General features: G+C 43.4%; 3 protein-coding genes and 1 pseudogene across 3 annotated transcripts; all 4 read left to right on the top strand.

Annotated features, from left to right (window-relative positions):
- Positions 1-25,591: 25,591 nt before the first annotated feature.
- On the top strand, positions 25,592-26,898 carry LOC101775538 (translation initiation factor IF-2-like). The gene has a single exon (XM_004966004.2). It carries the CDS (start codon positions 25,701-25,703, stop codon positions 26,538-26,540), a length of 840 nt encoding a protein of 279 aa, XP_004966061.1. The 5' UTR covers positions 25,592-25,700; the 3' UTR covers positions 26,541-26,898.
- Positions 26,899-31,970: 5,072 nt separating this feature from the next.
- LOC101775136 (transmembrane protein 258) lies at positions 31,971-35,467 on the top strand. The gene is made up of 4 exons (XM_004966003.3): positions 31,971-32,099; positions 32,198-32,298; positions 35,028-35,106; positions 35,190-35,467. Exons 1-4 carry the CDS (start codon positions 31,971-31,973, stop codon positions 35,235-35,237), a joined length of 357 nt encoding a protein of 118 aa, XP_004966060.2. The 3' UTR covers positions 35,238-35,467.
- A 12,423-nt stretch (positions 35,468-47,890) lies between these two features.
- Positions 47,891-54,619, top strand: LOC101782023 (annotated as a pseudogene).
- A 2,803-nt stretch (positions 54,620-57,422) lies between these two features.
- On the top strand, positions 57,423-57,824 carry LOC105914247 (dirigent protein 3-like). The gene has a single exon (XM_022826148.1). It carries the CDS (start codon positions 57,423-57,425, stop codon positions 57,822-57,824), a length of 402 nt encoding a protein of 133 aa, XP_022681883.1.
- Positions 57,825-68,389: the final 10,565 nt, after the last annotated feature.

Raw genomic sequence — 68,389 nt, 5'->3', positions numbered from 1 at the left:
GTCTGGAACGAACTGTGATGTGTGCCCTGAAACTCCATGATGAAACTGTTCTGTTCTATGATTGATCTATTTAAAAAAGTTGTTCTACATTTTGCTTTGCAAAACAGAGGTGTAGTATATATTGATAATTAGTGAATATTTAAGCTGGATATTAATCTCTCTGTTTATTTCGGAGCGGTTAGTCCTCAATGATTGCTAGTATGGAATGTACGGCAGTAAGGGAAGATCCAAATCAGTTGGCTTCTTGTGCACCTCGTTGGTGTCGTGAAAAGATTCGTGCGGTGGGTAAGGATAATATGGAGCCTAATATGGTTGCTGCAGTTTTAAACGTGCTGCAACTTAAGAAACACCGATTTTATTTACTGACAGTGAGTTATGCAACTTGCATGCATAGTGTGCATAGGATAGGAGCGACTGGGTTGAAATGGAGGCATCAAGTTACAGGCTAGGCTTACACGTACTGACGTAGGTGTTGAAACTGCTACTACATGCGTACCAGATTATAAGTTATTTTAATTTTGTTTTAAGTCAAATCTCTCTAGATTTGATCAAACTTATAAAAAATACACAAATTTTTAAAACATCAAACTACTTTCATATAGTTCATCGGAGATACACCATGTAATATATATTGTTGGCTTATATTTAATATTATAGATGTTAATATATTTTTCTATAAATTTGGTCAAAATTAGATATGTTTGACTTAAGACAAAGCTAAAATAATTTATAATTTGAAACAAGGGAGCAGTTTCTTGTTCAAAATCGAAGTATATTAATATGTTGAAGACCGAAAGGGTTGGCTATTAAAGGTTTGTGGCTATAGTTTTCTCTCTTAAAATGTTCATAATCTTTTAATTCTTATAAAATGCATACTCAGTTCTAAAAGCTCCAAACAAGATGGGATCTAGGAAAAGAAACTTCTGCAACGAGGCCAATTCGAACCTAGGACCCTTGCAGGACATAAGTAGAGAGACTGCACTACTACATCAGCTCGCCTATTAATGGTAAGCTACCTCTAATCCTAAACAATGGTACGCTAGCCCTTAATATTTATACAAAGTCAATGGTAATGGACATTTTTATACCAAAAGGAAGAAAAAAAAAGTAATGGTCAAAGCTACCTCAATGGAAATCCGGAAGGGACAGAAAAAAAAAATCTTCAAAGGAGTACTAAATTTCTTGCCACATGTTTGTTGACTTTTGATTCGTGCTATTTCTTCCCAGGGATTGACCTCGAGTAGTGACCCGTCAATAAAAATTGAACCTCTTCGCTATGTGATGGCGTCAACCTTGAGTAATTTTTCTCAGAGGGCGCAGCTAATTGTTGAAATTACCTCTCATCTCAAACAAGTAATCTTCTACGTAATTAATTAAGCTCTCTCTTTATCTAGGCGTGCGTGCTCATGGTTAGTTTCCCAAACAGCATTATAGCAACCATTTTGTTCCAAATGCATTTTTTTCGTATAAAAAGAAAAGGTGTGAACCCATTGGACCTGACACGCCAAATACTACTATAGCACCTGTTAAACAAATCGCCCTGCATCCGACGATCGTGACACGCGCGTGGACGTCGACGTCGACGCGTAACGCCGCGTCAGCCTCAAAGCTCCGCGCCATCGTGCGCTCAGTACTTGCTTGAATAAATAGACAAGAAAAAAAATTATGCAAGGAGAAAAAATTGGAGCTTGACCCACGGATCTTCCAAGTCAATCACGCGGCTGTTTAATTATTTAGTTTGGTTGGGCGCTGGATCTGACGGCACACATAATTAATTAACTAACTAACTCTCCGGACCGATCGAGGAGATGGAAGTACAGAGAAGTATCGTTTGCAAAGACCCATACGCGCAGGAATCAGTAGAGATCGAGATCCAGCCATTGCAGCTCCAACTGAAAACTGCTCCCATTGCTGATTCCAACGAAAACGAATGATTCGTTGCCACGGCAGTGTCCAGCCCGGAGGCGCCGTCGTCATCGCCTTGCGTTGGACGTGTAAAAAGTAGAAAGATAGACACAAAGTATGAATATGAGGATTTTCTACATTGATTGAATGAGTACTATGGTTACATATTTATACAGGGGAGAGGATAGGCCTAAAGGTCATCATGTTCCTCGGGAATTGACCCCTTCATGAAAGGTCCGGTATAGTTGTCTCTAATCCTGATTGATCGCTAATAAAAATATTTCACAAGACTCCCCCTTGATCAATTAGCTACTTGTAAGCTTCATGTCATCCTTGTTCAATCATCTTTGATTATCATATGGGAAAAACTCCTTCAAAAACCCTATGGGAAAAATATTGAGGAGAAACCAACTTGTATGTCCATATGCCATTAAAACTCCTTTAAAACCCAAGGAAAAAATATAAGGAGAAAATGATATAGCATATTTAAATTATTGTCTCATTGTAAACTCATATGAGAAAAACTTTGAAAAGAAAAACTCATAAGTGAGTTTGGAGATATTATGATATGATGATCATATTCGAATAACCTTCCCAAAATCTAACGGGAAAATATGAGTAGGAATTGTATATCTTTTGTACCTCCTTAAAAACTCTTGTAGAGAAAACAGAAAAAAAGAAGATATGATATGTAATATGTCTTGAATACCACCTTTAAAATTCTCGGTGGGGAAAATAGGTGATATGACATATAGTCTTGTATTGATACTGCCTCATTAAAACCTTTGATGAGAAACCTTTGTGAGGAAAAACTCATATAGGTAAAAGAGTACAATATGATGTTTAAATAGAATAGAATTTTAGGAGAGTCTCCCCCTGAGCCTCATAAAATTTAAAGTTGTCACTCACCACTTACCATGAGCACCATTCTATGATGTAGTGGTGGATAAGTACATTAGTGAGTATATTTTACAAAATGTTCATTCCCTCACTTCGTGAAAAATGAGGATGAAACATTTTGGGTAATATGTTATTGATATTGCTCATATGTAATATGGTTTCATCCAAGCAATATAAGTTGCATTATCATTTATGGATAATGTTTAGTGATTTGATGGAATCACATTTTATCATTCACCAAAGTCATAAATATACGTGTGATGCTTCAGAATAACAGATAAAACTTTCTATTAAAGTCCATTTTGATGACACATGAAAACTTTATTATCTGTATCAGTCTATGATATGGCAATACAGGGATCAGTTAGCTAATATCTTAATATCCTACTTTGTCATATCTCAAAATAATAAATCAAGACTTTTTGGTACCATTTAGATATCTGTAGATATCTTTTTTTTACTCCCATCAGTATGGTGTTGTTGGAGTTGCACTTATTTGTGCTATGGCAAGGTATCTACAAATGCAGTATAAGGTCTGTTGCAATTTGTATAACACACAAGCACTTTGTTGGCACTAAGTTTATCATCCTAGAGTCTAAATGGATATTAATCCATCTTTGAATGACCACAAGATGGATATGCTTGACCAATATTATTTGAATATTGGTATACAATATCAATTGAATACTGATAAACTGATATATATGCATAAGTTGTAAACTTAAGCATAGTTTGGTTTTACCCAAATCTTTATCTCAAATTCTGTTATAAAATGATTGCTTGTTTGTTTGTGTGTTGAGATGATGGAAAATCCAAGTTGGATTTATTTATGAACACGCATGCAAATCATAGTGATTGGAGTAATCTTTCTACGAAAGATACTCACTCAGTTGTATCACAATCAACTTGGCTATTTCAAGTCATTGAGTGACTTGAGTAATACACAATATATGTTGCGATTTTATTTAGATTTAAAACGTAAAGTCTGTCGAAGACTTGTATATCCAAATCTATCAAAGTTATTTGATCTGCCAATGATAAGATATGGGAACATAATTTTGACATATACCACGAGGGTATGTTTCTTGGTTTCTGCGTAAAACCATTGCTACAATCTCTCATTATCTGACCACCTAGCTTTCATAAAGAATACATTTGTGAGAAGATGGTATTATAGTGGTAAATATCTCTCACCAGTGAACGAGAGATTCTCCACAATTGTCATCTTTGCTTTGCCGCAATTTGAGTGTTAATACACTCTACCTAAAATTTTTGGTCTGGATCCAGTTTAAGGTGTATAACAATTTTGAGGAGTATATGTCGACAATTTGTAGTCTTTGTATAATTGATTCAATGGAACCAATATAGCATGTGAAATATTAATCCTTTAGAACTCTTATCTCCTTTCCTACGATGATAGAGTTAGGGTGTTCCAATGACCCAGTACCTAAATTTATGTGCACATGTAATGGGTTTTTGAATGCTGAACATTCATACGCTTTGGATTTGAATACCCATAAAGTGTCTAACAACATGCATGATGTTGATTTGCATTTACTATCTTGGAGGATGTTGTTGTACATACATCTATGGACCCACCAGAAAGTTTGAACAACCCTAAATATGGGGCTGGACACCAAGACGCATCTGACATGGAGACCATGGCACAGGATGGCGTAGTCTACATGGAAAGACAGGAATTATTCAAGGATTAGGAAAGTACTCATTGTAATGAGAGTAGAACTCCTCTAGTCGTATTCGACTAATATTCTTATAACCAACCGACCTGTAACCCTGCCCCCGAATATATAAGGTGAGGTAGGGACACTCTCTAAAGCAATTCAATCTAACCAACACACAGGACGTAGAGTATTATGCAATATAGCGACCTGAACCTGTCTAAATCGTGTATCTACATTTACCTTCGAGTTCCTGATCTCGATGAGCCCCACTAACCAAAACACTACCTCGGGCACCCCCCTCACTAGGTTGCCAAGTTTAAACACCGACAGCTAGCGTGCCAGGTAGGGAGCCTCGTCCAGAATCCACTAGCGAACTCGATAGCACAAGTCATCATCAAGCCAATCATCGCATTCGAAGTAGGCACACATTCATCTTCAGCTCCTAGGTTTGCATCGCATTGTAAATTTCCACCGCCACATCGCATCAACCCCGAAGAAGAAGCAGCAAACCATGAAGCTCCAGCACCAAGCTCTGGAGAACCTCGTCAAGAATTTTGGCGAATTTTCAATTTCTGACTTAGTTAGAGGCTGAGGGGATGAGTTCGAGTTGAACTCGACTTTTTCCACCAGTCGGATTGACTTTCATGAGCAGGCACATAAGCCATTGTGCGAGTTGGACTACCACCCAAATCGATTCCCGTTCGGACTCCGCAACATGATCACTATTTATCAGACTGCCCTATCCAGATCACAATCCGATACGGATACAATCAAGGACCTCAACTACTATTCGGATTTGGATGAGGAGACTCGTTTATCAGATCCGCAGCAGGGCCTGGTAATCACATCAACTCCCCGAGGCAGATTCGTCTACTGGCCTAAAATGAAGCCACCCGCTCTTACCAAAGACAATGATTCACGCCTCATCGCCTACCTCGACACTCTCCTATACCAGGAGGAAACTCCTTTGTCACCCATCTATGAGGAAGGCGACACCACGAAGGTCATCACTTCTAACTCAGGAAACCACTCTCTAGAGTGAGAAGTCTTCACCGTCATTACTGGACAAGAGGACGACGAAGAAGAGAAATGGGACAGAAACCCGCAATATGAGTATCACCCGGATGACGTCTCGTAGGATGAACTCACCGCCAACGTTGTCGGAGAAGAGACCGAAGCTCAAAAAACTCGACGACGAGCAAGAAATACCGCAAGAGTAGAGCGCCATCGCCTCCTTGTTGCGGACCTACCAATCCAGAACCTAGATAACGCCTTTGAAGGAGTTCAAACGCGTCACCATCGTACTCCCCTGGCTACCATCGCGTCTATTGATCTGATCACCTGCGTGATGCCTCAGAACAAGTACACCAGACAGTTGGTTGAACTAGCGGAACTTGCATACGAACAACTCGATCAGCAAAATCTGATACAGTTAGTCCAACGCTCCTCATCCTTGCGAAGTCAACATGACAGTAGCCATAGAGGCTTTCCGTCCAGACCAAGTCAACTTGGAGGCGCTAGACCAAGCCAAGCTGGAGCTAAGGTAGTCGGGCAAGAGCGTCGAGAGGCTGTGGCCACCGTGGGGCTAACCCAGAGCCTGAACGCCTAGTAGAAGACCTCCACAATAGGATCAACGCCAGCCGCGATGCCCGTACCATCATCGACAAACGGCCCCGCGAGTGCGAGCAAGAAGTTGAACACCCAGGAGATGATACTGACTGGTTCCCCACCTTCTCAAGATGTCTGAGGAGGACAACTCTACCTAAAAAGTTCAAACCCCCGGGTATCATCAAGTATGATGGCAAGCAGGACCCAGTCTAGTGGCTCCAGTGCTACTCGCTGTCAAGACAAGTAGCTGGGGGAAAAGACGACACCAAAGTCATCTACTTCCCCATCTGCATGGAGGTGGCACCACTGACATGGCTTGAATTGTTGGATAAGAACTCCATCGACTCATGGAAGGACCTCCAGGTAGCGTTCACCAACAACTACGCACGGGCAATGCAGCATCCTAGCAACAGGATCGACTTGTCTCAAGTTAAACAACAAGAAGGCGAGACCTGTTAGCCCGTATAAGTGGCTGAGGGGCGGTTAGGGTTCAATCCTAACTGGCCTCCTGTTCTCCCTGAACCACTGCCGCCAGCTCTGCTCGCCGCTCCACCACCGGTGTCTGGCCGTGCCGTCGGGCTGGAGGCCGCACAGCCGAGCAAGCCGCGCCACTATCTCCCACGCGCGTGCCGTCGCGCCATCTCCCGGTCACGCGCTGGCCTCCCAGCTCCAGCCACGCTGCCGCCCCTGCACCGGCCACTGCCGGCCGCCGACCTTGGCTAGCCGTTGAGGAGTCGGAGGAGAACCCCAGAGATGTTGGGCTCCATCTCCTATAGCGGATGCTAGGGTGCCGGCCGACGGCCATGATGTGGCCAAGGGGGCTGGGTGCCGCGGCTTGAGCCATGGTCGGGCCTGCCGCCGCAGATGCGGCCTCTGAGGAGTCGTCCATCTTGATAAACCGTGTTGACAAATGGTGGCGGTGAAGGAGGTGATGGCATGGAGGTCTGGCCGGAGGGTCGAAACAACCGCTGCCAGCCAGTGGCCTTGGCCGGCTGTGTAGGAGTGGGAGAAGAAGCCCAGCGTTGCTGGGCCTCACATCTTGCAGCGGTCAATGGACGCGACGTAGCCGAGGGGGCTTGGTGCCGCAGGCACTGTCGCCTGGTCCACTGCCATTATCACTGCTGCAGATGTAGTTGTTGGATGACTGTTGGTGAAGGAGGGTGTGTCGTCCCTGGCAACGCAGGATTAGGCTGCTGGCTCTGTCCTTGTGGTAGAGTGAGGAGTCGGTTTCCATGAATTTGGTGACTGCGGCCATTGGAATGACACCCACAACAGCCATGTCATCCTAGCTATTCAGGCCTTTGGCCTTTGTTCCACCGAGACGTGGTGGTAACCAAGCCATGACAAAAGCCGTCATCAAGGTAAAACATCTCAAATAAAGGACTTTTTGATGCTTATTGTTGTTTGATAAGCTCCACCAATGGAGTTCTTGATTGGAAGGCAAGAGAATGCCTCCGTTGGCGCAGATCTTCGCATCTTCTACTTTGCAGAACGTGGCAACAGAACTGGCATCCTTTGTCCGTCGCTGGCATCGACATCAACTTGTAGGAACGCCTGGCGTGGTGCAATGCAACTGCCATAGAGATGGCTGATGTGTTCTGTTAGTGATGAAGAAGGTGAAGAACTGTGTCCTCATCGTAGTGGCCGAACTAACAGCGAGTAGAGGCTAAACGTGACTGATAGCATGTCAAAAGTAGAAAGATAGATTGAAAGAATGAATCTGAGGATTCTTTCCATTGATTGAATGATGGTATGGTTATATATTTATTAAGGGGGGAGGACATACCCAAAGCTTACCATGTCCCTTGGGAGTTGGCCCCTTTATAAAAGGTCCACATTTTTCATGAAAGGTGCTGTAGAGTGTCTCTAATCCTAATTGATACAACAAACGAATTACGTCAGCAGCAGCGCGTCGCCGGAAGCCGCGGCGAAGGCGGCGTGTGATTATTTGATTAAGGCTGGTGTGGTGACCAGCTTAATTAAGATATTTCCCTGATGATAGATTTGATGATGCTTTGCAGGCAGGCACCAAGTGTGAACAGTGTGTGCAGCTGCCGTTGACATAATTGAGCAAAGTGCATGAGCCTTCTTGCTAAGAATATAATCAACGTGGCTAGCTAGTAGAGTAGGGCTAAAAAATACTTACAATTCATTCAGCATAGTAGACTAGCAATATAAATATTCTTTCACACTATGCAACTTACAATTCATTCAGCATGAACATATAGTATTTCTTGTACAGACGCACAAGCATATGATTGCACATGGGCTTAGTGAGATGCCCGGCTAGCTAATAATTCCAAATATTGATGGAACACCATAAAACTTCCATGTAAATAAATGTGTCGTCGAGCTGGATGGGAGAGGGGATCAGAGAGAAGGGAGCTTGGTGCTGCATGCATCGATCAACTCCTCACAGACTCCAAAGCTCCTCATAGACTTCAAAGCATGGCAGTAACTTTGCATGGGGTAAGTGCATACACAAGACGAGGTGGCGTGAGATGATTGAAAAATAGATGGGAAGCTGGGATCCATGAAGAATAGAAAATACTTTTACGTTTAAGTGGAGATAAACAGGAAGATTACCACTGTATGGCTTGGCTGTTAGGAGCTGCTGTGGCTTGTCTTATAGCCAAGAACTTGCCTCTGTTATTAAACCTGCTCTTATGGGCTCCCATGATTCCCACTTCCATCTTCCCTTCGTCTTTTGTTTTCTCGGAAATCACCATTTGTCACCACTAGAGGAAGTACATCTTCTTTTCTTTTAAAAAAATCGTAGTAGAATATAGAAGTAGGTGTGGACTGGATTCATATGCGTCTCAGACACTCGACGCATGTACGGAGCAAGCGCTCGGCTGGGCTGCAGAAGTTGACGCTCAAGTTGACAAAAGACCCGAGGATTAGCAAGGACAGGCCGAGGCCGGTGTTCTTGTTAACCTGTCATCACAAGCTCCATGCATCAGACGACACAGGTCCCAATCGGTAGGTGACACTCTTAATTTCACACACACACACACACCACACATACACACACACACAGAGCATATGCACGCCTGATTGGCACCATGTGTCCGGTGTCCCGGCTTGGTAGGTGATGTGTGTACGCTGTTGAGATGTGTGGGCTCTGCACAGTGGACACCCAGGTTGGTGGCACCACTCGGGCACTCACTCAAGGGACACACGGACCGACCATTTCTACAATTCATGCTGGGTTTGTATGAGTGGTGGAGCAGGCCAGGGAATGCCTTGGCACAGGGAATGCAGATCGAGCATTTTTTTTGTTACAATGACATGAAATTTATTTCCTGTTTTTTTTTGTTACAGTGACTCTAACTTGATGGACCATTAGAGTGTGCTTTCAATACATCAATTTAGTACTTGACGGATTACTGGGGTGATGGGATCTGCTCGTACTTGACTTTATTAGTGCTGATATTTCTGTAATCCAGATTGCAGTGGGAACATGGCTCTACCAAACCTCCATGCCTGTAGCCCAGTACCAACTACCAACTGCTTAGTTTCTAGTGAGGTGTTAGCACACACACCAATTATTCAGTTGTGCTCGTGTTACACACCAACTGCAATCTCTTGACTCTGGCAGTTGCAGGATGCTGCGTATAATAGATTCAGAGACTTTGTTGTTTCAATTTTGGCGACACCTAGGTTGGGTGTACACAATAATTCATACTAGTGATTAGTGAAACAGAGACTAGTATCTGAAGAGAGATGAAGCATTTCTTCGTGTTTTCTTGCCTAAATATCTGATTGTAGCATGCATGTTTGACTTTTGAAATGCTTCTACACAGAAAATTATCGAAAATCATCTAGAAGTTTGTTGAAAGGGTCAGTACATATAGTTTGTGTTTATGCTTACAGTAATCAAATGAGCTAATGTCCAGCATCAAAATATGTTGAGAAAAGAGAGTAAAAAGTCTGACGAGAGAAAGATTAAAAATTCAGGTCTGTTTCAATAAGTGGAAGTTAGGCTCGCCGAATCCTTCGAATTGGCAAAAATTTTGGTTGGTTTATTTTCACTTCCAGTCCAAATGGGTTTGGTCTTATGGTTGTCACTGTGTGTATTCAAACAAGCCTTTTGAGATATGGTCCTTTATTTATCCTCTAGTTCCCCACAACGATCGACCATACTAATTCTTTAATGACAATTTAGTAACTATTTTCAATTTTGCATCCATTGAGTTCGCTGCTTACCAGCCTAAATTGGCACGCAAAAGCAGTACTAAATTGGTCAGAATGCAGGCTGCGTGTTAGAGTATATTTCATAGTTGTAGATATATGTATCGTAGACTGCCATATGTATTCGGGGGAGCCTTGCCCTCCAAGTCTTGTACTCAATATATACCAGTCGAGAGCTTAATACAATACATTCAATCCATTATACCCAATTCTATTCCTTCCTGCACTGCGCCCTAAGTTAGGACACAAGTTCTAGGCTGTACCCTCTATGCCTTCCATATTCTTCTCTTTTTATGAGAAAGTCAAAGTCGATTTCATGGGCTTCTGCTGTGAGACGACCTTGGGCCAAGCTCTCCGTCTGGTAATGTCCAGGGTTCCTAGATGAGCCATGGCATTTCTATACATATTGGTTCACACATGTACATGTATAAAGTAGCTACATGGTGTATCATATTTTTACAACTCCAAGGTCACAAATTGCATATCCAAACTGCAGAGATTGAAACTGCACCAACAAAACTTATGGCATCATAACAATTCTTTAGAAAATCCTAAAAACTTTATTTGCTCTTAGAAAAAGAAAAGAAAAGGTAATAGATAGAGATAAAATGGCAATCTCAATCTCACCTTCTAGATAAGGCATGCCATTATGATAATCAGATATGCACCGGTCCATCTATATATTTGAGAATTGAGATTATACAATAGTGTACAGTAGCGAATTTAGGGCATGCTTGGAAGCTTTGCTTAGCCTCGCCTTGCCAGACAAGGTTAGGCGTTTAGTTCTTCATAGAAAGCTTGCTTTGCCGAGCAAGCTTGCCCCGCCTGGCAAGGTTTTCCTTGCCAACGCAATCAGCTCTCCTGCGCGAGCAAAGTTGCTCGTTGCGCAAGCTTGCAGCTTCTTGCTGAGTCTAGTGCTAGCAGGACTTAAAAATCATGTGTTGGCAATGGCCATGGCAAGCGCCACTGCCGAAACCTAAGCGAAACAGCAAAAATCGATCCTGGGCAACACAATCAAGTTCCTCATGCACCCAACTGAGTTCGTCCATGCTCGAATCGAACTTCCAAACACCCAAATCGAGCTTTCAAGTGCTGGAATCGAGATCTTCGCTACAGGAATCGAGCTTCCCTTGGCAGCCATCGAGATACCTGCTGCCCAAATCCAGCACTAGATCCCTTGACCTTGAGCTAGCTACCACCCAAATCAAGTTTCCTGGTGTTGCATCAACAGCCCCCAAATCCCAATCGTGCTCCTTGCCACTGCTACAGGCTCTCACATGGTTGAGGTCATGGTCTGTAAGAGTAGGAAGGGAGAGCAAGGCTGCAAGGAGACCAAACAGACCAAGCAAAACTTGCCTTGCTTTGTCGAGCGAGGCAAGGCGAGGCTGACCAGGCAAGGCAAGGTTGGCAAAGGTTCCAAACATACCCTTACTGTTCATTTAGTGGGAAAATGTATTGGGCAGGGAGCATGGCCTTGGCCATATAGAAGCTTCACCCCTGCGGCCCTATATATACATGATGAGGGTTTGGTGTGCACCTTTTTTCTCACAAGTTTGTAATTTCAAAATCCTATATGATAATTTTCTTAGTATATAGTCCTTATAAAAAGGACCGCTAATATTTAGAATGGAACTAGCTTTCCTACGTTATTCTTTGAAACCCTCCAACCAACTCATCGCCGGATTCAAAAAAGACAAGTTGGTCCTATTGTAGCATCTAGGTACTTTGCACGCATCATATGATCATAGACAAGTTTTTTATTTCACCGAACGCTTGTAAGAGCACCGCTAACAATCAAAATCAAGTATCTTCCTCGTGCAACCAGCCACCAGAGTGAACCCACATGATTGAAACTTGTGGGATTATAAAACCCTTCTAAAAAAGATGCAATCCCAACACATCACCTTCTAGATAAGTCGTGTTATTTCGGTAATTAAATTTGCACTAGGCTTTCATATGATGAATCTTCTCACAACTTTAACGTTAAATTCTCTCACGACGACGGTCTATACACACCTTTTCCTGGCAGGGGCGGATGCAAACCTGCCCATTAGGGGGGCTCTCCTCTCCTTCCTCCTCTCCCTTCACCTTTTCTTCCTCTATTTCTTGTTCTTCCTCTTGCTTTCTTCTCCTCCTTCCACCCCTTGCTCCAATGGAGTTTCTAGGCTGGGGGGGAGGGGGCTCCAGCCCCCATGCTGGATCCGCCCCTATTTTCTGGTAATCCTTTAATTTTGAAATCTTAGATGATGCTTTTCTTAATGTAGAGTTCACACCTCTAACATTTGAAACGGACTTATTTTCATGCACTGCTCTGTGGAAGCCTCTACCCAGTCCGTTGCCTCCTTCAAAAAAGACTAAGCATCCTAGTGCAACATCTAGGTACTTCACATGTATGCCATTCGATCATAAGCAACCTTTTTCTTTAACGGAATCCTCATAAGAGCACCGCTAACAATCAAAATCAAGCCTCTTCCTTTACGCAACTACCCACTAGAGTGACTTTACTACACATCATCGCAAGACTTATTGCATCATAAAACCCTTCTTGATTAAAAAAAAGGCAACCCAAACCTCGCATTCTAGATGATCCATGTTTTTATGATAATCAGATATGCATCAAACATTCATGTGATGAATCTTCTCATTGTTATCATCTTGTATGATGACAGCTTGTACACACCTCTTTCTTGTACTTTTCTAATTTTGAAACCATGGATGACACTTTACACTTGAAACGGAAACCACTTTCAGGCACCGTTTGTTGGAACCCTCCAGCCAACTCATCACCTCTTATGAAAAAGACAAGGTGTCCTAGTGAGCATCTAAATTCTATGCATGTCTGTCATTCGATCACAGGCAAAACCTCTTCCTCAGCACGACTGCATCACTAGTGTCAATACACATATGTCTAAGTTTAGACATCTACACATTGCATCTTTTAGGAATTAAATGCGCAGTGAAAAATCACTGCTCATCTACCCTATTCAAAATACGTATAAACAAATAAACAACATAAAAAATCCATGGAGATAGAATCCACATCATCATTTGGACAAAAATAAAAAGAATCCACATAATCAAACCTTTTGGCTGTCGGTGTTTAAACCCAGCAACCTACCGAGGGGGTGCCCAAGGTAGTGTTTTGATTAGTGGGGCTCGTCGATATCAGGAGTCGAAGGTAAATGCAAACACACGATTTAGACAGGTTCGGATCGCTAGATTGCGTAATAACCTACATCCTGTGTGTTGGTTGGATTGAATTGCTTTGGAGGGGGTCCCTGCCTCACCTTATATTGCCAAGGACAGGGTTACAGGTTAGTTGGTTACAAGAATACTAATCGGATACGACTAGAGGATTTATACTCTTATTACAATCAGTACTTTTCTAATCCTCTACTAGTTCCTATCTTTCCATGTAGACTACGCCATCCTGCGCCATGGTCTACATGTCAGATATGTCTTGGTGTCCAACCCCATATTTAGGATAGTCCAAACCTTCTGGTGGGCCCATGATGTATGTACGACAAGCCCCCAAGTACTTTTTAGTCAAATGCAATAGTTTCGAGTATTTTTGCAAACTTCACCGACTACTTTTGGTGCTCTTCAAGTACTTCATCTAGTTGAATCTTCAAAGGTATCCAAAAACTGTCATGCAGCTAGAATGTGCTCAAAGCCTCATTTAACTCAGTTTCATATTCTTCAATCTTTAATTTTATATGGAAGTGCGATGAAAGTCGCACTCTATATGGAGTAGGCCCCGAGCCTTAGGTTGCATCAAAGAATCAGGCTGAGGGTCAATCTATAATTTGCATCATTTTCCCCTTAAATCCGGAGAAAAAACTTTTTGTTAATGGACACGTGGCACACAGCCCCCGAACCTTTAGCCAACTAGTTTGGTGGGTATAAGGGTCAACCTTTGATCAACGTGACCATCTCTAGAAGGAGATCTTATCTCCTCTTGAAATAAAGGCAACCGCCAATCAGGTGTCCGAAATTCTGGTGATCCTTTAAATAAAAAATCCCTTTATTTGTGTCGTTGTTACCGCACCACTGTGATAAATAACGGAGGAAGTTATCCCTTCCATTTTATGTTTGCCAGTTACCTTTCCAACTTCCATACTTTAGCCCTAGCGCCACCGCCATTGTTCGATGTTCAAACACTTGCGCCACCTACTCCCCACCAAGCAGCCCCCGAGCGTATGCGACTGAAAATACTCATGATATCAAAGATGAGAAGGAAGGCTGATGCGTCCAAAGCGGGCGAGGGCGACAAGAAGAAAAGGTTCGATAAGAAGAAAGAGCCACAGTTGCCAGCGTCCAATTACCAGAAGACCGATCAGACCGCGCCGCCAAATCCCGTCTGTGCCTGCAAGCGGTTAACTCTGAAGGAGGAGAATATCAAGGCACTCGTAACTGTTAATTTACTCCAAGATCAGAACTTCATCAACTGGAGATCTGCTTATGACAACGCCTGCCCGTTGGAGACCTATCCCAATGAGACGGTAATATCTGCCCACTTCATTTAGCGGGGTCTCGCATCGCCAACTTAAGATTTTTTCCGGGGCTTGCTGGATTTCTATAAGTTGGAGTTGGTTCATCTAAACCCCAATGGGATCTTCCACATTGCTATTTTCATCCACTTCTGCGAAACCTTCCTAGGGATCAGGCCGCATTTTCAATTTATTCTAGAAATTTTTCCGTGTGAAGCCACAACCCTCGAGGGAACACACGCTTTTGGTTGGGGGCACTGGAATTCAGATGTGGGAGACAGCCGACAGCCAGTACTTGGATTAGAGTTGATAGACTCCAGTGCCGGGTGGAAGGAAAAATGGTGCTATATTGGCAACCATGATCCGAAACTCCCCAAGCTGACATGACACCATCCTTCTTGGAACAACAAGTGGCTTGATGAACCAGAGCATAAATATTGCCTGCAATTGCCCAAGTTGATGGCTAAAATCGTCCAGCTGAAACAAAAAGGCCTTACTAGAGTAGGAGTAGCCTTTAGCTTTATGAAGCCCCGTATTCAACCTCTGCAACAGCGGTGCCATTACAGCTATGAGCATACCGACCTCAATGATTCATCCAGATTCGCTTCTAGTGAAATTAGCATAGATGAAATCATGGCGAGGCTCAAGTGAATGTTCAAGAATGTGGGCAAGATCCCCACTATTGTGCAGGAATTCAGCGCCTTACACCCACCAAAGCCTGTAAGTACTCGTGATCATAGCCCCCGAGTACTTATTTGAAGTTGTTGGGTTCATTAACTTCTCTTTCTTTGCAGGAAGATGTTTCTTTGTACTTCTCCGCTACTCCTCCTCCTGGATCTGAAGATGCTTGTGAACCTGCCCCTCGCGTGTTTACACGGGAATTTATGAGAGGTGATGACCAAGAGTAGGAAGTAGTCGAGTCATCTAGTGGCACTAGTTCTGATGCCGAAAAAAATATGAACTCGAGGCTCGACCATCTGCGAAGGTCGAATCATCTTCTAGGTTGAATAAGCACTTGGCTACATATGAGCTTGAAGATGCGATCCCTCCGCCACCGAAGAAAAAACGAACCATTGCTACGAAATAGGCCGTGAAGAAATTCATCGCTACGGATAATATGCTCCCCAAGGTAATTACCTATGAGGGAGGACAAGGTTCTAAGTATCATATATTCCCAAAAGGTGTCTCCAATGTCACCACCATGTCTAATTTAGATGATATTGGGGATTTGTAGGCAATCGAGCCAGCGGAGAAGGCAGCTGCTTTGGCTGCTCAAGATAGGTCGCTAGTGAACATTGAAGTCATTGAGATTGACCATGGTACGTCATCTCACGGTGCTGCTGATGACCATTCAACTGGTCAAATGGTGGACCCTACCAGCGCAAAAACAACTCAAAGACCAAAGAGAGTACCACAGGCTAGTCAAGTTCACATTGTGGAGGAGCAGAGTGCACCCAAGGTACCCTCCCCGAGCATCAAGCCCTTGTGCTTAATGGGAGAGCCCAAGTTGAAGTTGAAACGATCGTCCAGGTAATTCTGGTTTTCTCACGACTACTTATTGTATCGCATTGTCTTCGCTACTCAGCTTTGTGAGTTCTTGGTTTTGTAGGAAATCCTCGGACATGGAATTGTAAGGGCCTAGCAAAAAATCAAGTACTGATGGCCTTGGCCCCTCAGCAAAAGAACTTGCCCTGGCGCCGCCAACCCTCATGCCTCAAGAGCAACCTGAAGGGACAACGACTACTCCAGGTGCAGTAGCCAATGTGGTTGCATTGATGCACAAGGTAGTTGAGTCGGTGGCAAATGTAGAAGTGCCAGCCCCCGAGCCATTGCCTAAGGGCCCAGTGACTACTCCTGGTGCCGAGGCCTCTCTTGTAGCCCCCAAGCTAGTTGTAGAAATTGAAACGATATCAGCTTCAAAAGCCATGGTGACAAAAGCTGCCACAGCTGGGCCATCAAGTAGTCATGCCATGGTGCTGCAAGGAGAATTCCATGCGGAGTCCGGAGCTAACAAGAATATCCGTCTGGAGGACATCCGATTGATCGACAACCCATTACTGAACCCTGAAATGGTGTCACTGATGCTGGAGTTGCATCATCGCCTGGGCAATAATATGAGGTATATCCTCCTGCCCTTGTCTCATTGGAGATAATTAATAAATTTGTGCTCATGAATTGATACGAGTACTGATTTTGTGCTACAGGACATCATAGAGCGCTCCCACCGCAAGTCACAGATGCTTGAAGGGTACGGTGATAGGGTGCTTCGCGCGGAGGCGCTGGAGGAGGAGCTTGCTAAAGAGAAAGAGTAATCCTCGCGGTTGCTTATGAAGTTTGATGGGACGACCGCTGAGTACCGCAATCGCATTTAGGAGCTCACGGAACAAAAGTATCGTCTTGTTGGGTGGAAAAGGTCCTTGAGCCAGAAAGTAAAAGATAATCCTTTGCTCTTGCGACTTGTGTCTATTGATTCTACTTTCTAGTCTTTGACCCTTTTGGTGCATCCATGTATAGCTTTGAAAAGGCCTAGAAAGATCTTGAGGTGCAGGTTGAGGTGCAGGTCACGGATTGGAAAAATTCTTATTACCATGTGACCGACCAGCATGATAAGCTTGTACTTCACGTCGAGAAGCTGGAGCATCACCTTGAGAAGGAGAAGAAGATGCACGAGGATGGCAAAATGGACTTGGTCAATGCCATGAAGACCATCTAGAAGCGCGAGGCTGAGATGATGACAGCAACATCCACTTTGACCAAAATTATCGAAGCCGCCCAGCCAATTGAAGACATGATTGAGCCTCGAGTTGAAGGTGTGGAGTCTCGTCTGCTGGCAAATATACTCAAGGATGTGGCAGAGAAGCTTTCTGGCCATATTCAGAAGATGGCCAAGTCGATCTCCCAACAAGTGTTGAGCTTCGTGAAGTCGTTCTACTCGAAAGCCAATTTGGCACCCATTGCTGAGGGCGTGGCGGACAACTGCACTGATGAAGCCCTTCAACAATATATGCAGGAGATGGCCCCAATTGCTGAAGAAGTGGCTAACCAATTGAACCTTGAGTAAATCTGTATCAAGCAAACATTACTAGTGTAAAGAAAACGATTATGGATGCTTGATATGTAATATATAGATAGTCTTTGCGCAATTATTTTTTACTTTGCGACTTGTTATTTTTAATGCCTCTCATAATTAATCCTGATACTTGCTCGTTCGATTAATGTGAGTGTCTATGCACAAGGATTCTTTTGTGAGCCTCATCAGATGCAAATAGTAGAGTACTTAGGACGCGTGTCCTTGTGTGGAGCGCGAGTACTCAAGTTATCTGGATAGTAGACTACTGGGCAAGTAATCTCTTCAAGGTTTCGATGATTAGAGTCTATCTTTACAGCTTCCCTGAGTTGTATTGATGTTACGCTCTAGAAAGCCTAGAACTGCAGACTTGTTATTACAAGCCGCGACTAGACAGATTTGTCTAGTGAATAGTCACTCAGGTAGTTAATTAACTCCTGAGGTACTGATGGCTTCTTTTTTGCAAGCCACCAAGGGATAGGTTTATCCAATGAGTTAACTAACTCATGAAGTTTACTGCGGACTTGCTTTGCAACCCGTGATTGGACAATTTTGTCCACTGAGTTGAATAACTCATTAAAATTTTGCAGACTTGTTATTACAAGCTGTATTTGGGCAACATTTACCCAGGGAGCCGAATAGCTCGTTGGAGTTGTGCAGACTTGTTATTACAAGTTGTGATTTGGGTGATTTTGCCTAGGAAGCTGAATACCTCATTAGGATTACTGCGAACTTGCTTGTGCAAGCCACGATAAGGCAGAAATAAGTAGTCAAATTACAATAAAAATATGACTACTTTTTTGAGTAGTAATTCTACAACTAGGGTCGATGGCCGATTTACATGAATATGCAAATCTAAATTACAGATAAAATCGATAGAGTTGCTCGATGTTCCACGAGTTGTTGACGTCTTCACCTTGGAGATGATAAAAGGCCCCTCCCATGGTGAATTGAGCTTGTGCAGCCCTTTGGTGTCCTGTATACGGTGAAGGACCATGTTGCCTATGTTGAACAATCGTTCTTTGATGTTTCGATCATGGTAGCGGCGAAGGTCTTCGAGGTATCTTGCAGACTGGACGAGTGCTGCGCAGCAAGCTTCTTCAAGGCTATCAATGTCTAGACGTCTTGTTTCCTCTACTGCTTCTTCCTCGTACTGCTCGATTGTTGGAGATTTCCACATGATGTCAGCAGGTAGGATAGCTTCGGATTTGTAGACCAGGAAGTAGGACGATTGCCCTATAGGCTTGCATGGCTGGGTACGTAGCCCCCAGAGGATATTGGGTAGTTCCTTGAGTCACTTGCCTCCTTTCGTGTTTCCAATATCGTGCATCCTTTTCTTGAGAGTTTCCAGTACCATCCCATTGGCGCGCTCAACTTAGTCATTGGCCCGCGGATGAGCGACAGAGACATACCGGACATCGATCCCACTGTTCTCATAGTATTCCCACAACCCATGGTTGTTGAAGGTCTGTGATTATGCGGTTGGGGAAGCCGTAGCGATGAACAAGTTCATCGAGGAAGTTGAGTACTCTGTCTGCTTTGGGGCAGGTAACTAGCTTCACCTCGATCCACTTGGTAAACTTGTCGATGGCCACCAGAACTCGGTTGAATCCTCCAGGTGCGGTGGGCAGTGGGCCAATCATGTCTAGCCCCTAGTACGTGAAGGGCCAAGAGGGTGGTATGGTGATCAGCTTGTAGGCAGGGACGTGCTACTGCTTAGCGAAGAATTGGCACCCTTGGCATCGGCAGACTAGTTCCTCGGCGTCAGTGAGAGCTGTAAGCCAATAGAACCCTAATCTGAAAGCTTTACTCACAATTGTTTGTGAGGACGCGTGGTTGCCGCAAATGCCTTTGTGGATCTTCTCTAGTATATTCTTGCCGTCTTGCCGTGAAACGCACTTCATGAGCGCGCCTGACGATGCGCCTCTTCGATAAAGCTTGTCTCCGACTACAACATAGTTCTTACTGTGCCGTGAGACTTGTTCTACCTCTATTTTGTCTGAGGGTAACTTGTGCTCTTTGATGTAGTCAATGAAGGGAACTTTCTAGTCTACGTTGATCATCATGACCTCCCGTTCTGGTCTGGTAGGACCTCGATCAGTGGTTTTTGATGGTGTTGGTTCCATTATGGATGGCTTGTGTAGCTCATGGATGAAAACCCTTACTGGAACTTGAGCATGAGTAGATCCAAATTTGGATAGGACGTCCGCAGCAACTCTGTTGTCATGAACTACATGGTGGAACTCCAAACCAGATAATTTGTTCTCTAGATTGCGTACTTCTAGGCAATATGCATCCATGTTTTCCTTATGGTGGTCCCACTCGTCGTTGACTTGATTGATCACCACCAGTGAGTCACCGTAGACGAACAATCACTTTATTCCTAGCGAGACTGTCAGGCGGAGCCCGTGCAGAAGTGCCTCGTATTCAGCTTCATTGTTGGACACTTTCCAGAAGATTTATAGGACGTACTTGAGTTGTTCGCCCTTGGGAGATATCAAGAGTACTCTTGCACCGGCGCCCTCGAGTTCGAGTGATCCATCTAAATACATGACCCAATGCTCTGGACACTCTGATGGCGTTGGTAGTTGATTCTCCCACCACTCTGCCATGAAATCGACTAGGGCCTGGAACTTGATTGCAATCCTTGATTTGAATTATAGGGACAATGCTCTGAGTTCTACCGCCCACTTAGATATTCTTCCTAATGCATCCCGATTGTGGAGAATTTCTCCTAGGGGAAGTCGGTGACAACAGAGATCTTGTGCTCCAGGAAGTAATATCGTAACTTGCGCGAGGTGAGCAGTATCGCGTACAACAGCTTCTGGACCAGCGGGTATCTGGTCTTGGAATCTGACAGCACCTCGCTTACGAAGTAGATGGCCCTCTTTACTTTGAATACATGGCCTGGTTTTGTCTTTCAACCACAATCGTCGTGCTGACGACGTGAGTAGTTGCGGTGATGACAAGCAGCAAGTCTTCATTGGGGTTTAGTGCCATGAGGACCGGTGGCTTTGATAGGAAATCCTTTAATTGTTGTAGGGCTTGATCTGCCTCCTCGGTCCACTGAAACTTGTCTTGCCGCTTGAGTAGTTTGAAAAAGGGTAGGCCCCATTCTCCAAGCCTTGATATGAATCTATTGAGGGCCGCCATGCATCCAGTTAGCTTCTGGATGTCCTTGATGCTAGATGGGCAATGCATGTCAGTGATGGCGGAGATATTCTCAGGGTTAGCTTTAATGCCTCGGTGACTAATGATGAACCCGAATAGTTTCCCGGAGGGCATGCCAAAGATGCACTTTGTCGGGTTAAGCTTTAACCGAAACTCTCGCAAACTTGCAAAAATTTCTTCTAGATCTGCAATCAGGTCGTTAGGATTTCTACTCTTTACAACCACGTCGTCCATGTACGCCTCAAGGTTGCAGTGTAGCTGCTTCTTGAAGCACTCCTGGATTGCCCATTGATAAGTAGCGCATGCGTTCTTCAATTCGAAAGACATTGTTGTGTAGTAGAAAGCTCTGTATGGGATGATGAACGCGGTCTTGATCTGATCTTCCTCCTTGAGAGCTATCTGGTGATACCTTGATTAGCAATTGAGAAAACAGAGGAAGGCACATCCAGCTGTGGAGTCGATGACTTGATCAATCTTAGGGAGCCCGAAAGTTTCCTTTGGATAGTCCTTGTTGAGGTTTGTGTAGTCAACACACATCCTCCATTCATTGTTGTTTTCTTTCGCACCAAGACGGGATTGGCGAGCCACTCTGGATGATAGACTTCTTTTATGAAACCCGTCACGAGTAGTTTGGGCAGCTCTTTTTTTATGGCTTCCCTTCTGTCTTGGGCGAATCATCGTAGGCGTTGCCTTTTTTGTGTAGCTTTTGGATTCACTTTGAGTGAGTGCTCGATCAACTCCCTAGGTACCTCCGGCATGTCCGCTGGTTTTCACGCGAAGATGACTCGGTTGGTTCGGAGGAAGCTAACGAGCGCGCTTTCCTATTTAGGATCTAGCCCTGTGCCAATCAGGGCTGTTTTGGAGCTATCACCAGTCTCAAGGTCAATGAATTTGATGTCTACTTCACTTGCCGGCTTGACCTTGGTTTTCCCCGACTTCTTTTCTGGAATCTCGAGCTCTAAGGGGGACAGCTTCTTGGATGCGGTGAAGACTTGCATCATTGAGTTTGGTACTTGGGTAGTTGCTGCTAGCTCCATGGCTTTTGTGTCGCAGTCATACGACCTCTTCAAGTCTCCGTGCAGGGAGAGTACTCCCTTTGGTCCCGGCATCTTGAGTACTAAGTACACGTAGTGCAGAATGGTCATAAATTTGGTCAATGCTGGTCTTCCGAGGTTGGCGTGGTATGATGTTTCAAAGTCCACTACCTCGAACCAGATGTATTATGTTCGGTAGTGTTCTTTGATCCTAAAGGTAACGGGCAAAACCACCTACCCGAGGCGTACAGTCGTGTTGCTCGAGATGATCCCATAAAATGGAAAGTTCGTTGGGGTGAGCATATCGGCGATGTTGAGACCCATATTCTTCAGTGTCTTGGTGAACAGGACATTAAGACCGCTACTGCCGTCGATGAGTATGTTAGTAAGTTTGGAGCCAGCGACAACCGGGTCCATGACAAGAGGATACCGTCCTGGGTCTAAGAAACTAGTTCATTGGTCCTTCCTGGAGAAGGTAATTGGCACCTCGGACCATTTGAGGAACGTTGGCGTCGCAGGTTCAATGGACATCATCTCTCGAAGAGTGAGCTTCTGGGACCGCTTAGTACCAATACTCGGAGTTCCACTGAAGAAGACGTTGATAGTGTTGGATGGGTTTGGAACTTGCCATTCTCACCATCATCTTCGTTTTCCTTGGCCTTGCCTTTGTCTTTGGTTCCAGATAGATCTGGCAGGTCCTTCATGACTCTGTGTAGACTGAAACAATCTAATGCATAATGCTTGTGGTATGGGTGCCATGGGCACTATTTCTTCAAGAGCTCGTTGAACGAGAGCCTGTCTTGGTTCTTGCAGCCACCTTTCTTGGACGACCGTGAGATTGCCGTGACAGTATTATCTGCCTTGCGCTTACAGTTGTGACCTCCCGAGTAATTATTTCGGTTGTCATTGTTGGGGCGATCGTTGTGGTTCTTGTCGTTGCGTTGGCCATTGTTCTGATTGTTGTTGTTTTGGACCTTGTTGCGATTGGATTCGAACCTTTTAATCTCCCTGTGTTCTTCATTTTCCCACATCTATAACATGATCTTGAGAGATTTGACATTAGTGGGGCGTCTGCTGTCGAAGTCCTGGAACATCCAGTGGTTGTGGAGGCCATTCTGGAAGCAGTCTATAACGTCGTGCTCCATGACATCCACGATTGTGACCTTCTTGTCAAAGAAGCAACGTAAGTAGTTCTGCAGGGTCTCGCCTTCTTATTGTTTAACTTAAGACAAGTCGATCATGTTGCCAGGACGCTACATTGCCCTTGCGTAGTTGTTGGTGAATGCTACCTTAAGGTCTTTCCATGAGTCGATGGAGTTCTTATCCAATGATTCAAGCCATGTGAGTGGACCGCCTCCATGCAGATGGGGAAGTAGATGACTTTGGTGTCGTAGTTTTCCCCAACTGCTTGTACTGATAGCGAGTAGCACCAGAGCCATTGGACTGGGTTCTCCTTACCATCGTACTTGGTGATACCCGGGCGTTTGAACTTTTAGGGTAGAGTTGTCCTTCTCACACGTCTTGAGAACATGGGGATTTCGTTAGTATCATCTCTTGGGTGTTCAATTTCTTGCTCGCACTTGCGGCGCTGTCCGTCAATGATGGTACGGGCGTCACGGCTGGCGTTAATCTTGTTGCGGAGGTCTTCTACTAGGCATTCAGGCTTTGGGTTAGCCTCACGGTGGCCACGGCCTCCCGAGGGTCCTGCCCGACTACCTTCAGCTCCAGCTTGGATTGGTCTGGCATCTCCGAGTTGACTTGGTCTGGACGGAGGGCCTCTATGGCTGCTGCCATGTTAACTTTGTTGGGATGGGGAGTGTTGGACTGACTATATCGGATTTTGCTGATCGAGTTATTTATACGCAAGTTCCGCTAGTTCAGCCAACTGACTGGTGTACTTGTTCTGAGGCATCGCGTGGCTGATGAGATTAATAGACGCGATGGTAGCTAGGGGAGTACGATGGTGACACGTTTAAACTGCTTCAAAGGCGTTATCCAGGTTCTGGATTGGTAGGTCCGCTGTAAGGCGGCGGCAGCGGCGCTCTTCTTTTGCGGCGTTTCTTGCTCATCGTCGAATTTTTTGAGCTTCGGTCTGTTCTCTGACAACGTTGGCGGTGAGTTCATCCTGTGAGACGTCATTGGGGTGACGCTCATATCATGGGTTTATATCCTGTTGCTCTTCTTCGTCATCTTCTTCTCTAGTAATGACAGCGAAGAGTTCTCGCTCTGGAGAGTGGCTTCCCAAGCTTGAAGTGATGACCTCCGTGGTGCCGCCTTCCTCGTAGATGGGCGATAGAGGAGCTCCTCCTGGTACGGGAGAGTGTCGAGATAGGTGTTGAGGCACGAATCGTCATCTTTGGCAAGAGCGGGTGGCTTCATGTTGGGCCAATAGACGAATCTGCCTTGGGGAGTTGATGTGATTACCAGGCCCTACTACGGACCTCATAAAGAAGTCTCCTCATCCGGATCCAAGTAGTAGTCGAGATCCTCGATCATATCCATAACGGATTGTGATTTGGACAGGGCAGCCTGATAAATAGTGGTCGCGTTGCGGAGTTCGAACGGGAATCGACTCGGGTGGTAGTCCAACTCGCATGATGGCTTATGTGCCGGCTCGTGAAAGTCAATCCAATGGGCGGGAGAAGTCGAGTTGAACTCGGACTCGTCCCCAAAGCCTCTGACTAGGTCAGAAATTGAAAATTCGCCGAAACTCTCGATGAGATTCTCCAAAGCTTGGCGCTGGAGCTTCATGGTTTGCTGCTTCTTCTCCGGGGTCGACGCAATGTGGCGGTGGAAATTTCTAGCGTTGTCTGCGATGCAAACCCATGAGCCGAAGACAAATGTCGCGCCAGTTTTGAACGTGACGAATAGCTTGATGATGGCTTATGCCAGCGAGTTCGCTGGTGGATTCTCGACGAGTGCCCCTACCTGGCGCGCCAGCTGTCGGTGTTTAAACCTAGCAACCTACTGAGGGGGGTGCGCGCCATCGGTGTTTAAACCTAGCAACCTACTGAGGGGGGTGCTCGAGGTAGTGTTTTGGTTAGTGGGGCTCGTCGAGATCAGGAATTCGAAAGTAAACGCAAACACACGATTTAGACAGGTTCAGACCGCTAGATTGCGCAATACCTTACAACTAGTCGGATACAACTAAAGGAGTTCTACTCTTATTACAACGAGTACTTTACTGATTCTCGACTAGTTCCTGTCTTTCCATGTAGACTACGCCGTCTTGCGCTATGATCTCCATGTCAAATGCATCTCGGTATCCAGCTCCATATTTAGGACTATCCAAATCTTCTGGTGGGCCTATAGATGTATATAGGATACAGGCTTTGTAAAACCCTGGATAGAATCCGAAGGAACACTTTGAAAAAAAAAGAAAAGAAAAATCTGATGGAACACTTTGAAAAAAAGAAAAGAAAAAGAAAAAGGGAAAGAGAGCAATCCAAAAACCCACCTTCCATTTGTCCGTTTCCTCCGTGGCCATGTGCGCGAAACGCCCCCACCTCACTCCCCTTCCTAATAAGCCCCACTCTCCCCGCCCCCTCTTCCGTCTTCCCCACCACCACCTCCTCTGCCATCCTCGCCTCCTCGCCTTCCTCTCACTCCTCGCCGAAACCCCACCCCCCAACCGGATCAGGGCGTCGCGATGCTGGTGGAGGCGATCCCCGCGCTGTGGAGCGCCGTCCACGGGTGGTTCACCCCCGCCGTGCTCTTTGTCGTGCTCAACATCGTCATCGGCACCATCGCCGTCACCTCCAAGGCCGCCGCGCCGGCGGACGGCGCTGCCGCCGAGGGAGAAGGCGCCGCCTCGGGTGCGGGTGCGGGTGCGGGTGGCGGAGAGGAGCCGTACCGGAAGCTGTCCCGCGTGCCCTCCATGGCGTTCGAGCGGCTCCGGTCGTTCAACCTCAACCGCTTCGCCGCGCCCGGGCCCGAGCCCGCCGTGGCGGGGGAGGTGGATCTGGGGTACGAGGAGCAGCCCCCCGCGCCGGCGGTGGAGAAGGAGGAGCCCGTGGGTGAGCGCGAGCGCGAGGTCGAGCCGGAGCCGGAGCCGGAGCAGGAGCCGGTGAACGAGCACGCGGCGGCGCACATGGAGCGGAGCCGGTCGGAGGCGAAGGCGGAGGCGGAGCTGCCGCGGCTCCCGGCGCGGCTGCACAAGTCGGCCAGCGACAGGTCGGCGTTCGCGCACTTCGAGGCCGAGGAGGTGGAGGAGGCCGTGCGTGCGGTGGAGGCGCGGCGCCCGGCGACGACGAGGGAGGGGGCGCGCCGCGGGCGGCGGGTCCCCGTGGCGGAGCCGGAGTCGTCGGACTCGGACTCGGAGGCCGAGGCGGAGGAGGCCAGCGCCACCGCCGCCGGCGGCGAGGTGGACGCGGCGGCGGACGCCTTCATCAACAAGTTCCACCACCAGCTGAAGCTGCAGCGCATCGAGTCCTTCATCCGCCACAGGGAGACCGTCCGCCGCGGCCAGGCGACGGCCGCGGGCGTCTAGGTGGGCGCGCGCCAATCCGAGCCGGCCGAGTTGCCAAGACCGCAAGCTCTGCAAGACTGCAATAACGGAGATGGTGAGCGAAGAAGATGAAGAAGAGAAGGCGTGTTGGGGGGATTGGACGGAGGAGATGGATGGTAACTCCGTTCCTTGTTCCCCATCTGATTTGGGGTTTTTTTTTCGCGTTTCCTGGTGCTAGTACATCGTAGCTCCATGAGTTTTGGATAGAACCCTTGCGCAATGCGCCATCGCATCATGTGAATCGATAAAGGAACAACCCGTAGCTAAGTTGCTGTAAATTATGCCTGTTTTTGCAAATGTGGCTTAAGCATATGCAAATTCTTCATTATTTTTGGCTGAATTCGAGTGAGATTTGAGTATAGCGATCGCGACGCTTGCGGCTGAGCACGGCGACTCCGCGTCACCAATCCACGCGCACCGCTGTGCCTGGAGCATAGGCATGCTAGAGCAATGGCGTTTGGAAACCGTTTGGTAGAACGAATTCGGATTAAAGATATGAACAGTGCCTAGTCACCGGGCTGTAATATCAAATCCTACTCACCTACTGATGAAGATTTATAAAGCTGTTGGTGGCACTGTTTGATTGCGTCCGCGCTAGTGGCGATTAAAGATAGGGCACGGACGATCACTGCCCACTCAGCAAGCAGGAGAACACGCCTACACGGCGGTCTCTGAAGAATCAAGATCGCCGCATGTCCGGACGCACAGAGCATGGACAAGCGTCGCTCTGGTTGCCCTGTTCGTCGAATCGCCGGTCGCCGAAGCTGTTGTTTACTGCGGGCGCATCTGGAGCTGTCCCCCTGCTGCCCCGTCGTGTTCCGCCGCTTTGTTTACTCCCCCTCGCCTCGGCGCCCTCACATGCCCACCGGCCGCACGGGCTTGGCCGCATCCCCCACCGGCTTCCATGGTGGTGGTGACACGACACCTGCTCTCAGCTTGGCTACGTTTACGCTTAATCATCAATCGGGACCACAGCTGGGCGGCGCTTGCAGCGCCGTAATGCCGTATAAAATTTGTGATCCTGCCAGCAGCTCACTATTGTATTGCCGTCACTTATGTTGTGCGTCCGTCGATCTCCACGTCTAACAATTTTCTTCAGAAGCTTTGGGTTTCGGCAGCTGTTACCCTGCATCCGTCAAAGCTCGGGTTTATCTGTTGCTGCGTCTCCGGCTTTCAGAATTTAGAGAACGAAAGGCGTTTTGTTGCCTTGCCGGGTGGAGGTTCTCGCGTTCTGTCGCCTGGCCGTGTTGCGCTCGTGTTTGTGCGTTCGTTAGATGTGGACGCTGATCTTTGTTGCCCTCGGCGATGTGCGGCGCACATGCGAGCAATGGCATCGGATACTCTGTTTGCGAGAGCGCGCGAAATGGGATGGGATGAGAGGGAGGAGGGTCTTCTTTCGACTAAGAAGGTCTTGTCTCCTAGATTAGGTAAGCTGGATTATGGTCTAATTACAAATAATCTGAAATAAGCTGCTGTGATCCCAACGTGGTCCAAGATGATCTTTTACTGTAGTGCTCATGACCTATAATCTAATTTATATAATCTAGGTGAATTATAATCTCAAACAAACAAGACCTAAAACAGGTGCATTTTTCGATAATAAAGCGGTGCTTTTCCATGACGTGCTAGGTCATTTGGATTGGGATCTATATCATGAATGTTCCACCTAGGATTGGAACGTTCGATTCTTTCAGCGCAAGAGGGGATATTTGTTTCACGAAAGGGAGAGGGAGAGGGGATATTTGTCCACCTCTACTGGAGGAGGACCATGACCACATGGTTTGCAGATGATAAGACTCGGCTATCAATTTGTTATTTTTCTCCGTTGCTCTTCTTAGCAAGTGCTAAAATTTAGCCCATGTGAAGTTTAGCACTTCTATCTATTAACACTCCTGTTTGGACATATGGCCAATGGATAGAGCTAAAGTCCATGAAATATCATTTTTGCCCTTTTATCTCATCACCTCCTCCCTTTCTTTCCCCTTTTTGTCTTTTTACAATCCATTAGCACCTATTTGCTCCTCCTCACTAGTTAATGCTTTTGCACTTTTTGTGTGGGCTAAAGTTTAGCCCTTCCATCTCGTTTAGATGGGCTAATGCATAAATATGTTAAATTTTAGTACTTTTATCTATTAGTTATGGGATCCAAACAGGCCTTAGAAGCTTATCATTTGTACATCATATATTAATTATAAGAACAAAACCAATCTAACATTCTTTTTGTTGACAAAAGTTCCTCATGTTTGTTCAGAAAGAGGATGTAAAAAAGATGCCTGTTGGCATCGTCACATTGTGGATTTGTGGCGGTGCACCATCATTGCCCTAGATCCACGTCATCATGACCTACCGCCAAGATTGGCGCCCGCCCGAATGACAAAAATGCCCAGAGTCGTCAAGATTGATCATTGTCCTTCAATAAAGGAATTTGAGCAACTTCGTAACTCATAAGTTGGAATTTGAACCGTGCATCCAATTTGTTGCTTCAGATAAACACATGACAAGCTAATTAGCTAAAAATTAATGTAATTAATTAGCTTGTATCCGACGTCATATTAAGAACGGAAGAAATAACAGTCTCAGAGAATAAATAATCAATTGATCAAGATCATGAAGATGTTCCTCAAAGGCCACGTCCATGTACGATAATGTCTATAGGCACCTTCTCTCTCGAGCCTTACCGGTTCATTTCCTAATTAGGTCTCGTTCAGTTCTCTTGGAACCACTTGAAACGAGATCTATTCCGCACGGATTGATTTGATCCGATTTAAAATCTAGCATAACACAAAATAACCGTTCGGTTCGGGTCTTGATTCTATTCCAGCTGGTTTTGATTATTCCGACCTCTTAGCGACTTGGAATCAATCCCTATATTTTGACCTCCGGAACGAAACCCTTCAGAATCGAGGAACACAACCGGATCTACTTATTCCCCTCCATAAACTTCCATGATTAACAAATCAAGATCATGAATTTGTGATCATTACTGTCGTCCGACCCAAAACGGAAGCATTTTGGACCACAACTAGGGCCACGCCCCGGGTCCACCCCTGTTTATCAGTACCATAATCTATATGATGTGATGCTGCATACTACGTGTATTAAAGAAAATTTGTTCGTGCGTGCTCATGTGTGGCTCCGTTGCTGTCTTTCACTTTAATAAAATATAGTAAAATATTTGAATCAACACGTACCCACAAAAGCAATCTTCGGTGCCACCTGACATTTTCTTAGAAAGGGCAACAAGGAATAACATAGCATTTCTTTTTTTTATTTTAAAAGATCGTACACTATAAGATCCTCCAAGTACATGAGAAGTGAATAATGAATAGTATTATTAGTATGAAGCATATGGACCTTTTCCATGCATAATGTCAACTCAGCATTATCACATAAACTTCGATGGCAAACTCCCGTGCCGCTCCTGATGTCAAAAAAGAAGAAGAAGAAAGGAAACCAAGCAATGTCATAAGATACTTTGACTTCGAAAAAGATGTCAATTATTTAAAAAAAATGACAATTATGTTTAAAGTTGCGGTCCCATGCTATTAGGTGAGAATTTTCTATTGAGGCTAAGTTCTACTCGATCCTTGAAGTCCTGAATTTTCCACAATAGAAAGAACGTGTCTAATGGTCCAACGTAATATCAAATCCTTTAGAAGTAGTTTAAGTTCCAATGATAGTGGCCTTTGAACTGGAGAGTCTACTAACCACAATGTCATCGGTGAGTTCTCACAGGCTCCGTTTCGGCCAAAACAGACAGAGCCCCAACTCACACATCCTACAAAGCATTTCCTGTCTCTTCTGCAAAACTTCAGAGGTGAGCTCTTTAATTTTCTGTGTGAATCCGGCATGGCTCGCGCCTCGCAGAATCACAGTCCGACTAGGCGGCCACCACCAGCAGCGCGTTTGGATAGAGCCATAGGGCTCTTGTGCTGTTGTGCAGCACGTGCGAGGTGGGGCTACGTCGCTCCGAGGAGTTGCAGTGCAGGCGACTGCCGACTGCCCCTCCCCTCCCTCTGCCTGCCGGTGTCTGAAACGCAGACCACCACTCCCTTCCTGCGCAGCAACAGCTTGTCGAAGCCAAAAGTGATGGGCACGTGCGTGCCAACCGAGCACGCACGCGGATTCGGTACACATGCCGTGTGGTTGGTCTGAACCAGCAGGACGGAAGATCTCAATCCTGTACTGCAAAACTATTTTATGGGGATTTCTCGATCCTCAGGCCTCAGCTTGTTGTTCGCCGTAGTGCGGAGTGCGGAGCCGCACCATATTTGCGGCTCACGATACGCCGGGGCCGGGCTCCAGTTCATCCGCGCGACCGGGGGGCGACCGGGCGACCTGCGAGCACGTGCTCTCTGGGTGTGGGCAGCGGATGAGAATGAGGTGAGCTGGAGCGCAAGCGCACAACGACGAGCTCGGCGCCGGGGCCGGGCGGTGGCCTATTATCGACGGCAGGACACGGGAGACTGCCGGGTCGCGACCGGAGGAAAGGAAAGCTGCACGAGCGCTCGCGCTTGGGTTTCGGTGGGAGCACGGCAGAGTTGCTTGTCCGCATGCCTTCGGCTTGGGTCGCGGCGGACCGCCGGGTCGGCCGGCGGTCTCTGCGCAGTGTCGCGGTGTGGTGTGGGCAGCAGCGTTCGACATCCTCCGTTTTGTCTTGCACGTCCACTATTCTAGTTTTCTAGCCTTCGTGCAACCGTGCGTGCTTCAACCTTTTGCCGTGAAATATTGTTCGTTTTCACTTTTCTAGATATATATTTTTTTATGTATCTAGATAAAATATATATTTAAAGGTATAAAAAAGTTAAAATGATCAGTAATTTGAAATAGGAAAAATATCTTATCAAGACTGTTGGAGCACGAGTATGAATCATCGAGTTAAAGAGATCACTAACTCTGGCAACTTTTGGAGGTACTAACGAGTAACGATAATGAATTGTTCGTCTCCGTTACATGGGCGGCTTGTAACTTGTAAGGCGCCGCACCGGACCTGGGAGGACCCACACGTCATCCACTAGTACTTATCCACATTCTAGTTACCGTATTCCGGTCACTGCTGGCGCATTTCTGGTTGCCGCTTCCGCTTGGTCCCCCGCGACTCCGTCATCGGTGATCACCATCTGTGACAAGGTCCATCCATCCATCCATTCGAATGATTAGATTTTATTTTTGAAACGGAATGATTAGATTCTTAATCATAGGAGTATCATATTACGGTTCAGGCCATTCGCAAACTCGAAAATCCCAAATTTCCCTGTTGGTGGTATTGTATGAGATGTTTGGTTCCCGTTGGGCTGGGCCACGAAAGGAACAAGCCGTATCCTTTTGCCCGAACTCATGGCCTCATGGGCCGGGCCATCCAATCTCCGCGATCGTCATCGCGCGCGGATCCCCCAAACAAACTCACGGCCCATGAAAACCCTTCCCACCCCGGATCTGGTTTCCTGCTCGCTAGTAGTTTCATCCGGGGGCAACAAAGAGACGACGAGGCAGGCAGACCAGGCGGCGACCGCAACGGCAGGCAGCAGATCCGGCGTAATGGTAAGCCCTCCGCTGCCTACTCTCTCGCGTGGATCTGGGGTTCTGCTCGCTAGCCCGCTGTGCTGACGCGTGTGGGATCGTGTGATTGGTTGTCGCAGGCGGCGAAGGCGATCTCGAGCCCCGTGCCGGTGGAGTGGTACCCGTCGCTGGCCGCCCTCATGGTCTCCGTCGGACTCATGCTCACCGCATCCTTCTTCATGTGAGTCGACTTCCCCGCCATCTCTTACTGGCCCCGTATACCTTGCGATTTCGCGCGTCGGTTGCCTGATGACCCCGATCTGTTCGGATCTGATGTGTTTAGCACGCCTATTTTTTTTATCAGATCTTGAATTTACCTCTCTGACCATTCGGATTGGAGATCTCATATGTTGCTATCATGTGTGTGTTGACTTGATGTGTTTGTTGGCCGATGGACTGTCTTGTAGGCGCCATATAGGTTTTTATTAAGATGTTGGATGGCATTTACACGGGGGTTGTGCTGACCTTGATGTCATAATTGGGCCAGTGGGTTTAGCATTGATCGTGGAATTTTTCGTGTCTGGGGTGTGACTGTAGTAGCAGGATCCAGTGAATTTTGATGGAATTGGGTTCTTCCTGCTTTGGAGTCTATTAGCTCTTTTGCTGTATGTTGAGTTGATCCCATACATGTATTTCAATTTAAGATCTTACCATTACATGTGTTGCTATGTTGTGTTCGTTAGCTCGATCTGTTTGTGCTACCCTTATGCACTATAAGGGCTTGTTTGGATCCAATAATTCCCTTCCAATATATGTGGATTGAAGCGAAAAATGAGCTGATGTATAAACCCTTTCGGGATGGGTTTAGGTGGATCCTTACTGATGTACTACTAGTCGCCTTTTAGTAGGTTTTTTTGTAGATTTTAAACCTTGTAGAGTTTGATGTTGGGATGGCAGTAACACAGGCTTGGTAGTTTCTTCTTTGTTTTTATGTGTGTGAACGGCCTATCCAAATTATCATTTCCATTCTAACTGGTCCTAACAAATTTATATAAAAATAATGTCTAGTGCTTGTAGTTTCAGAAAGCCAAAACTTGTTTAAAACCCAAATTTAATCTTATGATTGTTTTCTTGGCTCAAGCATCGCATGCTGGCCTCATGCCATGTGTTTTGCATGCCGAGTTTTTCTTAATCGGTTCTTGAATTCACCTGTCTGACTTTTCGGATTGGAGATCTCATGCATTGCTGCCTTGTGTTTGTTGGCTTTATCCATAGGTGTTACCGTGTTAGCATCCCTGTCCTGTGCTATGCCGCTTGGGGAAAACTCCAATCACGGCAGAGACAGTATCCCGACCAATGGATTGTTTGTAGGTGCCATAGAGGTTTCTAGGATGTTGGATGACAGTTGCACAGGGGTTGTGCTTACCTTGATGTTGTGAACCGGGCCAGTGTTTTGTAGCTGTGTAGTTTACCTTGGAGTCTATTAAATTGAATCCATCCATGCATTTTAATTTGAGTTTTTTTTCCTTCATTTCATGTATTGCTGTGTTGTGTTCGTTGGCTTGATCCGTTTGGTGATACCATCATGGCGCTATCAGGGTTAGGATAACCTCAGTCGAGATGAGTGTAGGTGGATCCTGAATGATGTCTTGTTGCCTTGTTGGTAGGTGCTGTGCAGAGTTTAACCCCTGTAGATTTTGATGTTGGATGACAGAACACAGGGGTTGGTGCTTACCTTTGTATCTTGAACTGGGGCTGTGGGTTTAGGTTTGATGCAAGGTTTTAAATCTCCCACTGTAGCTTCCACTATAGCCCGCTATACCCATTTGAGGCATGTTACCACCATTTGAGTTCATGTGCAATTTAGCCGCTATAGCCCGATTTAGCTCTGCTTTAGAGTTCCACCGCTAAACCCCTTAGCCCGCTATTTAAAACACTGGTTTGATGAGAAAATTCTTGTCTGGGATTTTAGTGTGATTCTGAAGTGGCAGCAGCAACCAGTGGAATGCAATGGATATCCTTGGTAGTTGCTTAGTTTGTTTTGGAGTCTATTAACATTTAATAACTCTATGCTGAATAATGAGAAGGGATTTTCTTTTTGTCTTGTTGAATTTTGTACCCTGAGCTTGAAGGTTGGTTTCTGGAATAGAACATGCACCATGTGGTTTTGTAACTTGAAATTATTTGCTCTACAATAGTACACAAACCTTGGCTGCTTAGGCCTACACGATTTCGACAAGCTGGGGGGGGGGGGGGGGGGGGGTAATTGGACTGGTTAACCTACGCCCTGACCCGGACCAATTAGTGCAACTCACTCGTCGTGAGTGCAACTTACTACTGTTTTCTTCCTTTTTGTGTGTGAATCTATGCCTATCCTAATTATCATTGTGAGGCTAACTGGTCCTATCAAATTATGAAAAACAATGTCCAGCACTTCAGTTAAAACTATATTTTCTTCATATATTCTGGTACTTGTCTAAAATCACAAATTCAACCTTATGGTTGTTTTCTTTGGTTAAATATCGCATGCTGGCACACACATATGTGTTGTGTTGATTTTCAGTCTTAATCTTGATTAGCAAACGTATAATTCTTGTGTGAGCATTTCATTTTTGTTGCAATGTATTTTCTATCAAATTGTCTGCTCAAATATCTACCAGTTGTGTCTTGTGTGCAATAAATGAAATTGACCAGGAGCAGATTATAGGAATCGCATAATTAACTGCTAGCAGTAAACTTGTCATTGTTTTATGTGGAAATTGCTTACCAACAAACAGAATCTGATTATCTTCCAGGACATAACTAATTGTTCAAAATAAAAACAATTACATGAATTATTAATACTGTGAGTTGAATGATGAGCCAAGCCGTATGCTTCAAATTTTCAAGATAGATGGTAGATTTGTAGAGCTTAAATAAGGAGATAAAAATAACCACAGTGCTTTGCTAATGATATTTTTTGTCTTTCAGTTATGAAGCAACTTCATCCAGGCGGAGCCGTAGCCTGGCAAAGGAGATCACAACAGCTGCTATGGCTTCTGTATTCCTGGTAAGCCTTATACAGATCCTTTTTGTTGTACAATTCTGTGGGGCAAACAATTCATGTCTAAGTTAGCTTTGATTGTTCTGCAGGGCTTTGGGTCTCTGTTCGTGCTCCTTGCAAGTGGCGTTTATGTCTGACAACTGGCTATGCAAGTCGTTTGCTCCAGCCGTAATTGTAGGATATGCCAGATTCTGAAATTATGTGTTGTCCTAGTATGCACTCATTTGAACTTGTTTTAGAACAATGTATGAGAGCAACCGAGTTCAAGCGATCCTGATTGCCCCCCTCAGGTCTCCATTATACCATCAACCTACAACCACTGTTTCCTCAACTGCTGCTGATTTTAAATTACCGACATCATTTTGTATTTTGCGTATGCCCTGTGGTACCGTCCGAGTAAAGAACGATCTTGTTACCGCAAGGATATCTGCTGTCCGATGGAACCTGTAAATGAGCAATGAACAGACGAAGTTATGACACGATGATTTCACCGAAAGAAGAATCCAATCAGTACCAGAGCACACCATAAAGCAAGGAGCCTGGAATGGGATGAGTCCAATCAGTGCTGTTCAGGAGTGATATTCAGCGTGAACGTTTTTTCTAGATTGCTCTGTCGCAAAGAGTATCTGCATAAGAGCTGTGAACTGCCAACAATTTGGCGAACTGGTCAGCACTAGGCCTATAAATATGCTGACTGTGTGTCCTTAGATACTCCCTCTATCCCAAATTACTATTGCAGGAGCTCCAAACCGGTAGTATAGGAGCTCCGGTGGCACTGTGCGTGACGACCCGTACTAACGCCGCACGTTAGTACCGGACAAAAAAGCATTCGGTACTGACGCATTGGACGAATGCTCAGTTTTCCAGTAGCGGTAGTTCTATTAAAACATCAGAATTTGACACATTCATGTTATAAATGCGGTTGTTACATGGCACCATGTACCGACATATAACACGTAAGGCAGACATATACAGTTTGGGCGTGATAATCATAGAGATAATAACAGGGAGACGTGTGGACCCTTTTGATGGTGTAACAAACCGTAGAGACTTCACTGAATCAGTAAGAAATAGTGTTTGATCATTTAAGATATATATGTCCTTTTGACTTATCAATTCAGCTGAATTTGCATAGTATCAAGATCTTTAATCCCCAATTTTCAGGCATTAAAAAGTTGGAGAATCAGGTTGGAAGCCTCACCAACATACAAAGTAGAAACAGAATGTCGACAAATAGAAAGTTGCCTGCACATAGGTCTCAGCTGCATAAAAATTAACCGCATGGAAAGGCCTACAATAGGGGAAATTATTGAGAAGCTTAATTGCCTAGAAATTGGTCTAAGCTACATAGAAATTAACCACATGGAAAGGCCTACAACAAGGGAAATTATCGAGAATCTTAGTTACCGGGAAAGCACAAATTGCTATGTCGATGAAGAGGAAGGGCTACCTGAAGACAAGATATTATCACTTGCGGAACAGGTGGTGTGGATTTGCTTATTATGAGCTTATAGAATATGTAGAAAAAGCTGCACAGTACAGACACCTTTACACCCTTGCTAGTTTCAGGGTGATACCCTTATTTGTCCATCTTTCGGTCTTAATCTCTTGCCTGTCCATCCTTTTGTTGTGATGAAATAATTAACGTGCACATGCAGCTACTCTCTTTTTCATGAAACATAATGGATCATGAATTTCTGAGTTTGCCCAAAATCAAACTATTTTAAATTTGACCAAATTTATGAGAAGGGGTATTAAATAAGAGAAATTTTAGCATCTACCATATCAAAAAATAAACTATAAAATTATATTTCATAATAATAGATCTAATTATATTAATTAATATAGTAAATATTATTGTTCTTTCTATAAACTCGATCAAACTTAGAATAGTTTGATTTAGGATGATAAACTCAAAATCTCTTTGCCCTCTCGTTTCCAAATTTGAAAGCTTGTTGTGTCCATACTCCATTTAGGTCACTTAATTGTATAGGTCACCACTGAGAAGACGGTTTTACCTTTACACCACTCTCTACTCTTTCAATAGAATTTGCATATATGGGCATGCTTTTGACATCATGAGATGTATTTAAATTTGGATGAAAATTAAACAGCGTCTTATCGTAACCAGATAGAGATAGTTGATAAAATTAGCATATATTTAAAATTTTGTTGATTTTTATAACATTTTGACATAATTTACAATCTTTTGACAGTACGATGATGCGCTTGCTGCTCATGCTGCACTCAAGCAAGTTAATTTTGGGATTCAAGTGCTTCATGACAGAATAATACTGCCTATAAAGGATCTCTTAAACAAGGTAAAACTTAGAACTTCCTGCTTTATCATGGTTGATCAAACTCCTATCCGCACTTTCAGACTTTGATGCCCTAACAGAAACAAAACTAAGTAGATCACTCAATTACCTTTGCTACTGAAATGTCTCAATCTGTATTTCAAGTATGATCCATCTAGAACTTCATGTTATTTCCCGTTTGATTAACCAAATCAAGACATGTGCTTCTGCCAAATAATTTTGAGTCACATTAATTAGAAATTTATTTTTAAAAATAGGACATATAGATTAATTTACCTTGCACTCTCTCTCATTTGTTAAATATTCTAACACAATACTCATAAGAGACATAATTATCTTAGATTATTAATATATTGGTATACCTTAAGATATTTTTATTAGTAACACACGTAGATAATCTATATTCAAATTGAGGTGTTAGTTTAGGTTATTTTTAATTGCTAATGTGGGTAATTTAGATAAAAAAATATAATATTATTTTAAGTTATTTCTATAACGACATATGTGAATATTTTTTATAAAGATTAAATGATTACTTTAGGTTATTTTCTATAATTGCAGAGGTGGGTAATTTAGATATAAATTGAGGGTTATTTCAGACTATTTTCATCATGATAGAGATGGATAATTTTTTGTAGAAAAATATAATAGATCTAGTGGCCATGATGATAGAGGCTACTGGATTGATGGATAAATGTTTATGATTTCTGTAAGAATTTTATGGATCTATCTTTTTTTCGAATGCATCTCGTGAAGATATTAACATGGATCCTTCAGAAGGAGTCTCCAATTAGGAATAGTAAAAAATATTTGATTGTAGTATTTTAAATTATTTATTTTCTAAAATTGAAATGTGTTGTAGACTCTACTCCCTGTATTGTCAGACCACTGAATGTGCACAGTGCTAAAAGTTTTATTAATTAAATAATTTGATCTTTTTTCACTATGTGCAATATACACTGCAGCATAAATCAAAATCTTTATCTGCGCTGCATTAGTAAAATTGATGGAATGTATTAAATGTATTTATATTTTCTCAATTTACCTAAAGAATTTTTTCACGTTAGTAAAAAAAGAGAAGAAAACAACTTTGGAATTCTTTGCTCTGCAGATCGAGCCTGATTAAAGGAATTGCTCAAGACCAGGAAAGTGAACGCCATGGTACTAAAGATGCTCGTCCTTTTTGCGTTGCTCGCTCTCTGCACGTACCCTGGTACCAGGATCGCTCACCCACGTCACTCGCCTACGTACGCTCCTCCCAAGACCGCTTACCCAAGGGACAGCCCAATCACGTCGTATGTTCCTTTCATAACCACTAACCGCCGGCAAAGGTACTTATGCCAGTATCACTGCAAAAAACAACTTTGGTGCATGCTGAGAAGAAGGAACACTGTGGCCATGATGAGATTCAGATGGCAATGCCGATGTGGAGCCTTTTAATGGACAAGTTGCGGTTGTGATACACATCACCCAATAGTGATGTTCAAACTTGGTTCAACCTATTTTGATTAGCTTGTACGTGTTGGATATATAAGCACTTTTAGTTTTAATTTAATCCAGAAATAAATTATGAATACGATGAACAGATACTAGATTAAACTAGACATGTCTACGCAAGATCTAGACAAATCTATCATTGCAAATAGAATCACACATTCTACCATACTATCCAGTGCTATCAGACTGCAACAGATCATAATAGCTAGTATGGAAGACATAATTTGAGATAAGAGATCGTACGTTTCTTTCTTGATGAAGACCGGCTCCTGGACGACTACCGGGTACAGCAGGCGACGACGATCAGCAGCCTGACGTTGTTCGCAACGACGAGTGACGCCCGAGAGACGAAGAGGTAGACGAGTCGTGGTGAAGGAGTCGACGAAGAACTTGACAAAGCGGAGGAAGCGATCGAACAGTCGCGCAGAGCGCTTCCCAAAAACCTTATTCGCCCTCTCCCGGTGCAGGATCGCTGAAGACGACGGTTCCGGAGACCTGCTCTCCCAATCGCCGGTGCACGCCGACAATTGGGATGGAGTAGACTACGGTGGCGGCGCAACAGCGAGAGGAGGCAAAAACCTAAGTACAGACCACCTTAGGGATACCCTAACCTGGGGACCTTCCCGTATAGTAGTCTATATTGCATCTTTTTTATGAGGGAGGTGGTCCATATATATATAGGGAGGAAAAGCCCCAACACCCTCATCTATTAGCAATATGGGTCTAATAGATGGTGTACCCCCTCTTTACGCTAATGGGCCTTTGAGATTTATTTAGAATTATCATTTATATGGGCAAAGCCCATATATCTAACAATCCCCCATCAGATCTCAAATACCCATTTAGGTGTTTTGCACATTTCTCACTACTGTTTGATATACCAGTCTTTCAGCAAGGACTGTTAAGTTGAACTCTCGCCTAGAGCTTCAAGCTACATTCATCCACAACTTGAACAATGGACTAAGCCTTGAATTGCAAGTTTTGTGCGGACAAGTTTCTCTCAAAGTCGGAACTAGTACCAGGCTGCCAGTAGCCTACCCCGTGGGTGGAGCATATACGTCATACTCCCTGGTCTCTTCATGAGCTTACTAGAGATCACCCAAGTCTCACAGACTGCGACCTTACAACAGTCGGGCTCATATAGGTATATTTTTCCAAGATGTTCTGCAAGGCAACATCTTTGCTAATTAAAGCCAACAAAATATATTAAGGTAGTAGCCACCCTGCCATGCAGTGGTTTGAGAGTGTTGCATCATTTCTCGAGTGGGTTAGTAGGATACTCTCATGCTATCCAATGGCTTGTTCTTCCCAGATCCTACTTCACGGGATATCCGATCACATAGGTTGGGTTACCACCATGGTGTAGCTCATATGGGTCTCATACCCATCTCCTTTGATGCACTGTCTATCACATTACGTGACAGCCCCTTAGTGAACTGATCTGCCAAGTTCTTATCAGTTGAGATGTAATCCACTGATATTACTCCGGAGTTTCTCATTTTCCTGACAGATTTCAGACGTCTCTTAACGTGTCTTGATAACTTCATATTGTCCTTAGAATTGTTCACTTTGACTATCACCGTTTGATTGTCACAATTCATAAGTATTGCCGGCATAGGTTTCTCGACAATAGGCAAGTCCATCAAGAGTTCACGTAGCCAATCAGCCTCAACTGTGGCTGTATCTAATGCTGCAAGTTCTACTTCCATGGTAGACCTTGTTAAGATAGTCTGTTTGGATGACCTCCATGAAACAGCACCACCACCAAGAGTGAAGACGTATCCACTTGTGGCATACAATTCATCAGCATCAGATAGCCAATTTGAATCACTATAGCCTTCCAGTACCGCAGGATACCCGGAGTAGTGAATTCCATAATCCATAGTACCAACTAAATAGCGCATGACTCGCTCAAGCGCACGCCAATGATCATCTCTCGGATTAGAGGTAAACCGGCTCAGTTTGCAAACAGCATATGAGATGTCAGACCTAGTAGCACTGGCTAAATACATAAGTGATCCAATAATCTGAGAGTATCTTAATTGGTCTCTACCAATTCTCTTGTTTTTCCGAAGTATCAAGCTCGGATCATAAGGTGTGGGAGAAGGCTTACTGTCCTTGAAGCCAAACCGGCTCAAGACCTTTTCCACATAATGAGATTGCGTGAGAGTAATCCCATTCTCTTCTTTGATCAACTTGATATTCAGAATTACATCAGCCTCTCCCAGATCTTTCATGTCGAAATTTTGGCACAGAAATGACTTGACCTTTTTAATCACGTCAAGATTTGTACAAAGATCAGTATGTCATCAACATACAAGCACAATATAACTCCCTCACCCCCACCATGGCGGTAGTACACACATCTATCAGACTCATTGATAGAAAAGCCTGCTGATATGAGTGTAGTATCAAATTTCTCATGCCATTGCTTAGGTGCTTGTTTCAGGCCATACAAAGATTTCAACAATTTATACACCTTGTTCTCTTGACCCTTTATTACAAACCCATCAGGCTGATTCATATAAATTTTCTCATCCAACTCTCCATTAAGGAAAGCTGTCTTAACATCCATCTGATGGACGAGAAGACCATGTGAGGCAGCAAGGGAAAGTAATACTCGAATACTGGTCAATCTCGCAACAGGTGAGTAAGTGTCGAAGAAATCTTCGCCTTCTTTCTGGGTATAACCCTTAGCCACAAGTCGAGCCTTGTACTTATCAATAGTACCATCAGGCCTAAGCTTCTTTTTGAACACCCACTTGCAACCCACAGGTTTACAACCATACGGTCGATCAACAACCTCCCAAGTTCCATTAGAAAGAATAGAGTCCATCTCACTATGGATAGCTTCTTTCCAATCATCTGCATCTGGAGATGCAAATGCCTCTGAAATAGTCTTAGGAGTATCGTCTACGAGATAGACAGTGAAATCATCACCAAAGGACTTTGCAGTTCTTTGTCTCTTGCTCCTCTTAGGAGCTTCACTGTTAACCTCCTCATGAACTGGATCAAGTGTTTGTTCAGTATGATCAGGAAGCACAATATGTTCAGGAGTTGTCTCAGCAATCATATCAGAAGATAGTCTAGACATACTATGCAATTGTTTCATAGGAAATATATTCTCAAAGAAAGTAACATCACGAGACTCCATCAAGGTATTAACATGAACATCAGGCACCTCTAATTTAACCACTAAAATCTATAGGCTATGTTATGATGAGCATATCCCAAAAAGACACAATCCACAGTTTTAGGTCCCAACTTACGTTTCTTGTTGATTGGGACACTAACTTTGGCCAAGCAACCCCAAGTGTGTAAGTATGAAAGTGATGGTTTTCTTCCAATCCATTCTTCATAGGGAGTTTTCTCCTTATTCTTCATGGGTACTTTATTCAGAATATGATATGAAGTCAATACAGCCTCCCCCCACCATGCCTTAGATAATCCACTGGTGTCTAACATGGCGTTCACCAAGTCAGTCAAGGTGCGATTTCTTTCTTTCGGCAACCCCGTTTGATTGGGGCGAATAGGGAGGCATCCTCTCATGTATAATACCATGTTCTTCATAGAACAAGTCGAAATCATTAGAGAAATACTCGCCACCACGATCATACCTAATTCTCTTTACCTTTTTCTCAAGTTGATTCTCAACTTCAGCCTTATAGATTTTAAAGTAGTTAAGAGCCTCATCTTTCGTTTTCAATAAATATACATAGCAATATCTAGACACATCATCTATCAAAGTTATGAAATATCTTTTTCCACCTTTGGTCAACACACCATTCATCTCGCATATATCAGAATGAATTAGTTCAAGTGGTGCCAAATGTCTCTCCTCGGCCACCTTGTGAGGTTTTCGAGGTTGCTTAGATTGCACACAACTATGGCACTTAGAACCTTTGACAATGGAAAAATTCGGAATTAAACACAGGCTGGAAAGTCGAGACATAGAACCAAAATTCAGATGACAAAAACCTGAATGCCAAACACTAGCATCACTCTCATTAATACCATCACAAATATAGTTCACAGACTTATTGCAATAATCTGAAAGGGAAAAGCGGAACAAGCCTCCGCACTCATAGCCTTTACCAATAAATTGTCCACTCTTAGACACGACAATTTTATTAGACTCAAGCACTACCTTAAAACCATCCCTACACAAAAGGGAGCCACTAACTAGATTCTTCCTGATAGAAGGGACATGCTGCACGTTCTTCAGTTCCACGATCTTTCCTGAAGTAAACTTCAGATCTACCGTACCAACACCATGAACAGAAGCATGTGACCCATTCCTCATTAGGACGGAGGAATCCCGAGTGACCTGGTAAGATGAAAACAAGGAGGCATCAGCACACACATGAACATTAGCACCAGTATCAAGCCACCAAGTATTAGTAGACTGAAACACTGAAAAAACAAAAGGTAAATTACCATACCCACTATTTCCGTCTCCAGCGCTGGTCACCATGCTCACAGACTTCTGCAGCGGATGTTTTCTTCCTTTGCGGTTTGGGCACTTCTTTGCCCAATGGTCAGTAGAACCGCACACGAAGCATCCGTCGTTCTCCTTGTTCTTCTTCTTCTTGAAGGTAGTGGACTGCTTAGGCTTATTGTTCTTGCCCTTGCCCTTGCCACCATTGCCATTGTGATGTGATTGGTGCACCATATTGGCACTGGTCTGACCCTCAACAGCTTTAGATCGTCCATCTTTAGCCCGAGATTTCTCCTCAACATCAAGAGACGCAATCAAGTCTGAAACAGAAATTTCTATCCTCTTGTGTTTGAGAGAAGTGGCGAAATCCCTCCAGGATGGAGGTAACTTGGCAATAATGCCCCCAGCCACAAACTTGTCGGACACGACAATCTTTAGCAGATCGAGTTCCTTCACCATGCACTGTAACTTATGAGCCTGAACGACTACAGATTTTTCGTCAACCATCTTGTAGTCATGATACTGCTCAATGATGTACAGTTATGTGCCAGTATCTGAGCCACCGTAGTTGGCAGTCAGATCGTCCCACAACTCCTTTGCGACCGTGTGATGAAGGTACACATCCTGCAGATATTCTGCAAGTGCACCAATCACAGCGCCCAAGAAGATCGTGTTGTCTTCCAAATATTCTTTCTCCTTTTCAGGAGAGAGAACCCCTTCCGGCTTGCCATTGGACACCCAGAACACCTTCATGGCAGTAAGCCACAGTGTGGCTTTCACCTGCCACCTCTTGAAGTGCACGCCAGCAAATGGTGCTGGCCTCAGTGCATCAAGAAATCCAACCATAAAACTAAAGTGCCTACAATAAGATTTTTGGATTGTTGGATATATAAGCACTTTTAGTTTTAATTTAATCCAGAAATAAATCATGAATACGATGAACAGATAGTAGATTAAACTAGACATGTCTACGCAAGATCTAGACAAGTCTATCATTGCAAATAGAATCACACATTCTACCATACTATCCAGTGCTATCAGACTACAACAGATCATAATAGCTAGTATGGAAGACATAATTTGAGATAAGAGATTGTACATTTCTTTCTTGATGAAGACCGGCTCTTGGACGACTATCGGGTACAGCTGGTGACGACGATCAGCAGCCTGACGTTGTTCGCGACGATGAGTGACGCCCGAGCGACGAAGAGGTAGACGAGTCGTGGTGAAGGAGTCGACGAAGAACTTGACGAAGCGGAGGAAGCGATCGAGCAGTCGCGCAGAGCGCTTCCCAAAAACCTTATTCGCCCTCTCCCGGTGCAGGATCGCTGAAGATGACGGTTCCGGAGAGCTGCTCTCCCAATCGCCGGTGCACGCCGACAATTGGGATGGAGTAGACTACGGTGGCGGCGCAGCAGCGAGAGGAGGCAAAAACCTAACTAGTACAGACCACCTTAGGGATACCCTAACCTGGGGGGCCTTCCTGTATAGTAGTATATATTGCATCTTTTTCATGAGGGAGGTGGTCCATATATATAGGGAGGAAAAGCCCCAACACCCTCATCTATTAGCAATATGGGACTAATAGATGGTGTACCCCCTCTTTACGCTAATGGACCTTTGAGATTTATTTAAAATTATCATTTATATGGGCCAAGCCCATATATCTAACAGTACGCAGGTGCCCAACCCCAATGGATATCACGGGCTAAACCATGCGTTCCATAAACTTGCGGATTAGCTTGCATAAACAAGAGCGTGGCCTTCTTGCTGCGCTTGAGGAGTTCAAATCTATCTATTTCATGCTGCTGCTGTATAATACTTTTTTACGATCACAATCATGTGTAAAAACATGTGCAAACAATTGTGTAATAAGATGGTCCATAACTTTGGAGAAATAGCATGCATAATTTTTTTTGAGGGAAACAGGAGGGGTCATCCCCTACTGGTTATATATTTAAATAGGGAAATAAACAAGGGAAAGGGGAGATTGTTACATGTAACTATCTAGCCATTGTTCTATTGAAGGAAAGTACACACGCTTTGCATGATGCAACAACAGAGCAAAAAGATTCCGGAAGAACACCCTACTTCTTTCAACACTAGGATCTATGTGCTTGAAGATCATTTCATTACGGGATAACCAAATAGTCCAGCTCATTAGAATAATGATTTCCATATAGAAGTGTACTGCCATTTGATGTTTGAAGCTCGTCAAAACTTGATAAAGATCAGCTGAAGTTGGGCAAATTAAATTAGATGGTTCATATCTACAGTGTTCATCAAATGAAAGCCATGTAACTCGAAGTTGTCGGCAAGGAGGCAATACAGTAACATGACGTGGAGCCTATTGAATCATGAATTTATAATTATGTCATCAAGGGCCATATGCATATATATATGTATGTGCCCCAACTTCGATCTACCTGTAACTGCTTGTTTGCTCTTTTTTTGCCCCTTTGCACCGTTGTCATCATTTTTTATCTGAACACTCCCATTATATTGCCCCTGCTACATGAAGTAGGGAATAGGGTTTACATAGTTAAGTTCATGTCCAAAACATGATTATATGCCCACGACTGTCAAAAAACAACTGAAGCATACATCAATAGAAAGGCTTACAACTGTGAGCAAATAAAAATATGCATTGAAATGGGTCTACTAAGTTGTGTGCAAACTGATGCATCAAAAGGCCTACAACAAGACAAGTTATTGAGAGTCTTGACAGATGATGTCACATTTGATCATACAAAAGAAGTAAGGATCTCCAGGAGACTTAAATAACATCGGGTCTTCATCTGAGGAAGGAAAGCCTTCTCTCGGGACGTGTTCTCCAAGTGATAGGTTGTGTATTGAGATTTTGGAGCAACATGAAAGAAGGGATCTAAAACTTGGAAAAACATTTGTTTCTCTTTGCAATGGAAGGAGATAGTACGCATGAGGGGTTGCTATACCTTGGGAACCAAGGTAATACTCAGTTTCCAGAGTGTGTATTATTGCTGTTTTTTTTTTCAGATCAAACGGTTTACTTTTTCGAAACGGCAGCAAATGCTTTGCCGTACAAGTGCAAAAAACAGCATTTGCCCAATACGATACAACGGCGAAATGGGTGGCGGCTGGCCCACCATCTCTAGTTGGCTGGTGTTGTTGAATGAGCACAATCATCTATAGACAACTAAGTAACCGTTAGTTTGAACTTCTCTATCACAGAAAGTTATCTTCACACTATTAACTTTATGTTATTCAGTTGCTTTTTAGTGAGGGTATTATTTACCAATTACCATGGAGGTAAGAAAAAGAGATAGAAATTGCTCAAATGGACGAAATTTTGGAATTTACCCTTGGTTCTAGGGCTAATCGTCCTGAGATACAGCAGACAAACTGTTGCTCTAAACCATACTCATTTCAAAATGAACGAAAAACACTTGTCTCGGATGAGAGTCCTTCAGAAACAGGTGACACACAGCTTGCCTTTTTAACCATGCCATATAGTTGATATCAGCTGCTATTATCTTTACCATGTGTCTCTTGTGATGAAAAATGGGACTATAGTCCCTTCTCTTGGTTGATAAATTTACCTTTGAAATTTGAATACCTGAGATCTTTAAGATAAGAAACCTTGCGGTTTGCAAATCAAATAAAAGGAAATTCTTCTAAATTAATGTTGTCAGTGTTTAGATCCAAAGTAGAGGATTTTTACAATATGTCTAAGGAAAGTTTTCTTTGGATCTTTGCTAATTACAACCTACAAGCTGAAACTGAGTTGGCTTCCCTTGGAACAGATACATATACAGAGAAACAGAGGAGATTTTATAATTGGCAAGATGTGCTTCAGAAGGCATTCAGTGTGGACAAAAAGTTTGACAGGAAGGCCTGTTCATTTTCCTCATTGTCAGAGCTAGTGACATTCTGGGGCATACGTGTTTACCTTCTGTTTAAGTGTCCTCAAAATGCTAGCAATCTGGAGTCCCCTGGTTTTCTCCTTGGCCAATGTGTTGGCTCTTTCGTCGTTGGGAAAAGACAACTATGCTTGCTGTTCCTTGTATTGTTTCGGTCACGTTCCTCCACTTAAGTAGCGTGGCCAGTAGTACTTCTGCTTTAGGTATGATGAGTGGCGTGGATAACTCAAGATGCTTGAATTCTGAATGGCAGTGGATTTTTAAAGTCGCTATCTGACCAAACGGATTCTAACTTTGTATCAATCGCTGGCTTCGCACATGTAGATGTTTGATGAAACAGAGTTTCTGATCTGTTATGGTCATCTTGCTCACTGAACATGGATGAAATCCTCTGTTCTCAGTTTCTGAAGCATATGCCGGAATCACACCGTTAACGACATCTGGTAGTCGGGGGTGTTCTCAGTTTCTCACTGCAATTTAAAAACTCTTGCACTCATCTTAGAAGGCTCACTCAGCTAAAAGAAACTTCACTTTGCAATTTCGACAAACACCTGGCACTCCTACCATGCAAGTGTGCAACAAGGCGCACATGTCGATCGTTTTGTCTACAGTGAGCAAAACTATCGAAAGCTGTAACCATGCGGGGCAGAACGTCACAGAGGGCACCGGCACAGCAATCCGCACTGCTAGTGAAACGAGATTGCTGCCCCGACGAGGAACAATGTTGCCTCTGCCAGGTACGTCGGCTTCTCCTATCTGTTACTACCAATGGACAGGTTTTAAGCAATTGTCAATGAATAAAAACCACAGCTACTTCTTTACCTAAGTGCTAAGGCACACGATCTTCAACGCAATTGGTGATTAGGGTAACAATAAGCACCCAACAGATGGGTAAAACAGGTTGATTTCACCAAAAAAAAAGATGTCTAATCAGCAATAAAATTCGATTGTATGAAGCAAGAAACAGTGAAATAACCCTCATTCGTTGCTTATAATTTGGTCCATTACAGTTATGGAGCAACTTCATCCAGGCAGAGCTGTAGCTTGCAGAGGAGATTGCAACATATGCCATGGCTTCTTTGTTTGTGGTGGTATGCCCTACAACGAGTTCTTTTTAATGCAATATCTCAGGGTGATCGATTCATTTTTAAGTTGGCTTTAATTGTTACGCATGGCTTAGGGTCTCTGTTGGTGCTCCTTGCAAGTGCTGTTTATGTCTGACGATTGGCTATGTAAGCCTTCTATTTCTGGTCTCCAGCTGTAGTAGTAGCATAAATGTCAAATTCTGAATATGCAGTTATCTGAGTATGTTTTGGACCAATGGATGATAGACGTGCAACACCTGTTTCCCAAGTTATGAACATGCTAGTCGGAATCTACACAGCCTGGAGCTTTCACTTGGCCGTCGTTACCTGGAAAATCTACTGACATCATCAACACATTCGGGAGTCTGCAACAGTGTCCTTCTAGAAAGCTTCACAGTGAGAAAGGCTTTTGAAATGTTCAACAATATTTTTCATGGCAACGTGGTCGATCAGCAACTGCTAGGTAGACCGGAGTGAACGTGCGAGGGAAAGTATAAGAGAATTATACTATTGTTAGTTTCCTCCTCATCTTTCTTAGTTAGACTAGACAGATATACTACATTTCAAATGTGCTTAACTTTTCTTTTGTGAAACATATATAGTACACAGAAGTTCTCATAAACACATGCGCTCTCACCCCTATGAACGTACATAAACGCATTCTACTTTAATGAACATCTCGCTAACTATTACAACAGATAACTTACTTGTTCTTGAATATTAAGAAAATAAGTAACCTGGTGGAGAAGGTGAAGTTGACAGTTGTTTATGTCCAGCTGCAGCATCTGTCATCATCATCAAGTCCGAAGGACATGGGTGAATCAGGACAGACTGATTTGTCTGCATCTTCAAGCATCTGTGAGCTCCTTCCATACGCTCCGCAATCACAAGACGATCTGATTGGCCTTGGTCTGGATGAATCACTTGCCCAAGTTTGTTCTGAAAGTGCATCTGATTACCTCATGAATTTGTATGTTGAGCGTGTGCAGGAAGCAACCAAGGTATTTCTACAGATCCATTGAGTTCATGTAGAACTTCGTGTCATGATTATCATGTACCTTTTCTTGTTTTGTTCTTTAGAGGTGGTACATTACCATTTTGGAGGCAGAGAAGACACAACCACCAAAGAGTACGGAAGATGGGAAACTGTATACACCTGTAGGTGTCGGGCTATTCAGAATATTGACACAGCATGTTCAGATAGTTAAAGACAATGCTACAGATGTCATGCGGTGTCGTATTGCTCTTGCAGTAATTCAGGTATTGTTTAGTTTCCTTTCAGTTAAGTCTACTTGCTGGTTTTATCGTGAAGTTGCACTTCGCTTTGCATCTGTTAGAATCAGTCACTACAGTATGTGAAAACGGGAAAAATGGCGGGCACTTGTGCCGAAGGTCATATTTGATTTTTCAATTGACATGTGTTTATTCTACTTTGGTTCATTTGCAGACCATGCATAATTTTCAAGCAGTTGAGAGGCAAAGACTTGAGGAGCCAGCTTCTGATGTTGGTTTGGAATCCCTATGTGCATTGGTAAATACATTGATTTATCCATTTAGAAACCCGAGAGGACTCTTACATTGCTTTATATATACTACGGGCGGGAGGGCACTAGCATGCATCAGATCTCACCTATAGTCTGTTTGATTCTTAATTCTCATCTAGTGGTCCAGATCAGTTCGTACTAGTGCTTCTCCCTCCACTAGTATATGATTACTATTCGAGGCTAGTGTGACTAGTATGAGGGTATGATCAGAACTCAATGTGATGTGAACTCACTGCTTCCTGACATTGTTTGTACAGATTAACAATAACTTGCGTTGCTACGAACTTACTATGGAGCTGAGTAAGAGTACATTGGAGTCACTCCCACAAAACTATGCTGGACAGGTGAATTCGAAAATCAATAGTTAAGCTGTTTCCGTTTGGTTCCACTCTTTCAGCCACTTTTCTGCACTTTGCTTGCGTTGTCCTCTTTTTTAAAGAAATAGGTTCATGAACACGGCAATGTGTCAACATACTACACCAGGAACGATTTTTCGGGATGCTTGGTTTTTTACCAGGTCCGGTCACACTTTGGGGCAACCCCTAGTTCAACAGGCCCTAGAAATGCCTTCATTTCCAGGGCTGCTCTGCATAAGTAACTGGCTCTGAATGGGCATTTCTAAGGCCGGTCACTTATGCAGACCCATCACAAGAAATGGTGGTATTCAGGCCCGGTTGCCCTAAAAATAGTTTCTGACGGCATAGTGATAGCCAGTTTGGGGTAAACTAATATTTTTTTAGATCCGCGATCATTTTTAAATGTGGTCACATAAAAAAAGTCCTCATCTTCTAACTTGCCTTGTTGAGATCCATGCCGATTGTTCGTTGATGTTCCAATGCTATGCTTCTATTCACACGCTTCATACCTTTTGTAATTCTAAGAAAGATGTTCCTTTTTCAGGTTAATTTTGAAGATGCTTCCGTAGGGTTTCTTGAGGTTGCCAAGGTTTGTTCTGCATGCATATATGATATAGCTATACATCTTTATAACCTTAATCTTAAGGATGAGGAATGAAGGTTGATGCTAATCAATGTGAAAGCATTTCTTGAGATATCTGAGATCTATATGCATGTCTGATTGTGTCTTTTAAGCACGTACTAAGTTATAAAGCACAAGCATACGATGATACTCGTAGATTTTCCTAATTGTATTCCGAGATTTATATCAAATCAACAAGGACAAGCAAATTAATATATGTGGATTATGCTATTGCATCTAATAAGGCTTCTTATGGGCTAATGGTTTAATAGATACAAAAATGATATAATGTAACAACTACGAAATACGAGAACAATAGATACATATAGCACAAATAAAATTTAGAAGACTTAACTGAACAACCCTAGTAGTTGTTGAAGCCAAAGAGTGACTTACATTTATTATCTCATTCAAAACTATATTTAAACAATGGTCGTCATTCAATGCCCTGATTAAATCATCACCATCCTATATATACCTCATTGATCAAGTATACAAATCTAGAACTCTAGCATAATAAACCGCATGGGTAGACTACTCAACTAGGATCTAGTTTAAAGTAACCCTAGACAAGTGAAGACTCAATTGTGTCAGAGAAGTGAAGCGTCAACATTTTATGGCTCTCAACTCCGAGTGTTGTGTGTTGTGTTTAAGACGGATCTTGGGTCCTTGGGGGGTGTCGATGAGGACATCTATTTATAGCTTAGGGGTCTAAGGTTTCAACTTGAGCGTGAAATCATGCAGAAGCCGAAAGAGGAAAAACCTTGGTATGGTTCAAAGAGAGTGCTCCCAGTAAAGAAAGATAGGAAGACATACTTTGTGTTGAACTGAGAGAAGGTTGTATATATGTTGCCAAATGTGCTGCTGAGCACAATATTCTGAAGTGCATCTCATAATTAGAGATATTGTACAAGGGTTGGCATAGAAAGATGTCCCTTGATGTCTCGCACCCAAATGAATGCTATGTTGCGGTCCAGTAACATAACAAGGATTCAAGATTCCTATTTAGAGAACTTTTTGCAATTACATATAAATTTGTTAAGTTGTAGGCGGGTATCAATGAGGTGTAGCGAAGATGTAGATGACCTGTCTCCCTTACCAATTCGAAACATGAGTGAATACTTTAGACAACTTTAGCCTGAACTGTGTCATTTATTCTTTCAATAGGAAGCAATCCTTCAAGTTGTTACTGTTATTTACGAAGACCCAGGTGTGCAAGATCTACTTGCAAGGCTTTATCGAGAAGGTGATACGTACTTTTGTAATGATTTTCCACCCGTTGCTCCTTTCTTCTTGTTATTTTTTTTCTCAGTAATAGGTCAGCTTTGGAATTTGATGCGACTGCATTTTTTCACCATATGTAAGAGTTTGTAACTGTAATATTACAATTATTCATTAGGTCTTCAGACTTTATGTTTACTGGTATCCGATGAACTTGATGTTGATATTGCTTGATATGTTTACTCACTCAGCTACTTGGCAGTTATCATGAGCAAATATTTGTTTAGGTTCATTTGCAGCTAGTAGGATGAAAAGAATCCCTGGGTATTGCTCGCCAGGTTGGCTGTCCGTATTATTTTGTACAAATGCCTATAGTATTGCTATATATCCCAATGGTACGTGATTCCGTAGTGACCCCAACATCATCAATTAGAGCTCCCCAGTAAGCAAATTACATAGGCATCATGCTCGGCATGAAAGTGGCAACAATCATATAAAATACCCAGGCTTTTTTCCGCATGATGCGTGCAGCGTCCTTTCTATTCAACTCCCTAATATTTTAATATTTGTTAGCAATGCTTGTTAGTTAAAATTATGATTATTTTCTCACATCTTGATTCTTTCTGTTCAGACTGGCTAAATGGACTCATCACGGAATATCTTGTTGCAACATTGGCTGATTACTTTTCAGATGTTAAACAGTAAGTTTTGACAAATTTTAATAGACGTTATGGAAATAATATATATGGATGTATGTTCCATGGAAAATCTTGTGTGAATATGTTTCTTGTTATTTACCTGCACATGTATGCTTGTCCATTCATTATTATTTGGGACATTCATATTTCTGAGAAAATTGCACCACACTTATCTTCCCATTTTGGAAACTCTTACTCATATTGCTTGATAAGATTGACTAAACACCCGCAAATCCCAAACCCAAACATACACAGTTCGCCAAATTTAATGTTTCATAAGGCTTGGCTTGGTTCAGTCTTCAATTTATACTATGATCATCACTAATTTGTCTTATAATGTATCACTCATAAGAAAGTGATGCTAAATACAAATATAATATTTAATTTTTATAATATGTTTCATCACATCAGTAACTTTCCTCATGAGTGGCACATAATAGGTTGCATGTAGATTCAAGTATCTTCAGCTGGTGCCAGTTTTGTTTGTCCAAGCTAAGCATGAGGAACACATAGTTTTATTAGAAGTTAAGTGTTAATGCTTATGTGCTATATACTTTATAATCCTAGTACTCTTTTTGTAGATATATTGAAAAAAGATCATTTCGTATGTTTGTGGAGGCTTGCCTAGAGGAAGCAATTGTAGTGTATGTTAATCACTTCCTCATTCAGGTTTGCATTTAGTACTTATTTGGAAAACACGTTTCTTTGAGTATAAAGGAAATATCAATTGCAGGTTTTGGCTGAGCCATGTTATCACTAGCGATCTAGGTTATATATAGTATTTGTTGTATATAATTGATAAGTTTATTCATGAGCTAATATCTGTTTCCTTTGGTGCCTGTAGAAAAACCACATCAGAGAAGAAACAATCGAGAGGATGAGGCTAGATGAAGAAGTGCTCAAGGATTTCTTCACAGAGCACATTAATGTGACAGTAAGTAAACTGTTTGCTGCCGACTGCTTAGACAACTGCAGTTCCTTTGATTCGCATTCGAAGTTGAAACAAGCAATAAGTTTCAATACTGAAAAAGCATAGTAATTAATCACATGTATTTATTTTGACATTACTTTTGCTTCAGAATGTTGAAAGCAGAGTGAAAGTTCTTGCTGATGTGAGGGAGCTTGCTTCTGCTGAGAGTCTGGAAAGCTTTGTTCTCACGTATACAATTATTCTGCATCATCAACCTGATTGCCCGGTATTAAACATATATTAATTTCTCTAGTATTTGATTATCTAAACAGGAAACTTATGCTCATTTTTTATGTTGTTCTACACTTTGACATCTCCATTTATAGCCTGAGGTCGTTAAGAAGTTGGTTGCACTGCGAGAAGGTATTTCAAGATCGGAAGCCAATGAGGTAAGCACAATGTGTGGATTCTGAAAAGCGGACACCTTGACTCAGATGGTGGTTTGGTTATGTCATTAATCTTCATATGTCAAGGTTACCAATGATTAATTGGTCATAGAATCTTAATTACCCTCTACTCGTCTCTTAGGTTGTGCAGGAATGCAAGGAGGTATACGAGGACTCTCTTGTGGATGGCAAGCCAAGAAGACCTGGTTTTGTATACGGTAAATTGAAGTGCCTCAGTGCCTGACAGCAGGGAAAGGCATATGGAGGAAGGTTACTGGGCAGTTAGGAAGAGGCATTGGCAACATAGAGAAGAGTGGATTCACATGCTGATCAAGGCAATGATGTTTTCCCTCTTTTGTGGCCACTGGCCACTCCTTTCTTTCTTATGTCTACCACTATTTGGGCCTAGTTTGCATTTTATATCCGTGTGTTGTGTAAGGAGCAGCATGAGAATTGATGAGAGCAAGAATGTGGATTTATCTGTGATCAGCAATAAAAAATTGCTATGTTTCTTCCTATTTTATGAATAGCGCCACACCCACGGCTGTTGATGCACGAGCACGACTAACTGCTTTGCGGTTCTCTCTGTTCTGCAAGCGAGGCATTCAGGCATAGCTGTAAAACGGCGCCGAAGTGGCACGCGCGCGCAGCGGCAAACTTCTCGTGCTCAATCCGGAGGTCGTGCCTCTCGATTTTGGGAAGACAGACGCTAGAAACCACTAGCTTTAGACCATGCTTCATTACCACCCTCTGCCACATGGCGGAGTGCTTTTCTTCAGATAACTGCTGATACATTTTTCCTTGCGTAGTAAAATTTTGTCTTTGTGATGTGATTTAACAGGTGCTTAAGAATTGGAGAAACTAATCCATCAACCCGTGCTCCCGGGCTAATATTTTTAAAAGCTATTGTATTTAAAAATTATTTAAAAATTAAACTCTTAGCTAATAATCAAAATTGTTTAATTACTACTCTCTTATTTTTCAATAATTCAACATAATACTTATATAGATATGTACCTATCTTTGTCCAGTTGTGATTGATTTTTAATTAATAATTACTCTATGCACTTTTTCATCCATATTCATACTTTTTCCATTTTGTATCACACCTCCAATCCTCCATACATTATGTTTAGCATACAAATCAATATTTTTCATCGATTCCTCATGTAATTGTATAAATGGTCTAAATGGTGGCACTCATTATGTGTATATACTTTAACTTAGTATTTTTATATTAACAATGACATAAATATGTAATTTAGAATCATATATTAGTTTACTTTTTGACATTTCTATATGATGCACATGAAGATAATTAGATTAGATTTAGATTTTTACTTTAGGTTATTTTTAATAACGACATTCATGGGTAACATAGATAAAATTTTAGAATGACATTTTAAGCTATGCTTTATAATGAATAATATGAGGTTACTTTAGATTAGTTTTTATAATAGCTGAGCTCAATAATTTAGATATAGGTTTAGAGCTTATTTATGAATATTTCACCATGACAGTGGTAGGTAAATTTTTAGAAAATATAATAGATCAATGGCTATGATTATTAGAGTTTATAGGATTGGTGTTTGATGTTTTTTAATTTTTATGAGAATTTGTCTCTTTTTTCTAGCTTGTCTCATGGGAACTAATGCGAAGTTTCCAATGGAAAAAAAAGACTACATTGCTACAAAACTATAACCATAAGCTACCTCTCATTTGTTAAATATTCAAACATAAAACTTATGTAAATATATACTTAATATCTTCATCCAATTGTGATAGATTTTAGTTAATCCATATTTATAATCTTTAACTTTTCACTTTGCATCGTAGGTATGCGATTGAATTTGTTTAATGAACCCTAATTTTGATATACAATTTTCACATAGAAATTCATATTCTCTTCACTTTATATCCTTATAAATGGTGACACACATCATATCGTAAAGACCTTAATTATTATATCGTATACCAATATCGTAAGATATAGATGATTTAGAATCATATATTGTTGTATATTTTTAATTAAGGTTATTTGATTAAAATGTAGGGTTACCTCATATTATTTTTAATAATGGCATATGTGGGTAATATAGATGTAAATTTAAGGGGTTACTTTAAGTAATAGTGGTAGTCAATCCAGTTGCAAATTAGAGGGTTATTTTAAATATTGTTTATAATGGCATAGGTGGGTAATTTTGATGAAGATTAAGGGGTTAGTTTAGTTTATTTTATATAATGGCAGAGGTGGGTAATTTATAAATAGATTTAGGGGGTTACTTTAGGCTATTTTCATAATGGTATAGGTGGGTAATTTTTTAAAAATATAATAGATCCAATGGCTACGATGATTTGAATCTATCGATTGATAGTCGGATGTTTTGCTTTTTTGTGAGAATTTATAGGATTTCTCTATTTTTCTATAGGAATTCTAGGTGGCTTCACCTGAAGACTTCAAAAGAAGCCTAGAAGCCTCCAATTAGTAATAGTAAGATAGGCACCGGGTATAAATCGCTAGAAATGGATTGCCAACAAGAACATGCCTACAGACAGGTCTGACCTGCGTCAAACTTGACCGGGCGAAAAGGCCAACAACAAGCCAAATTATCAAGATGCTTCACGGCTCGGAAGACGCAGACTGCGACAAACAGAAAAGGAGAGAAAAGAGGTAAGGATGGGCAACCATATATGATCGTTCTCTTTCGAAACCTGCTTATAGGCCGAAGAAAGCCATCCCAATGCATGTGTGCGATGGTTTGGATCAGTTGGCCATATGAGCAAGTGGGACTAATCCCACCACATGAATACATGGGCTGAAACACTTACTGAGTTGTCAACTGTGATATTACAATAGTTGTGTCTTACTGGTAAATTTCGCTACAGGAAACCTAATATTGTGGTGTTTGCTGCACCCAAAAACTGAGGTTCCGCTGATGAGCATCCTAATTCATTGCTCTTTGTTGACAACACTCTGTGCACTGGAATACAACCTTATTATAGTCGTACATGATCTTTCATTTCATACTATGCTTCATCACTATTCTGTTTTCCCCATGACGAATTGCTTCTACAGATGGCCTAATAAGGATTATGAAATTGCTTTTGCTAAGCCCAACTATAATAAATCCTGGATATATTCCAGCAACCAGCATCTCACAAACTCATCACAATGGCCAGCTTTGCAAAGCCGCAGCATCTGCTAGACTGCTACTACTCGTCGCCGTCATCGTTCTCTTGCTTCCCTCCGCGGACGCCCGCCGGCGCCCGGTGCACCTACGGTTATACATGCACGACATCATCGGCGGCCCGGAGCAGACGGCCATCCACCTCATCCGGAACGCCGGGCCGCCGCACAAGTCCCTGAAGGGCGCGTACTTCGGCGACACGATGGCCATCGACGACCTCGTCACCGATGGCCCCGGCATCGACTCCGGCTCCGTCGGCCGGGCGCAGGGCACCTACATGCTGTCCTCCCAGCACGAGGAGGTCCTCGTGGCCGCCGTCACCGTCGCGCTCACCGGCGGGCCGTACAGCGGCAGCACCTTCTCGTCGCCGGCCGCGTCGGGATCTACGATAAGTCGGAGCTCCCGATCGTCGGCGGGACGGGCCAACTCCGGCGCGCCGCCGGCTACGTGCTGTGGAGGATGGCCAAGGTGGTGTCCGAGGTGTATATTGTGGTGGAGCTGATCGTGCACATGTCTGTACCGGCGAATGCTGCTGCTCCTAGCAATGGGTCATCACTTGCGATCGAGTAGAGCTCTAGCACAAACATCTCAACCGCAAATAATGCTACATGGAGAGATGAGGTGATCATTATTTGGAGATGAGGTGATTTTTTCTTACGCACTCTTGGCACTACGTTGGATGGCAGATTGGCAGTTGCTCCACTGTCCCTCCCTCTCTCTTCTTTTATACTCTTGAGGACCATGGAATCCAATACTATGTTTCTGCTTCAAAGTTCAAACTATATATCGTCTGGGATTTGAACAATTGGCTTGCCAAGTGGGGGTTCCTATGTAACTTCTGAAAGTTGGTTAAGCACTGTGGCTTTAAAGCCCATTAGGTCCAAATTAGGTATCTTATAATAAACATTTCGAAAGACTAAGTTCAACATTTTCTAAAAATAGATCAACATTTAGAAATACTAGATTCAACATTTTTCGAAAATGCATATCAATATTTTCAAAAAATACTACTTTCAGCATTTTTCACAACCTATTTCAACATTTTGGAAAAATGGATTGAACATTTATCTATACCAACATCAACATTTTGGGGAAAAAATAAGCCATGCCTTCTTCTTCTCCAGCGCCGGCGGTCAAGCGGTAGGCTAGCAGGCACGGCTGGCCCGCGAGTGTGGTGGAGAGGTGGGCGTGTGCGGCAGGGGCGACGGCTAGGGGTCGGGGATAATGTCGAGCTCGGGAGGGGGGGGTACAGTGGCAGTGCAGCACAGGCGCGGGTGCATCGGCGAGCTCGGGGGTGGCGGCCGTGGATAGGGGTGGAGCTAGGGTTGTGGGGGGCTGGTGCATCTAAGTGGAGGTATTTTTGCACGAATCTCAAACAATGGAATGGAAGTTGCATAGGAAAAAACTTGTGGGAGCCATATAGATTTCCCGTGCAAAGTGCAAGATCAAGTTGGGCCTAAATTTGATGACGGTGACATTCTAGCCGAATGGAGCCTGATCAAGGGTGAAGCCCAAAAGTCAGCCCAAGGCATTTGAAACATCTAAGGATATCAGTCCTGGAGCAGCTCGTTTTTCGTGTGGAGTGTTGTAGTTCAAGAATCAAGATGTTATAAGAATGAATAGCTTAGGGAAGCTTTGGCCGGTTGCAGGATGACCGGATGAGGGAAGAAGATCACAGGCAAAGGGCATGGATGCGACGAGAAGCTGTCTTAACTCACTTCTCTCCTTCCATGCATTCTAGTCATTCTATATTCCTCATCTGTTGTGCGTGATACAGGATCGTAATAACAACCTCAACCTCCAGTTAAGGTCTCCTTTGGCACAGAGAAAAAATGGAGGCAATTTAAATTATTTGTATCCTGTAAAAATACACATCTGTACTGGCGGTTGGCTTATGTCGCCTGCCAGCACAGAGCTTACCCATTTAAGGCCGCAGGCATCTTCTTCCCCAACTAACTTTTCATTTGGAGCTTGCCCGAGAGGAGCTCGGGAAAAGCTCCAAAAATACCAAATCTAAGGGGGAAGGTTTTGCTCTTAATTTTTTGGAGGAGATGGCTATATAAGGTGAGTTTGTACCATTCCAACCTTCGTTTTCAACTTCTATCCATCATTTCTAGCTTCATTAGTGTAACATCCGTAAAATTCACCAACCTAAAACACTCGCTAAAAATTATTTTTAAAATCTTTCGACCGTTGAGCTCCCGGAAAATCTAATCTTCCTGGCAATTTCGCCGTCCCGGCATCCATGCCGATCGCCATCATTTTCATCCTCTGCTTCCTCCATCGCGTGCCCGACAAAAGTCTCGCGCGTGCCCGGCCGTTTCCCGCAATCACCGCTGACTCTCTCCTTCTATTTTCTCTTTTTTCCCTTTTTCCTTTTTTCTTTTTTTTTTCTCTCTTCCTTTCTTCTTCTCCTTCTCCTTCCTTCTTTCTTCTTCCTTCTTCTTCTTTCTTCTTCCTTTCTCCTCCTTCTTCCTTCCCTGGTCACACACAGCACCCTGGCCGTAGCCTCTCCCTGGCCGGACCCCTCTCTCATCACCATCGGTGCGTGGGCCCCGCACCCCTTAGCGCCTACGCTCCTAGAGGCTCCTGCACCCGCGCAGGTCTGGCCCCCTGCGCCCGGCCCCTCCCTGCCTCGTCATCCACGCAGCGTGCCCGGCGTAGGCACCGGCGCTGCCCGCTGCGCCTGGTCCCCCTGCCGCTCGCCTCCCCGAGCCGCGTCGGCCCCCTCCCGTCGCCGACCCCTACCCGCGTCGTCCGGAGTTCGCCGGCCCCCATCGCCAGAAGATCGTCGTTTCTCCCTCTCGCCGCCTATAAAAGGGGCCTCGACGCTCGAAGCTCATCACCACCTCATCCTCATCCTCCCCACCACCAGTGCCACCTTCCCCTAGCGCCGCCCCTCCTCCAGTGCGCCGCCCGCCTCGCCGAAGCTCCAGCCGCCCCTTCCCAACGCCGGCCCCCTTGCTTCCCGTCGCCAATTTGCTGAGGTGAGGCCTCAAACGGACTCCCCACGGCCTCCTCTATCCTCCCCCGCCACTCGACTCCCCACTAGCTGGTCTATTAGCCATCAGGAGAGCTGGTGAGCAACGGGAGACCATGGAGAAGGACTAAAGACTTTGTGAACTTAGATCCTAGTTAAGACCTCGTTGGAAGGTCATTAACCCCTTGGATGCTTCTGTGTTGGCTAGTCAGTCTTAGCTAAGGTGGGTAATAGCTTTGATAGGATCTGCACCGACACTAAGGTGATCGTGCTGTGGTACCCTATTTGCGGGTAAAGTGCACAACCTCTGCAGAGTTAAAACCTATCCGGGTAGCCGTGTCCATGGCATTGGACGAGTTACGGCTTGGACACATAACTAGTGTTTGGGTGATAATTGGTTTCCATAGTGTGAGTGGAATTTTGGAAGGTGTCCGGCAGTTGTGCCGTGAGCTTCTGTGGACGGGGAGTCCAGTAGCATTAAAATTTGGATCCTTTGTGTAGGATCAACCCCTCTTATTGATTCGGTTACCAAAGAAAATGTTTTGTGAAAACCTTTTCGAAAATGAATCCCTGCATGTGTTGAAAAGCCTAGCTTTACGGCAAATAGACCTTAGCCTTATCCTTGATATGTCCTGTGCATATTCTTGATTGTATCCCCTACGTGGATGGGGTTGGACTTGTTGAGTATTTTTGTACTCACCCTTGTTTTTTTGCTTCAGAGGAAGACCCGGACTTCATCGTCGAGGATTTCGAGTAGAAGGTTGCTTCCGCACCCAACGCTGCCTGTGGTGTTGGCCTTTGCAGAATGCTTCCGCTACCATGTAGTCCCGAGTGCTGTCTCTTGATAGTAGCTTGGCTCGCTGCTCTTGTTTATTTACTTATCATTTCGGCGTGGCTTTCGCGCCAGCTCCCTCGGGAGTTGTACGGTTTATTAACCATCTGTTGAATAAATGTGTTATCAGCCTCCTGGGACTGATATTTGTATCACATTTAGTCTCTGTTGATGTGGGGACGCTTCAATTAGGTTGTCATCTAGATCTAGATTTACACCTAGGAGAGAGAGGAGGGAGGAGAGAGAAAATAACTAGAAATGGATTATTTTTTAAATAAAATTTTATGATCATTTTACAACCGTACAATGCTATGTTTGTCATTTTAATGTAATATAGAACTGGGTTTGATTATATTTTTCCTACTTATTAATTATTACATCCTTAGTTTTAATTAATGAAGTTGATTGAATTAATATATAATTGAGTTTGATTTTTTTCCTTCTTCTTATTAATTATTACATCCATGGTTTAATTGAGTCTCATTTAGGGTAATATAGAATTAATTTTTATTATATTTCTTTCTACTTATTAGTTACTACATCCGTAGTTTTAATTAATGAAGTTGATTGAATTAATATATAATTGAGTTTGATTTTTTCTTCTTCTTATTAATTATTACATCCAAGGTTTATTGAGTTTCATTTAGGGTAATATAGAATTATTTTTTATTATATTTCTTCCTACTTATCAGTTACTACATCTGTAATTTAATTTAGTTTATAGAATTGCGACCATAGCTCTTTAAATTAGTTAATATAACATAGAATTCTTGTCTAGGTTATTAAAAATAGATCATAGAGCATGGATGTATGGCATACTAAGACATTCGCATACTTTCATGTCAGAGATATCAAAGTTTGTGGAGGCTGCGAAGAAACACGCTCGCATTTGCAAGACAAAGCAAATACGTTGTTCGTGTTTTGACTGTAGCAACATTATTGTATAGGATGGTACTGATGTCATCAAGAGGCATTTGATAAAGTGAGGTTTTGTGGATGGATACACAAATTTGTCCCACCATGGTGAGGTAGGAGGTACTTTCAACAATACAGACATCGATACTGGCTATGATGAAGTGAGTGGTGATGATGCAAATGAAATGATCATGTTATGATGGATGATGATTATGACCGTGCAGATCAAAATGGTGATCAAACAGATGCGCGTGTGGAACCACAAGTGGATGAGGAACGTGATGTTGATATGGAGAACATGTTGTGCCACATTGAATTGGAAGTGTTGCTAGGGAGTGCTAAAAGGTTAGAGAATTTTGAAACACTCAAGAAGGTAGCAAAGGACCGTATGTATGTGGGATGTGGGAAGGAGTGGACAGTGCTACATTTTGTCCTTCATCTTCTGATTCTGAAGGCTAAATTCGGCTGATTAGACAATAGTTTCAATGATCTCCTTACTCTACTAGGCAATTTGCTCCTGAAGCCTAACTTTGTGCCAAAAAATACATACGAAGCAAAGAAGATTATAAATCCATTGAAGATGTGTGTGCAAAGAATACACGCGTGCAGGAACCACTGCATGTTGTACCGCGGTGAGTATGCAGCATTAGAAAAGTGTCCAAATTGCGATGCTAGCCATTAGAAAAGTAATGACGATTTCTGTGAGGACCATGCCGGTTCCTCCATCGGGAATAAGAGGAAGAAGGATGCAAAGAAAAGTGCTGGTGTTCAAGTGGAGGATGAGTCCTGTATAGGTACTAACATGATGACTCAGTGCAGAGTCCTTACCTTGGTGATGTGGTACTTGCTGGTGGTGGACCATCTGAAATGTTTGTAATCAAACCCAAAAACCGTTGAAATGATGACTTAGCATACTGATCGCCCAGTAAAGGATGATGGAAAGTTTTGACATCCTTCCGATGCTCGCCAGTGCAGGACCTTCGATGCCAATCATCTAGAGTTTTCAGATGAAAAAAGGAATGTACGGTTCGCGTTGAGTACAAATGGCATGAATCCGTTTGGTGAAAGAAGCAGCACTCACAGCTCATGGGCAGTGCTGATGACCATATACAACCTTCCCCATGGCTTTGTCACAAGAGAAAGCTCCTTTCGCTAACCATTCTCATACAAGGCCCAAAGCAACCTAGCATCGACATAGAAGTTTTCATTAAGTCATTGATGGAAGATTTGCAGAATCTTCGGGAATATGGGGTTCGGATGTGGGATGAGTACAGACATGAGCACTTCATACTAAGGGCCATTATCTTTGTTACTATCAATGATTATCCCGCCCTATTTACTCAAACAAGTCAGGTAAAAGGTAAGACATCATGCGTAGTTTTCCTAAATGGAACATCATATGTGTACCTTAAGGGATCTATGAAGACAGTGTTCATGTGGCACAAGCGCTTCTTATTGAAGATGCACAAATACCGCAGGATGAAGGACTTTTTCGATGACACCAATGAGAATGATTTTGCTCCAAAACCGGCTACGGGTAAAATAGTATTTGAAATGTGCGAGAAGGTCAAGTTCAAACTTGGCCAAAAGTCATTAGGTGGTGCTGATAATTCGAAAAGGGGAAGGAAGCAGGCTGAAACTACAGACGTCACATATGTGAAATTTAAGAAGATGTCTATTTTCTTTAAGTATTTGCCATACTGGCCAGAGCTGGCGGTGCGCCATGCCATTGATGGGATGCATCTTCATTAGAATGTGTTCGATAGCACCATCAGATTCTTGGGCTTATCAGGCAAGGCAAAGGACGCACTAAAATCACATAAGGATCTGGTTGACCTTCAAATCAGGCCAGAGCTCCACCCGCAAGAACTTCCTTATGGTAAGCATTACTTTCCCCCAGCTAGCTACAACTTAACACCAGATGAGAGATTGGCTATGTGCAAGTGCTTGCACGGGTTGAAAGTGCCGACAGGAATCTCATCAAACATCCGGTCACTAGTCTCATTGAAGGACATGACGCTTGCCAGCTATAACTCTCATGATTGCCATGTGATAATCACATTTTTTCTCACTATTGCGATTCGGGCTATCAAACCAGTATTCGTAAACATGGTTATCACACGGATGTGTTACTTCTTCAACGTGATTTTGTAGAAAGTGATCGATTGTCTTGAGTTGGCTAGGCTTCAACTATTTGTGTCAGAAACTCAAGCCCAGCTCGAGATTTCCTTCCCTTCGTCCTTTTTCAATATCATGGAACATTTCATGGTCCACATGGTTCAGCAAATAACTGAACTAGGGCCTATGTACTTAAATCAGATGTGGACATACGAACGGTTCATGTTGACTCTCAATGGATACATGAGAAACAAGGCCTTTCCAGAGGGCAGCATGATCGAGAGCTACCATACAGAAGAGAGTGTTGATTCCTGCATTGATTACATAAAGGATAAGAGAGCTATTAGTTTACCAGAATCTCACACGAGGGCAGATTATCCGGGAGAGGTACCATTGGAATGAAAAGATTTATAGACAAGGATAACCAACAATTAGAGAAAGCGCATTCAAGCATTCTACAACAGCTCGCAATAGTGGAGCCCTTCATCAAGCAACACCTAAATGAGGTCCGTGGACAAAGTAATGGTCACTCGGAGGATTGGATCATCAAAGAGAAAAAGCGTCATTTTCCATCATGGTTGAAGGACCATGAGCAGCTATTTCAAGGAAATTCCACAGACGAAGTAACATTGATCAGGTTGGTGTCTGGGCCATCAAGCAATGTCACCTCGTGACAAGCATATGAAATTAATGGATACACATTTTATACCACCGCAAAGGACAACAAAAGCGTGGCGTACCAAACAGTGGTGTTCACATAGAGGCGATTGATACATCCGGACAGAACATAACTTACTATGGTTTCTTAGAGGGAATATAGGAACTTGACTATATAGAGAATATCCGGATCCCGTCTTTCGGTGCCAACGGGTCAAGCACCCGAATGGCGTTATAAATGAAAATTATGGGTTGAACTTGTAGACCTAGCCAATGGTAAGTTACAAAGATGACCCATGGGTACTCGCTGAGTGTGTCGCACAGGTATTCTACATAACCGACCCTATGAATGCAAAGAAGCACATTGCTGTCTCTGGAAAACAAAGGATCCTTTGAGTTGAAGGTGTAGTGGACCTTGAGGATTACAATCAGTATGAGGAATTGGACCTTTTCAAAGACCATGAACGAAGAATCAAGCATGTTGAAGCAAGTATTGATAAATCCATGAAGCCATGGTTACGTATTGACTGCGAAGGAAGAATCATTAAAGTATAAATTAACATTTCTTATTACTTATGTTGTAATACTTATTAAGTATCCTGTAAGACTTTATTAATATGGATTAGACTTTATTATCTTGTAACTGACCTCCAGCATAAGAAAAGGGTAGGGTACACCCATGCCACAATACAATATAACTAGTTCTGCTAATAGTGCAAGTTTTTACATCAATACTTAAAGGTCCTAGAGAGAAGTTCAAATGCATAAGAAAAGGGTAGGGGTACAATCATGCATGTTACATATTTCATACTCCGGCTCACTTCCTTAAATATGGAATATAGTTAAGGTCTCCAATCATCCAGCCTAGAACTTCATCAAAATAAGTTAGAGCATGGATGAGTGCACTCTCCTTCGCTTCCTATGGATGACCACATACACTACTATAAATCTCGAACAATGGAGACGTTAATTGATGAGGCCTATAGAAAGTAAGATGAGCTTGGAACTTTAAATCTGGGGTGAACATTGGGTTTCCACACATGTAAGTATAATCAAACTTTTCCATGACTTGATCCAGAATCGCACGAAAGCTCACTTCCGCAATGGTAGTACCATTTATAACCTGTAAAAGATGATTATAACATGACGAAAGTTAAAAGATGTAACATAACTAATGATAAAAGAATGTTCCATACCATGTCATTAAGCCAAGAAAGCCTCTCAGCAGTCACAATCACAATGCCTTCTCCCTCCTCGAGCTGCTATATTCGAAAATATGAAAAGTCTGGCACAAAGTACCCATGATCCTTAAGCTGCTCTAGGCAGGCCTCCACGACGGTCCTCTCAACAGTTACCATATTTGGTGCTATTTTACTCCATGCGGCAATTGAAACCATCAAGGTGAAATCTGTATGTCGAACAGGTACTTGAAAAGAGAGATGCACTCTTTTCAAATTAGGTTCACCAACGTCCTCGGTTTGCACTACAGGCGAAGTACCACCAATAGCTTCGACGACATCTTTGAGCCATCTATAGGTTTGATAAGCTACATTGTATGTAAGTAAATTTAATTTATTCATGTGTAGTAACAAAATTAATTAAAAGAAGGAAAGAATATTACTATATTGAGAATTATTCCTCTGATTCGATAGCCGAATGGCAAGTCAATGGGGCCATAGAAGTGAAGTCCTGGACAACGAGCGGGAGGGTCGTCGAGCCTGAACTGTCCCCTGCCACCTCCACTGTCGTCACCACCACGGCGGCCACCTCCACTGCCGCCATCACCACGACGGCCACCTCCACGGCACTTGCCATAGTTAGCCCAAACTATCCACATAAAATTTACGAAATGCTCAGAATAAAAGATTATCCAAAATAATGGAAAAAATTTACCATTGTTGGTTTAGATCTCATGAACATTGTTATAACTAATCATAACATATTTATTATCATTTTGCAATTGCATGGAATAAAAATGGAAAAAGGTAACAACTTTTAATTTCTAACACAATCCCTATATAAAAATATCTGGTTTAGATCTCATGCACATTGTTATAACTAATCATAACATATTTATTATCATTAGCGCTAGCCAGCGCAGAGGTTTCAACAAATTTTGAACCAATTTAAATACTTGATAAATTATTTCAAAATTGTTTCAAACTTCTACACCTGAACATAAATGTTATGTAGTGAATGTAAAAAAAATATAATTTCATACATAACATAAATGTTTTGACTAGTTAGTTCACATATCACTATAAACACTACATGAGTACTTCCATATCCATTTGGGAAGGACATACTGTTATACTATCTCAAAATTATCTTATTATTTTTAATCAATGTTGGTGCACTGGTTACATACCAAATATCATGATTGTTGGATCAAAATTATATTTAATTAAAATTTAGTTAAATCGAATAGTAAACGGATTTTCGTGTTAAACCTTTGAAAAATGTCCATATTTAAGAAAATTTGATGATTTGACATAAAAACTAGAATGTATGTTAACAACAAAACACCAAATCCAAGGAGGAAGGTGGATTGTGCCATTCCATCTAGATTTATTTTAATTTTAATAAAATATAAATTAATTGAACAATCATGATATTCGGCATGTAACCACTTTAGCAGGGAACCAACGTGGACCAAAAACAATAACACAATTTTGAGATAGTGTAACAGTACATCTTTCCCAAATGGATATCCAAGTCATAATCACCCTATAACTCATGAGGTGTTTCAACCTATAGTGACATGTGAACTAACTAGTCAAAACATTTATGCTATGTATGAAATTATATTTTTTTAAATTCACTACATAACATTTATGTTCAGGTGTAGAAGTTTGAAATAATTTATTAAGTATTTAAATTGGTTGAAAATTTGGTGAAACCTCTGCGCTAGCGGGCGCTAACGCCACCTGCCAGCGTAGAAGCTCTGTGCTCGCCCGCCAACGCATAGGAGTTGTGCTGGTGGGCCCACCACTAAGGCCTCCCCATGTAACCCACAGCGGAACACCAAAATTTTCAAGTCCTGGCGCGAAATTTGCACTACGCCGTCAGGCTGCCAAAATTTCACGCCAGAATCACCACCCTCCTCGACGCTGCGGCCGATCACCCGATCACCACCTCGCCTCCCAGAGCGCCGTCGCGGCCCCCTTCCCGACGCCCCTGGACGCCGTCACCCTCTTGGAGTGCCGCCATCGGCGGTGCCCCCCTCTCCGCCGCCAGCCACCCGAGCGCCTCCTCGCCCCCCGGAGTGCCGCCACGGCCCCCTCCCCGACACCGCCTCCTCCTCGACGCCGCTGCCTTCCCGTAGCGATGCCGCCGGTCACCCGAGTGCCTCCTCGCCTCCCAGTGTGCCGTCACGACCCCCTCCCCGACGCCGGCTCCTCCTCAACGCCGCCGCCATCTACCTGTGCGCCATCATCCGCCACCACCCCGTCTCCACCACCGGCCACGTGCCATCTCCACCGCGGGTCCGCCTCTTCCTCTCCACCGCCGGCCCTCCCCCGGCCTTCGCTACTCCCCGACGCTGCCGTCCCTCCCCCACCCTCCC

This window comes from Setaria italica, chromosome IV (assembly GCF_000263155.2).
Source record: "Setaria italica strain Yugu1 chromosome IV, Setaria_italica_v2.0, whole genome shotgun sequence".
NCBI lineage: Eukaryota > Viridiplantae > Streptophyta > Magnoliopsida > Poales > Poaceae > Setaria > Setaria italica.
The sequence above is the reverse complement of the archived record's forward strand: the minus strand, read 5'-3'. Positions and strand labels throughout refer to the sequence as shown.

What these genes read in the sequence shown, in the direction of transcription:
- LOC101775538 (XM_004966004.2), top strand. Translation starts at nt 25,701, where the DNA reads ATGCTGGTGGAGGCGATCCCCGCGCTGTGGAGCGCCGTCCACGGGTGG.
- LOC101775136 (XM_004966003.3), top strand. Translation starts at nt 31,971, where the DNA reads ATGAAAACCCTTCCCACCCCGGATCTGGTTTCCTGCTCGCTAGTAGTT. An exon ending in GCAGCAGATCCGGCGTAATG is followed by an intron (nt 32,100 to 32,197) that starts GTAAGCCCTCCG and finishes TGGTTGTCGCAG; the next exon opens with GCGGCGAAGGCGATCTCGAG. An exon ending in CTCACCGCATCCTTCTTCAT is followed by an intron (nt 32,299 to 35,027) that starts GTGAGTCGACTT and finishes TTTGTCTTTCAG; the next exon opens with TTATGAAGCAACTTCATCCA.
- LOC105914247 (XM_022826148.1), top strand. Translation starts at nt 57,423, where the DNA reads ATGCACGACATCATCGGCGGCCCGGAGCAGACGGCCATCCACCTCATC.